General features: G+C 48.9%; 2 protein-coding genes across 5 annotated transcripts; both read left to right on the top strand.

The window, feature by feature from the left end:
* The first annotated feature begins 3,007 nt into the window (after positions 1-3,007).
* Positions 3,008-6,472, top strand: LOC137351504 (proteinase-activated receptor 3-like). The gene is made up of 2 exons (XM_068015967.1): positions 3,008-3,144; positions 5,070-6,472. The coding sequence occupies exons 1-2, from the start codon at positions 3,066-3,068 to the stop codon at positions 6,113-6,115; spliced, it is 1,125 nt and encodes a 374-aa protein (XP_067872068.1). The 5' UTR covers positions 3,008-3,065; the 3' UTR covers positions 6,116-6,472.
* A 12,356-nt stretch (positions 6,473-18,828) lies between these two features.
* Positions 18,829-69,693, top strand: LOC137351503 (proteinase-activated receptor 3-like). Of its 4 annotated transcripts, none has more exons than XM_068015966.1 (3): positions 18,829-18,952; positions 41,000-41,079; positions 63,966-69,693. In XM_068015966.1, the coding sequence occupies exons 2-3, from the start codon at positions 41,073-41,075 to the stop codon at positions 65,090-65,092; spliced, it is 1,134 nt and encodes a 377-aa protein (XP_067872067.1). In that variant the 5' UTR covers positions 18,829-18,952; positions 41,000-41,072; the 3' UTR covers positions 65,093-69,693. The 4 variants fall into 4 exon arrangements, with proteins under 4 accessions (XP_067872067.1, XP_067872063.1, XP_067872064.1 ...); XM_068015962.1 differs by having other exon boundaries at positions 41,000-41,163; positions 63,966-69,692; XM_068015963.1 differs by lacking the exon at positions 18,829-18,952 and adding an exon at positions 19,679-19,773 and having other exon boundaries at positions 41,000-41,163.
* Positions 69,694-71,186: the final 1,493 nt, after the last annotated feature.

The raw sequence follows: 71,186 nt of genomic DNA, 5'->3' as shown, positions 1-71,186 counted from the left end.
ACTTTTGCCAGATCACCTCTCAGCTTTGTAAAATTTGCCTTTCCCCAATTTAGAACTTTTTCTCCTGTTCTATCTTTGTCCATTTCCATAATAATGCTAAATCTAACTGTATTATGGTCACTATCGCCAAAATGGTCACCCACTGTTGCTTCATCCACTTGCCCAGCTTCATTACTGAAGACTAAATCTAGAATTGCACCCCCTCTCATTGGGCTTGTTATGTGCTCTTGAATGCAGTTCAAGAATTTTGTGCACTTTGTGCAATTCACACTGTTTGTATCCCAGTTGATATTAGGGTAGTTGAGATCCCCAACTATTAATGCCCTATTGTTTTTTCAGTCAGAAATATTTGTTCTTCTATCTCCCTCCCACTATTTGAGGGTCTATAGTACACTCCTAGTAGTGTGGCTGCCCCTTTTTTATTTCTGAGCTCAACCCATATGGCCTTATTTGATGATTCATTTAGCAAATCATCCCTCCTCAAAGCTGTAATTGATTCTTTAACTAATAATGCTACACCCCCTCCTTTTTCATCCCCTCTCTATCCAGCCTGAAAACTCTATATCCAGGGATGTTGAGCTGCCATTCTAGCCCCTATTTAAGCCAAGTTTTCATTATAACAATGATATCATGCTGACACTCCCTTCCACAAACTGTTCCAGCACGTGTCACAGCCTGAATGCAGCTCCCCTTTAAGAGGTAATAAAAACAAGAAATGCTGGAACCACTCAGCAGGTCTGGCAGCATCTGTGGAAAGAGAAGCAGAGTTTTGAGGAAGTGACGAAGATGATTGATGAAGGAAGGGCAGTGGATGTTGTCTATATGGACTTCAGAAAAGCCTTTGACAAGGTCCCTCATGGCAGACTGGTGCAAAAGGTGAAGTCACACGGGATCAGAGGGGAGCTGGCAAGATGGATACAGAACTGGCTCAGTCATAGAAGACAGAGGGTAGCAGTGGAAGGGTGTTTTTCTGAATGGAGGGATGTGACTAGTGGTGTTCCGCAGGGATCAGTGCTGGGATCTTTGCTGTTTGTAGTATATATAAATGATTTGGAGGAAAATGTAGCTGGTCTGATTAGTAAGTTTGTGGACGACACAAAGGTTGGTGAAGTTGCGGATAGTGATGAGGATTGTCAGAGGATACAGCAGGATATTGATTGGTTGGAGACTTGGGCGGAGAAATGGCAGATGGAGTTTAATCCGGACAAATGTGAGGTAATGCATTTTGGAAGATCTAATACAGGTGGGAAGTGTACAGTAAATGGCAGAACCCTTAGGAGTATTGACAGGCAGAGAGATCTGGGCATACAGGTCCACAGGTCACTGAAAGTGGCAACGCAGGTGGATAAGATAGTCAAGAAGGCATACGGCATGCTTGCCTTCATCGGTCGGGGCATAGAGTATAAAAATTGGCAAGTCATGTTGCAGCTGTACAGAACTTTAGTTAGGCCACACTTAGAATATTATGTGCAATTCTGGTCGCCACACTACCAGAAAGATGTGGAGGCTTTGGAGAGGGTACAGAAGAGGTTTACCAGGATGTTGCCTGGTCTGGAGGGCATTAGCTATGAGGAGAGGTTGGATAAACTCGGATTGTTTTCACTGGAACGACGGAGGTGGAGGGGCGACATGATAGAGGTTTACAAAGTTATGAGCGGCATGGACAGAGTGGATAGTCAGAAGCTTTTTCCCAGGGTGGAAGAGTCAGTTACTAGGGGACATAGGTTTAAGGTGAGAGGGGCAAAGTTTAGAGGGGATGTGCGAGGCAAGTTTTTTACACAGAGGGTGGTGAGTGCCTGGAACTTGCTGCCGGGGGAGGTGGTGGAAGCAGATACGATAGCGACGTTTAAGAGACATCTTGACAAATACATGAATAGGAAGGGAATAGAGGGATATGGGCCCCGGAAGTGCAGAAGGTGTTAGTTTCGGCAGGCATCAAGATCAGCGCAGGCTTGGAGGGCCGAATGGCCTGTTCCTGTGCTGTACTGTTCTCTGTTCTTTGTTGTTCTTAACGTTTCGGGTCAGTGACTCTTCTTCGGAACCCTTCTCCTTTAAGAGGTACAGACTGGCTTTCAGGAGTGCAGGTGAACTTTCAGTGGTAGCGGCCTCGCACAAACTCCTTCTGAGGCATGCACTGACGGCAAATCGTGCAAATTAGCCGGCAACGTGAATTTGGTGTACTGCCTGCATCAGAATTACAGGTTTAATTATGATTTAATTGCGCACTGCGATCCTCTTGCCTGTTTTTGGGGGCTGCCCAAAGAACCTCCGAGTGTGTGCATATGTTGGGGCTTTCCCCAGATCAGTGAGGGCGCTGGAACCAGGCAGAGCTGATTAAACAGACACTGGGTTAGACACACAACTTCACAACATACCATAGCTCAATAAAACTTTTCTAGGGAGTTTTAAGGGACATTTCTCTCTGGGACCCTGTCGCAAGGCCAGCTGTGAGCGCACCCCCTGCAAATACAACGGATCCCAGACAATACGCTCAGGTCAAGCTGATTGCAACATATTTTTAGTAAGGCCAGTGGCGATGAGGATCGGGAAAGATGTATATTGGGGGCCGTTCCAATATTGCCTCTTATGTTGTCGTTCAATGTAAAATTTCTGCAACTGTCTCCCCAAAGCAAACTCTTAGAGATGATGTTTGAGAAGAGTTATAGTTAACACTTGAGTCACACAAAGATGCTGAATATGTGTAGAAGGACCTGTTAAGAGGGCTTGTGTCCTCTAAGTGGGTTGGATATTTGGGTTGGTGCTCACAGAAAGACCGTTTTGTTTTGCAGTTTTGCAAATGAATTGTAATGAGCCCAGACTAAACCAATTTCCAGAATCCAGAATATTTGTCGTGTTATTTTTCCCAGCCTTACTTTGCATCAGGATCAGCTCCAGGGACTTTTCTACTGATAATTGCTTATGTGCTAACAATCTGTAATGTAAATTTCCTGTGACTATATTTATCTCGGGTTTCCTGACATCTTGCTGGAACATTCTGCAGCATAAAGAGCAGACACGAAGTTTATTCTGGGCAGCGAGGGGACACAGCCGGTATCTCTGCAGCTATGGCCAATGCTCTCTGTCAAAGATTGGTGCTATTTGCTCTTTTACTCTCACCCACAGCACTCAGCCAGTCGAAACAAGGTAAGATTTAATCTGTTTACTTCACTCTCCTTTTTTCTGTAATACATTTTATATTTATCAGAGATTTTGTATGTCTGCAACTCAGGAAACCATTTTCACAGCACACTGCTGTGCTGCAGGTTCACAATTACTGCATGCACAGACTATCATTCCTTGCTTACCTCACAAGCTCCTCTTATACCATGGCTTTGTTCAGATCTATATGTGTAGATTTGAATTTGCTATCCGGGTGTAACACTGGATCAGGCGCCTGTCAACAAAACTGCCTGATTTTCATTTCACAAGTACAGGAGGAGGCCATTCAGCCCTTTGAGGCTGTTCCAACATTTATTAGATCAAGGCTGGTCTGTTCCTCAGCTCTGTTCACCCGCCATTACTGCTTCAATACCTTTATCCAACAAAAATCTATCAATCTCAGTCTTTAACATTTCAGTCGTCCTCCAGCATCAACAGCTTTTTGGGGGCAGAATGTTCCAGATTTCCACTCCCCTTTGTGTGAAGAAATGCTTCCCAACATCAGCCTCAAACCAAAAACGGAAAATGCTGGAAATACTCAGCAGGTCTGGCAGCATCTATGGAGAGAGAAACAGAGTTAACGTTTCAGGTCTGTGACCTTTCATCACCCCTGAACTGATTACTTCTAATTTCAAGATTCTGCCCTCAACAGAGGGACTAGTTTCTCTGTATTGATCCTATCGCATCTCTTTATCTTTATAAACATCTTGATTAGATCATCTTTCAACCTTCTATACTCGAGGGAATACAAGCCTAGTCCATGTGACCTGTCCTCATCATTTGATCCTTTAAGCCCAGGAATCATCCTGATGAATCTGCACTGTAAGCCCAGTATCTCCTTCCTGAGATGCAGTGCCAGAACTGAACCCAGTTACTCCTAATGCCATCTAAACAAGGCTACAAATGAAAATTAGTTGGTTTTTCTGGCAGGCAGCTCACCCTCATCATTATTTTAACCCTGAGCAGCAAGTCTGAACTTCTAACCTGGATGAGCTCAGTTTGGGGAAGATTTCCTCCTGTTACTAGGAGGGAGTCCAGAACAAGGGGGCAGAACCTTCAAATTCGAGCCAGGCCGTTCAGGGGTGATGTCAGGAAGCACTTCTTCACACAAAGGGGAGTGGGAATCTGGAACTCTCTCCTCCAAAAAACCTGTCGAGGCTGGGAGTCAATTGGAGCTGTCAAGACTGATTTTCATTGGGTTAGGGTATCAAAGTATATGGATCAAAGTCTGGTAACTAGTTTGACGGTCATAACAACCATCATGTAAATGAATGGTGGAACAGTCTCAAAGAGCTGAACTTCCTGTGTAACAGACTCGAGGGGCTGAATGGCCTCCTCCTGTTCCTGTGTAACAGACTCAAGGGGCTGAATGGCCTCCTCCTGTTCCTGTGTAACAGACTCGAGGGGCTGAATGGCCTCCTCCTGTTCCTGTGTAACAGACTCGAGGGGCTGAATGGCCTCCTCCTGTTCCTGTGTAACAGACTCAAGGGGCTGAATGGCCTCCTCCTGTTCCTGTGTAACAGACTCGAGGGGCTGAATGGCCTCCTCCTGTTCCTGTGTAACAGACTCGAGGGGCTGAATGGCCTCCTCCTGTTCCCATGTAACTAAACATGAAAAAGCTGTTTTTATTTGAAATTATCAGCCTATTCGCTACATGATTTTGCTTGTAGAAACAGAGGATCATGGGTAGACCTTTCGGCCCCTCAGTCCTGTTCCATTCAGTGAATTCCTGGGCCATCTGCAGCTTAATTCCATTTGCTCCATATCCTTTCATCCCAGTACCCAACACAAACCATCTCAGTCTTGAACATTTCAATTCCTCCCCAGCATCCACAGTCTTTGGCAGGAATTCTACAATTTCTCCTGCTTTACAAATTGAATGAACATTAAAAAATGTGATTTTTGTGCAGATTCCCCACAAGACATTGGGAGAAGTATCCATTTCTCGTTTGTTGGTCCCAAAAATGTGCTCAACGAATCAGCAAAGAATCACCTGACCAGTTCCGTTACCACGGTGATGATTCCCACCATTTACAGCATCATCCTAATTATTGGGCTCCCAGCCAATGGACTGGCTCTTTTGGTCTTGGCCACCAAGGTCAAGCGAACGCCTTCCAGCATCTTCCTGATGAACTTGGCAATGGCTGATCTTCTCCTGACCCTAGTGCTGCCATTTAAAATCCACTACCACCTCCTGGGCAATAACTGGCTCTTTGGTGAGGGTCTCTGTCGGATAATGACCGCCTTCTTCTACGGGAACATGTATTGCTCCATCCTGCTGCTCACCTTCATCAGCATCGACAGATACTTTGCTCTGGTCCATCCATTTCTCGCCAAGCGTTTCAGGGACAATCGGTTTGCCATTGGTACCTGCTCAGTGATTTGGGGGCTTGTTATACTCTCAGTGTTACCATTTCTCCTCCAGAGGCAGGCCTACCCAATGCAGGACTTAAACATCACCACCTGCCATGATGCTTTGCCAGAAAAAGTGGACTCTGATTATTTCTTTTATTACTTTGTGTGCTTGATTGTCTTTGAGTTTCTTATTCCATGTCTTGTTACTATATTCTGCTACATATGTATAATCAGGGCATTAATGGTTAGTGAAGGACAATTTGGACAAGCTGTAAGGACCATAGTGTTAGTGCTAATTGTGTATGTGGTGTGTTTCACTCCCAGTAACATAACACTGCTCATCCACCATTCTGATTATCACCCCACAAACAGCAGTCACCTCTATTTCTATTATATGATCTGTCTGGTGCTCAGCACGTTCAATAATTGCATCGACCCGTTCATCTTTTATTACATCTCTGATGAGTTTCGAGGCAAAGTGAGAAGCATGATTCTTTACAAGGGAAAGAAAGGTGAAGTTTCAGGAAAAAGAGCACAGCAGTTGGGCCTGACCAGCTCCTCGCTATCATCTGACGTTAAGACTTCAATGCAAAGTGTTTGAACCCTGTATGCTTTGGGACCATGAGCAGATTAACCGCTCAATTCTATCAGCACATTTTCTGAAGCAGAAGCAATGCGATGGATTGTAGTTTCCTAGCTTATTCAGGGACCATGGAAAGACTCGTGGCTATGACAGATCAACGTGTGAGATATACAGCAGGAAATCCAATTTGTTTGTTTCATTTTGTGAGGGCACCTAACTTTGCTGTCAAGCAATGTCTGACTGTAGCTGGAAGTTACGAGATATCTAGTCAAACTCAGAACAGCGGCCTGGAATCTCACTGCAAATAATGTAGATTGATTTTTGAAAAATACTTTCTGCAGAATAGAAATGAGATTAAACATGAATTGAACACAATTGTATTTGAGCAGACTGGGTGTGGGGCACCAATGAGTGATCCTTCAGAGGGGGTGAAATGGGTTTTTAACAATGATATGAACCGAGCAGTAGTGAATCTGCTGCCTGTTTTACACCCACTGGAGTTGGTCAAGAAAGTGGGAGAAAATTTGCATTTGACATGTTGAGGCTATTACAGGATGTTAATGATGGATTACAGGGCAGACTACTTTCCTGCAGCTCAGAGGTGTCTGTTAGTCAGCTAAACCTGCTGACTGGCTCTGTTCCCCTAATACAAATGGTGATTCCACTAAATTCCTCTGAGCATATACTCCTTAATCAAGGCCTAAACCAATTTTAAACTGAGAAATGTCTCCTGATCTCTGGGGTGTTTTTACATGAATCAGCCACTTCTGAAATTTTGACTATTTTCTTCATCATGAAAGAATAGGAATCAGTGAGAAATATTCAAAGTAAACAAATTTAATTCAGTATGGTGTGACTTGTGTTTACAGTTAACACATTTAGCTGATATTCTCCACTTCATGTGGCACAAACCACTCGGTGTAGATATACTATCCTTTAGTATTTCCTTGCTGAGGGAAATAGCACAAAGGGGTGGCTAAGAAGATGAAAAGTACGAGAGAAGTAGACCACTCAGGGTAGGCGGTGGCGTAGTGGTATTATCACTGGACTAGTAACCCAGAGACCCAGGGTATTCCTCTGGGGACATGGGTTCGAATCCCACCACAGCAGAAGGTGGAATTTAAACTTAATAAAAATCTGGAATTAAAAGCTAGTCTAATGATGGCCATGAAAACATTGTCGATTGTTGTAAAAACCCATCTGGTTCACTAATGTCCTTTAGGGAAGGAAATCTGCTGTCCTTACCTGGTCTGGCCTACATGTGACTCCAGACCCACAGCAATGTGGTTAACTCTTAAATGCCCTCTGAAATGGCCTAGCAAGCCACTCAGTTGTACCTAACCGCTACAAAGTCTATAAAAAGGAATGAAACCGGACGGACCACCCGGCATCGACCAAGACACCGGAAACGACAACGGCAAACCCAGCCCTGTCGACCCTGCAAACTCCTCCTTACTAACATCTGGGAGCTTGTGCCAAAGTTGGGAGAGCTGTCCCACAGACTAGTCAAGCAACAGCCTGACGTAGTCATACTCACGGAATCATACCTTACAGACAATGTCCCAGACACTGCCATCACCATCCCCGGGTACGTCCTGTCCCACCGGCAGGACAGACCCACCAGAGGTGGTGGCACAGTGGTATACAGTAGGGAGGGAGTTGCCCTGGGAGTCCTCAACATCGACTCCGGACCTCATGAAGTCTCATGGCATCAGGTCAAATATGGGCAAGGTAACCTCCTACTGATTACCACCTACCGCCCTCCCTCAGCTGATGACTCAGTACTCCTCCATGTTGAACACCACTTGGAGGAAGCACTGAGGGTGTACTCTGGGTGGGGGACTTCAATGTACATCACCATGAGTGGCTCGGTAGCACCACTACTGACCGAGCTGGCCGAGTCCTAAAGGACATGGCTGCTAAACTGGTTCTGCGGCAGGTTTTGGGGGAACCAACACGAGGGAACAACATACTCGACCTCGTCCTCACCAATCTGCCTGCTGCAGATGCTTCTGTCCATGACAGTATTGATAGGAGTGACCACCGCACAGTCCTTGTGGAGACGAAGTCCCGCCTTCACATTGAGGATACCGTCCATCGTGTTGTGTGGCACTACCACTGTGCTAAATGGGATAGATTTCGAACAGATCTAGCATTGCAAAATTGGGCATCCATGAGGCGCTGTGGGCCATCAGCAGCAGCAGAATTGTACTCAACAACAATCTGTAACCTCATGGCCCAGCATATCCCCCACTCTACCATTACCATCAAGCCAGGAGACCAACCCTGGTTCAATGAAGAGTGCAGGAGGGCATGCCAGGAGCAGCACCAGGCATACCTCAAAATGAGGTGTCAACCTGGTGAAGCTGCAACCCAGGACTATCTGCATGCCAAACTGCATAAGCAGCATGCGATAGACAGAGCTAAGTGATCCCATAACCAACAGATCAGATCTAAGCTCTGCAGTCCTGCCATATCCAGCCGTGAATGGCGGTGGACAATTAAACAACTAACTGGAGGAAGTGGCTCCACAAATATCCCCATCCTCAATGATGGGGGAGCCCAACACATCAGTGCAGAAGATAAGGCTGAAGCATTTGCAACAATCTTCAGCCAGAAGTGCTGTGTTGATGATCCATCTCGGCCTCCTCCTGAAGACCCCAGCATCACAGATGCCAAACTTCAGCCAATTCGATTCACTCCACATGATATCAAGAAACGACTGAAGGCACTGGACACTGCAAAAGCTATGGGGCCTGACAACATTCCACCAATAGTACTGAAGACCTGTGCTCCAGAACCTGCCGCGCCCCTAGCCAAGCTGTTCCAGTACAGCTACAACACTGGCATCTACCCGGCAATATGGAAAATTGCCCAGGTATGTCCTGTACACAAAAAGCAGGACAAATCCAACCCGGCCAACTACCGCCCCATTAGCCTCCTCTCAATCATCAGTAAAGTGATGGAAGGTGTCATCACCAGTGCCATCAAGCGGCACTTGCTTAGCAATAACCTGCTCAGTGACGCTCAGTTTGGGTTCCGCCAGGGCCACTTTGCTCCTGACCTCATTACAGCCTTGGTTCAAACATGGACAAAAGAGCTGAACTCAAGAGGTGAGGTGAGAGTGACTGCCCTTGACATCAAGGCAGTATTTGACCGAGTATGGCATCAAGGAGCCCTAGCAAAACTGAGGTCAATGGGAATCAGGGGGAAAACCCTCCGCTGGCTGGAGTCATACCGAGCGCAAAGGAAGATGGTTGTGGTTGTTGGAGGTCAATCATCTGAGCTCCAGGACATTGCTGCAGGAGTACCTCAGGGTAGTGTCCTAGGCCCAACCATCTTCAGCTACTTCATCAATGACCTTCCTTCAATCATAAGGTCAGAAGTGGGGATGTTCGCTGATAATTGCACAATGTTCAGCACCATTCGCGACTCCTCAGATACTGAAGCAGTCCGTGTAGAAATGCAGCAAGACCTGGACAATATCCAGGCTTGGGCTGATAAGTGGCAAGTAACATTCGCGCCACACAAGTGCCAGGCAATGACCATCTCCAACAAGAGAGAGAATCTAACCATCTCCCCTTGACATTCAACGGCTTTACCATCGCTGAATCCCCCACTATCAATATCCTAGGGGCTACCATTGACCGAAAACTGAACTGGAGTAGCCATATAAATACCGTGGCTACAAGAGCAGGTCAGAGGCTCGGAATCCTGAGGCGAGTATCTCACCTCTTGACTCCTGAAAGCCTGTCCACCATCTACAAGGCACAAGTCAGGAGTGTGATGGAATACTCTCCACTTGCCTGGATGGGTGCAGCTCCAACAACACTCAAGAAGCTCGACACCATCCAGGACAAAGCAGCCCGCTTGATTGGCACCCCATCTACAAACATTCACTCCCTCCACCACCGACGCACAGTGGCAGCAGTGTGTACCATCTATAAGATGCACTGCAGCAATGCACCAAGGCTCCTTAGACAGCACCTTCCAAACTCGCGACCTCTACCAACTAGAAGGACAAGGGCAGCAAATACATGGGAACACCACCACCTGCAAGTTCCCCTCCAAGTCACACACCATCCTGACTTGGAACTATATCGCCGTTCCTTCACTGTCACTGGGTCAAAATCCTGGAACTCCCTTCCTAACAGCACTGTGGATGTACCTACCCCACATGGACTGCAGCGGTTCAAGAAGGCAGCTCACCACCACATTCTCAAGGGCAATTAGGGATGGGCAATAAATGCTGGCCTGGCCAGCGTCGCCCACATCCCGAGAATGAATTTTAAAAAAACTCGGCCCATCAAGCCTACTCCACCATTCAATATGATCTTGACTGATCTTGGGCTTCAACTCTACTTTCCCAACTGCCATTTCCCTTGATTCCCTGAGAGACCAAAAATCTATCTATCCCAGCCTTAAATGTATTCAGTGATGGAGCATCCACAACCCTCTGGGGTAGAGAATTCCAAAGATTCACAACCCTTTGAGTGAAGTAATTTCTCCTCATCTCAGTCCTGAATGATCGGCCCCTTATCCTGAGACTGTGTCCCCGTGTTCCAGATTCCCCGACCAGTGGAAACAATCTCTCAGCTTCTACCCTATCAAACCCTTTCAGAATCTTTATTATCTCAATGAGATCACCTCTCATTCTTCTAAACTCCAGAGAATATATGTCCAATTTACTCAGCCTCTCATCACAGGACAACCCCCTCATCCCAGGGACCAATTTAGTGAACCTTCACTGTACCGCCTCCAGTGCAAGTTTATCCTTCCTTAAAAATGGAAGAAAAAACTGCACAGTTTTTCAGGTATGGTCTCACCAAAGCCCTGTACAATTGTAGCAAGACGTCTTTATTCTTGTATAAAAGCAAAATACAGATATTAGAAATGTAAAAGGTTTTAAGCTAATAAAACTGGGGTGGGGCAAGAGATAACAAAAGAGAAGGTGTTGATAGGGCAGAAGGTCACAGAGAATAATTGACCAGAAAGTCATGGAGCAAAGGCAAACGGTATGTTAATGGTGTGCTGAAAAAAAACAGTGGGTAGGCACAGTAGAAACAAAATAAAACAAAATAAACAAATAAAAGAAAAGAAAAAAAGAAAAAAAAGACAAAATAACTAAAAATAAAACGTGGGGCCCTTCATGCTCTGAAATGATTGAACTCAATGTTCAGTCCGGCAGGCTGTAGTGTGCCTAATCGGTAAATGAGATGCTGTTCCTCGAGCTTGCGTTGATGTTCACTGGAACACTGCAGCAATCCCAGGACACAGATGTGAGCATGAGAGCAGGGGGGAGTATTTATTCCTGTACTCCAGTCCCCTTGCAATAGGGCGGCACAGTGGCGCAGTGGTTAGCACCGCAGCCTCACAGCTCCAGCGACCTGGGTTCAGTTCTGGGTACTGCCTGTGCAGAGTTTGCAAGTTCTCCCTATGTCTGCGTGGGTTTCCACTGGGTGCTCTGGTTTCCTCCCACCTCCAAAAGACTTGCAGGCTGATAGGTAAATTGGCCATTGTAAATTGCCCCTGTTGGTCAGCACAGACTCAGTGGGCTGAAGGACCTGTTTCAGTGCTGTATCTCTAAATAAAAATTTTTTAAAAGGCCAACATGCTATTTGCCTTCCTAATTGTTTGCTGTACCTGCATGCTAACTTCCTGTGTTCTTTGTACGAGTACACCCAAGTCTCTCTGAACATCAACATTTACAAGTTTCACGCTTTTAAAAAAAAATTCTGCTCTTCTATTTTTAGATACAGCACTGAAACATGCCCTTTGGCCCACTGAGTCTGTGCCAACCAACAACCACCCATTTATACTAACCCTACAGTAATCCCATATTCCCTATCACCTCCCTACTCTTGGGGCAATTTTACAACGGCCAATTTACCTATTAACCTGCAAGTCTTTGGCTGTGGGAGGAAACCGGAGCACCCGGAGAAAATCCATGCAGTCACAGGGAGAACTTGCAAACTCCGCACAGGCAGTACCCGGAACTGAACCCGGGTCACTGGAGCTGTGAGGCTGCGGTGCTAACTGCTACGCCACTGTGCCGCCCATGAAGGGCATATGACCATCAATGATAGTTTAATGAGACTAGCTTTCAAATTGTTAGTGATTAATTTAATTTAATTTAATTTCCCTCAAGTGCCATGGTGGGATTTGAACCCGTGTCCCCAGAGGATTAGCCTTAGTCTTACGCCCAAAATGAATAACCTCACACCTCCCTACATTATACTCCATCTGCCACTTTGTTGCCCAATCACTTAACCTGTCTATATCTCTTGGCAGCCTCTCTATGTCCTCCTCACAGCTTGCATTTCCACCGAGCTTTGTATCATCAGCAAACTTAGATACATTACTCTCTGTCTCTTCACCGAAGTTACTAATATAGATTGTAAATAGCTGAGGGCCCAGTACTGATCCTTGCGACACTCCACTAGTTACAGCCTGCCAACTTGAAAATGCCCCATTTCTGCCCAGTCTCTGTGTCCTGTCTGTTAACCAATCCTCTGTACTGGTGAGCTGCAGGTCACAGGGAGACTTGTATCTGTGATCAAGCCCAAATGACCTGCCTATAGAACAGCAATTACAATGCTGCTCCACGCATGCCAATACTGGAGGGCATCACCCACTGTCTAGCACCAAAGGCCAGTGGTGCCAGGAGCCTCCTTGGAGCTGCACCCCCCACCCACCCCCCACAACTCTCTACTGTAACTTTGACACAAACTGCAGCTACGTTTGCCACATGAGGTTTTGCCAAACCTCCCACCCCTCTAATATTCTGTCAGCAGGTTGAAGCAGGTTTTCTTTCCAGTACCTCAGGCCATTCTTGTTCACTCCCGTCTAAATATCTGGATAGGCTGGTAACATGTCTGAGAATTGAACAAGGAGGCATTTTCACCTTGTTCCAGCTACTGTTCCTATCACGTAATCTCTCTTGACTTCAGAATGTGGCAGAGTAACATTGCTTGAGATCCTGATTTAGGCCTTAATTAATAAGCAAGTTTATTAAACATTAAAAGAATAAGGTGCCAGAAGTCCAAAGTCACTGTGTCACTGTTAGAACAATGATGGAGTGGGATTGGTAAATGCTGATCATGTCCCAGGTTGTGAGGATGAGTTCATTAGCATAAGCAGGACAGCAATAGCTTCTAATCTCATGCAGGCCCAGAGCTCAGAACAGCATCTTATCCAGAATTATGTGAGGAAAAGGAAAGTATTGATAAGGGATAATTCAATTAAATCTTCCTTCCACGGAATTGTATTTTAACTTTTATCTAATTATGCAATACAGAGTTTCTGCACTGTCACCACGGAGGGAAATGTATAAAATTGGTTGTTTGCAATGAGTATTTGGATTCATGATGAGCTGAGGACTGGAACATGTTTCAATGAGCGAGCAACCAACCATCATGAGGTTTAAGCATTACCTTTTCAATGTACGTTAAGCGCTATTCATGCAGACATGTGTCAGCATAATAAATCTGTGACACCTGATTGACAATGTATAAACACTTCATTGATTTGAGGAGTAAATTATAAATGAGAACCCCTCCACCAATAACACTACTTGGTGCTGTCAGTGAGACACTGCCCTTTGGGAACCCAGCCTTCTGTACACAGTGGCGTCTTCACCAGTGATTCCCTCTTCCTATCAGAAAGATGGCATAGACTCCAACATATAAGGCTGCGGTGAGTAAATTGATGCATTAACCATTGGCTGATGGAGCAAATCGCACCAGCAACAGCTTCAAATGAGCCATAGCTTAAACATTCAAACAGCGGTGAGTTTAATTGCAATAGGCAACAGGCAAGACTATCCCTGGTGTTACAGACAGAATTGAAGAGAATTGAAACCGCAGTTATTGACAAGGAAGATGTGCGTGTTTCTTAACCCCTGCTTGTGTGGCCAATTTGAATAACCAGCAGCACGCTTTTTGCGTGTTTAAATAAAGAGGATTATTTTGATTCACATGTTCACCCCAAGAGTATAATGCTGTGTCACTCACTCACCCCTCACACACACACACACACTCGAGAAGGAAAGCTGTTAAAGAGGATAGTCCACTTTTACCAATTGCAAACAAAAGAATAGTTTGTAAGTCACTTGATTTGGGTCATCTTGGGGAAAAAGCATGTGTTGCGGGCCTGGTGAAGAAAGCATTTTCATTCCTGAAGTGTAGTTCGGTGGATTCAATAGCTGGACTCATATCAAAGTCATTGCAGGATTCTTGTGAAAAGGTGGATTTTCATCAGGTCTCAAAGTTAGTTGCTTGTAGACTCACTACTAGGAGGTCAGTTTTCTGTACTGGTGGACTTGAAAAGGAACAGGCTTGGGGACCTTAAGATGTTACAGCCTCCAGTCCTTTTAAGGCACAATGGTACTGCCTTGTCTGCTTTCTCTGCAGCTGTTGTTTGCTGACTGACCAGTTTCTGCCTGGTGCTTGGAGTGGTAAGATCTGTTATCGGTGATTAGTTTCAGTCATGTGACCACTTGATCAATACTTCTATTGTCCACTCAAAATTACTTGAATTTCGAAGCCATTGCTAAACAATGGGGGATGGATGGTGATCAAAAGAACAAAGAACAGTACAGCACAGGAACAGGCCATTCGGGCCTCCAAGCCTGCGCCGATCTTGATGCCTGCCTAAACTAAAACCTTCTGCAATTCCGGGGACCGTATCCCTCTATTCCCATCCTATTCATGTATTTGTCAAGATGTCTCTTAAACGTCGCTATCGTACCTGCTTCCACCACCTCCCCCGGCAGCAAGTTCCAGGCACTCACCACCCTCTGTGTAAAGAACTTGCCTCGCACATTCCCTCTAAACTTTGCCCCTCTCACCTTAAACCTATGTCCCCTAGTAACTGACTCTTCCACCCTGGGAAAAAGCTTCTGACTATCCACTCTGTCCATGCCGCTCATAACTTTGTAAACCTTTATCATGTCACCCCTCCACCTCCGTCGTTCCAGTGAAAACAATCTGAGTTTATCCAACCTCTCCTCATAGCTAATACCCTCCAGACCAGGCAACATCCTGGTAAACCTCTACTGTACCCTCTGCAAAGCCTCCATGTCCTTCTGGTAGTGTGGCGACCAGAATTGCACGCAATATTCTAAGTGTGGCCTAACTAAAGTTCTGTACAGCTGCAGCATGGCCTGCCAATTTTTATACTCTATACCCCGACCGATGAAGGCAAGCATGCCGTATGCCTTCTTGACTACCTTATCCACCTGCGTTGCCACTTTCAGTGACCTGTGGACCTGTACGCCCAGATCTCTCTGCCTGTCAATACTCCTAAGGGTTCTGCCATTTACTGTATACTTCCCACCTGCATTAGACCTTCCAAAATGCATTACCTCACATTTGTCCGGATTAAACTCCATCTGCCATTTCTCCGCCCAAGTCTCCAACCGATCAATATCCTGCTGTATCCTCTGACAATCCTCATCACTGTCCGCAACTCCACCAACCTTTGTGTCGTCCGCAAACTTACTAATCAGACCAGCTACATTTTCCTCCAAATCATTTATATATACTACAAACAGCAAAGGTCCCAGCATTGATCCCTGCGGAACACCACTAGTCACATCCCTCCATTCAGAAAAGCACCCTTCCACTGCTACCCTCTGTCTTCTATGACCGAGCCAGTTCTGTATCCATCTTGCCAGCTCCCCTCTGATCCCATGTGACTTCACCTTTTGTACCAGTCTGCCATGAGGGACCTTGTCAAAGGCTTTTCTGAAGTCCATATAGATAACATCCACTGCCCTTCCTTCATCAATCATCTTTGTCACTTCCTCAAAAAACTCAATCAAATTAGTGAGACACAACCTCCCCTTCACAAAACCATGCTGCCTCTTGTTAATAAGTTTGTTTGTTTCCAAATGGGAGTAAATCCTGTCCCGAAGAATCCTCTCCAATAATTTCCCTACCACTGACGTAAGGCTCACCGGCCTATAATTTCCTGGATTATCCTTGCTACCCTTCTTAAACAAAGGAACAACATTGGCTATTCTCCAGTCCTCTGGGACCTCACCTGTAGCCAATGAGGAAGCAAAGATTTCTGTCAAGGCCCCAGCAATTTCTTCCCTTGCCTCCCTCAGTATTCTGGGGTAGATCCCATCAGGCCCTGGGGAATTATCTACCTTAATGCTTTGCAAGACACCCAACACCTCCTCCTTTTCGATAATGAGATGACTGAGACTATCTACACTCCCTTCCCTAGGCTCATCATCCACCAAGTCCTTCTCTTTGGTGAATACTGATGCAAAGTACTCATTTAGTACCTCGCCCCTTTCCTCTGGCTCCACACTTGGATTCCCTTCTCTGTCCTTGAGTGGGCCAACCCTTTCCCTAGTTACCCTCTTGCTCTTTATATATGTATAAAAAGCCTTGGGATTTTCTTTAATCCTGTTTGCCAATGACTTTTCATAACCCCTTTTAGCCCTCCTGACTCCTTGCTTAAGTTCCTTCCTACTGTCTTTATATTCCTTAAGGGATTCATCTGTTCCTAGCCTTCCAGCCCTTACGAATGCTTTCTTTTTCTTTTTGACTAGGCTCACAATATCCCGCGTTATCCAATGTTCCCGAAACTTGCCAAACTTATCCTTCTTCCTCACCGGAACATGCTGGTCCTGGATTCTGATCAACTGACATTTGAAAGACTCCCACATGTCAGATGTTGATTTACCTTCAAACAGCCGCCCCCAATCTAAATTCTTCAGTTCCTGCCTAATATTGTTATAATTAGCCTTCCCCCAATTTAGCACCTTCACCCGAGGACTACTCTTATCCTTATCCACAAGTACCTTAAAACATATGGAATTATGGTCACTGTTCCCGAAATGCTCCCCTACTGAAACTTCGACCACCTGGCCGGGCTCATTCCCCATTACCAGGTCCAGTACGGCCCCATCCCTAGTTGGACTATCTACATATTGGTTCAAGAAGCCCTCCTGGATGCTCCTTACAAATTCTGCCCCATCTAAGCCCCTAGCACTAAGTGAGTCCCAGTCAATATAGGGGAAGTTAAAATCCCCCACCACTACAACCCTGTTACCTTTACATCTTTCCAAAATCTGTCTACATATCTGCTCCTCTACCTCCCGCTGGCTGTTGGGAAGCCTGTAGAAAACCCCCAATATCGTGACTGCACCCTTCCTATTCCTGAGCTCCACCCATATTGCCTTGCTGCACGACCCCTGAGGTGTCCTCCCGCAGTACAGCTGTGATATTCTCCTTAACCAGTAATGCAACTCCCCCACCCCTTTTACATCCCCCTCTATCCCGCCTGAAGCTTCTAAATGCTGGAACATTTAGCTGCCAATCTTGTCCTTCCCTCAACCAAGTCTCTGTAATAGCAATAACATCATAGTTCCAAGTACTGATTCAAGCTCTAAGTCCATTCACACCTATTTATGATTTAACTGGTTTCTTAGCGCTCTCTTTGCTAAGTTTCGAGCTCGGAGACAGTGAGTCTAAGAGTCCAGAGACAGTGAGTTTTGGGACAGACCACAAACAATGGGAGGTGTGAATTCCACAAATGGTTTTGACTTGACCTTTCCAATCAAGAAAGGCAGTCCACCCATGGTCATTCAATTGCAAAAGTCACATGTTCCTCAGCAGCCATCTTATGCAGCCCTTTTAGTGTCCATTGTGGTTCATTTTTGAAAAAAAGGAAAATTCAGTTCCAGAAGATTCTATGCTGGATACAATCTATGTTTGAAGTTATGAATAGGACATGCCTTTACTGGCTGAATCCACCTGAAGATCAGGCACCAGTAAACAACAAAGTTCCATTGCTGAAACTCAACCAGAGATGGTGCAGATCAGGTCAGAGTCTTCCTGGGCTGCCTGCAGGAGGTGCCAGGGTGGGGGAGGGAGCGGTCAAGGTAAGGCAGAGTGAGGAGGGAGGGAGGAGTTCCAGCAATGTTGTGCAGCACTTATCTCATTTCTCTGGCATGTAACTGTTACTTTTCTGTTTGTGTTGTATGATCACTTTGAGAGTGATGTCCCTTAAAGAACTCAGTATGCTCATGAGCTAAGTTCCAGAATACAGTCATGTGACTACAAGCCATGGTCACTCTGCAACTGTAACACCCAGATGAAGATTCTGTAACTAGTTTGCTCTGTACTGTATATAATAGTTTAGCTGTTAATAAACCTGTTAGAGAATTTCAATGAACTGGACTCCACGCATCCCATTTACGTTGCATTAGATGACGTAAAGAACTCATTACAGTTTGCAGCAAAGCAAGTACAGTGTAAAATAATTTAAAAAGTAAACTTGAAGAATCAAGAGCTTTGTGAGGTAATCTTCCTGTCGGATCCTCCAGTAAGACAGAGATTGAACTTTGCTTCACAGACTTTATTCAGCTATTGTCACTCGGAGATACAGTTCTTTCACATATGCCATCTGATACTTGAACCCCCAGGTCAGATGACCTTCTAACTAGTACAATATGGAATGTATTGTATCAAATATGTAGGTCATTTAACATCAGTTATCGTCACACTTCCCTGCTCTGCTACTCCCTGATTAGCACGCGGGAGAATTCTATGGGTTCCTGAAGTAGCTGCAAGCTGTTTGATAAGTTGAAGTGTGAGTGTGAGTGCCTGAAGTAGCTGCAAGCTCTTAATCCAAGTGTGGCAGATTTCCTGCAGTCTCATTGTTACCTCCCAAAGCAAAAGGGAGAGACACCAACTCAGATCAGTTAATCCAAAGCCAGGCAGTGTCCTGAAGACGAGCTGTGCAGTTCTGCAAGTATGGACCTGATCCGACTGCTCCACACGCTCACTGTCTCCACTCTCCTACTCTGGTCTGCAGGTCTCTGCCACTCACAGAAAGGTAAAAGTTTGTGCATCAAAAACAGAAAATGCTAGAAATATTCAGCAGGTCGGGTAGCATCTGTGCTGAGATAAACAGAGTTAACATTTCAGATCTGTGATCTTTCATCAAAAGTGGGAAAAGTTAGAAATGTTATAGGTTTTGAGCAAGTGAAAGGGGGGCGAAGAAAACCAAAAGGGAAGGTCTGTGATAGGGTGGAGGGCTGGAGAGAGTAAATGACAAAAGGGTTCATGCGACAAAGCCAAGGGGAGTGGAAATGCGACAAGTAAAAGAACAGAAGATGTTGTGGATGAGGTGTGAATGGCAGGACTGCAAACGTCCGATCACAAAGTAAAGGGATTAAGAAAGAAACAAGAGATGGGGGAGAAACAAATGAGAAAAAAAACAAAATAGGAAAAAGAGTGGGGGCAGAGGTTATGATCTAAAATGATTGAACTCACTGTTGAGTCCAGTTGGTGGTAAACTGTCTCAAGCTTGTGCTGAGCTTTATTTTTATTTATTTATTGATACAGCACTGAAACAGGCCCTTCGGCCCACGGAGTCTGTGCTGACCAACGACCACCCATTTATACTAATCCTACATTAATCCCATACCACCTATCTACACTAGGGGCAATTTACAATTTATCTATCAATTTGCAAGTCTTTGGCTGTGGGAGGAAACCAGGCAGAAACCCACACAGTCACAGGGAGAACTTGCAAACTCAACACAGGCAGTACCCAGAACTGAAACTGGGTCACTGGAGCTGTGAGGCTGCAGTGCTAACCACTGCGCCACTGTGCTGCTTCAGTAGAACATGGCAGCGGACTGAGAACAAAAGGTGAGCGTGGGAGCAAGTTGGAGGATTACAATGAGAGGTGAAGGAAGCAAAGGGTTCTGCTTCAAGACTGAGCGGAGGTGTCCTCAAAGCGGTCACCCAGTCTGCGTTTAGTCTCTCCAGTGTAGAGGCGACTACATTGTGAGCAGTGAATACAGTATACCAAATTGAAAGAAGTACAAGTAAATCCCTGCTTCACCTGGAAGGAGTGTTTGGGGCCTTGGATAGTGAGGAGAGAGGAGGTAAAAGCACAGGTATTACACCTCCAGTGATCACAGGGGAAGATGACGGAGGAAAGGGGAGAGTTGTTGGGAGTGACTGAGGAGAGGACCAGGGTGTTGCAGAGGGAACAATCCCCTCGAAATGCTGAAAGGGAAGGGGAAGATGTGTTTGGTGATGCATCAATGTTTCAGATTAGATAGTACATGTTTCTGCAGTCAAACCAGTGGAGAATGTGAATCACACTTCCTGTTTACGTTTACCCGATGCCTTCCTGCTGAGAATAATTCCAAACTCCTCAAACACTGCCTGTGAGATACACATTGGTCAGGGGAGGAGAGCAACCTCTCACCAGTTACTGCCACAATTTACCCTGCACCTTAACCTATACTCCACCTGAACTGCATCTAATAACTGGAATTTCTAAAAGTTCCTAATGATACAGTGTAGAGGGAACTTTACTCTGTATCTAACCCCGTGCTGTTCCTGTCCTGGGAGTGTTTGATGGGGACAGTGTTCTTTTGGGCCTCCTTATCTCGAGAGACAATGGATACGCGCCTGGAGGTGGTCAGTGGTTTGTGAAGCAGCGCCTGGAGTGGCTATAAAGGCCAATTCTGGAGTAACAGGCTCTTCCACAGGTGCTGCAGAGAAATTTGTTTGTTGGGGCTGTTGCACAGTTGGCTCTCCCCTTGCGCCTCTGTCTTTTTTCCTGCCAACTACTAAGTCTCTTCGACTCGCCACAATTTAGCCCTGTCTTTATGGGGACAGTGTAGAGGGAGCTTTACTCTGTATCTAACCCCGTTTTTTTTTTTTTTTGTATCTAACCCCGTGCTGTACCTGTCCTGGGAGTGTTTGATGGGGACAGTGTAGAGGGAGCTTTACTCTGTATCTAACCCCGTGCTGTACCTGTCGTGGGAGTGTTTGATGGGGACAGTGTAGAGGGAGCTTTACTCTGTATCTAACCCCGTGCTGTACCTGTCGTGGGAGTGTTTGATGGGGACAGTGTTCTTTTGGGCCTCCTTATCTCGAGAGACAATGGATACGCGCCTGGAGGTGGTCAGTGGTTTGTGAAGCAGCGCCTGGAGTGGCTATAAAGGCCAATTCTGGAGTGACAGGCTCTTCCACAGGTGCTGCAGAGAAATTTGTTTGTTGGGGCTGTTGCACAGTTGGCTCTCCCCTTGCGCCTCTGTCTTTTTTCCTGCCAACTACCAGGGAGCTTTACTCTGTATCTAACCCCGTTTTTTTTTTTAAATGTGGCTAGTTCTTGTGAGCAGCAGCCTCAGGCAAATTGACAATGTAGGGGAGCTTTACTCTGTATCTAACCCCTTTTTTTTTCTTTTGTGTTTGATGGGGACAGTGTAGAGGGAGCTTTACTCTGTATCTAACCCCATTTTTTTTTTTTTCTAACCCCGTTTTTTTTTTACAAGGTGACCTTTATCCCTCAGGCCCCCTTTATGTACATATTTACAGTTTTAAAATAACTTTATTAAAACAGATAAATAAACAAAAAACTCAAATTAAAATGCCATTCTCGGCGTCGACGATGCACTCCAGTCCCTGCGGTGCCCACCGGTCGCGGAAAGCCTCAAGCTTACCGGCGGACACCGCATGCTCCTTTTCCAGGGACACCCGGGCGCGAACGTAACCGCGGAAGAGGGGCAGGCAATCGGGGAGGACGGAACCCCCGACGGCCCGCAACCTGGACCTGTGAATTGCCACCTTGGCCAGGCCCAGGAGCAGACCGACGAGGAGATCCTCCTCCCGGCCCAAGCCCCTCCGCACCGGGTGCCCAAAGATCAGGAGCGTGGGACTGAAGTGCAGCCAGAATTTGAGGAGCAGCCCCTTCAGATATTCAAATAGGGGCTGCAACCTCGCACACTCCGTATAAATGTGGAACACGGACTCGTCCAGGCCGCAGAAAGTACAGCTGGCCTGGGAGTCCGTGAACCTACTTAAAAGCCCATTGCACGGGACTGCTCTGTGCAGCACCCTCCACCCCAGGTCCCCGATGTAAAGGGGGAAGACTCCCGCGTAGAGAGACCTCCATCGGGGTTTCCCCTCGCCGCCAGATGGCAACGCGGACCGCCAGGGCGTGTCCGGCCGGCTGACGAGGGCGAGGAAGTGGAGAGTGTGCAGGAGCAGCCCGTACAGGAAACCCCTCCGCGCCGATTGGACTGGCACGGAGGGCATTCCCGAGAGGCGGCTCGGGTTGTGTGGGACCGGCTCCCGAGGAGGGTTTCGGGGCCTGGGTCCGATGAGCAGTTCCGGCCCAGCGGGGGTCAGCTCGGCCGGGATCGCTCCGCACTCCCGAGCCCCCTCGCCACCCGCAGTGAGGGGCGTCCCGGGGGTTTCGGCTACTCCTCCGCCCGCCGGACCGTCCCCGGAGTCGGCCGCCCGGACAGCCGAGGCGCTCTCCTCCGCCGGCGGGGGAGTGCCCTGACTGGAGGCGACCATGTTCCAGACTCGGAAAAGATCCCGGTAAAAGACAGGCAACTCCCTCAGAGAGGCGCGGCTAACGGACTCCACCGGGAGCTGCGTGTCGTCTTGAAGGCAGTGACACTGGCGGAAAAAATACGTCGCCAGCGCACACCATCTGGGAGGACGCTCGACGTACAGGTATCTCTGCAGGGTCCGAAGGCGGCGAGTCGCAGCCTGGGTGCGGACGCACACCAGCGACTGACCGCCCTCCTCGATCGGGAGACTCAGGACCGCGGCAGAGACCCAGTGTTTCTTCTTGCCCCAGAAGAAATCGACGAGTTTCTTCTGGATCTTGGTGGCAAATACAGGGGGCGGGGCCAAAGTGACCAACCGGTACCACAGCATGGAGGCCACCAGTTGGTTTATGACCAACGCTCGGCCCCTGTAGGAAAGCACTCGGAGCAGTCCTGTCCAGCGCCCCAGCCGAGCGGTGACTTTCGCCTCCAACTCCTGCCAGTTTGCCGGCCAGGCTTCCTCAGCGGGGCTAAGGTGGACTCCCAGATAGAGGAGGTGCGTGGTGCTCCACGCAAAAGGTGTCATCTCCTCCGGCAGGGAGTCCACCCGCCACTGACCAACCAGGAGTCCGGAACATTTCTCCCAATTGATCCTCGCGGAGGACGCGGCAGAAAAGGTCTGCTGGCAGTCGCGCATCCTCCGCAAGTCAACGGGATCTGTGATTGCGAGGAGCACGTCGTCGGCGTAAGCCGAGAGGACGACCCGCATGGCCGGCTCGCGCAGAGCCAATCCCGTCAACCTCCTGCGAAGCAGGCACAGGAAGGGCTCCACGCAGATGGTATACAATTGGCCGGACATGGGGCACCCCTGACGCACTCCTCTCCCAAATCGAAGGGGCGCCGTCAAGGACCCGTTAACTTTGACTAGACACTCTGCGGCGGCGTATAAAAGTCGGACCCGGGCCACGAAATGCGGCCCGAGTCCGAAAGCGCGCAGAGTCCCGAAAAGGTAATCGTGATCCACCCTGTCGAACGCCTTCTCCTGATCGAGGGAGAGAAAGGCGACCGACTGACCAGTCCTCTGGGAAAGATGGATCAGGTCCCGGACCAGGTGGATGTTGTCCTGGATGGACCGGCCCGGGACCGTGTAGGACTGGTCGGGGTGGATCATGTGGGCCAGCACGGAGCCCAGGCGGGTAGACATAGCCCGGGCAAAGATCTTAAAATCCGTGCTGAGGAGGGAGACCGGACGCCAGTTTTTAAGCAGGCGGAGATCGCCCCTCTTCGGCAGCAGGACGATGACCGCCCTGCGCCACGAGAGGGGCATCTCCCCGGTCGCCAGGCTTTCCCCCAGGACCCGCGCGTAATCGTCCCCCAGGACGTCCCAGAACGCCCTGAGGAACTCCACGGTCAACCCATCCAGCCCTGGGGATTTGCCCCTCGAGAGCTGGTGGAGGGCGCCAGTCAGCTCCGCCAACGTGAGCGGAGCCTCCAATCCTTCGGCGCCCTCCGGGCTGACCTGCGGCAGGTCCTCCCACAAAACTCTGCGCGCATCCTCACTGGACGGATCCGGAGAGAACAACGCACTGTAATACGTCCGGACCAGGAGGCCCATTCCCTCCGGATCCGTGATGGAGGATCCGTCGTCGGCCAGCAGCTCGACGAGCTGCTTACGGACCCCCCGCCATTTTTCCAGCGAGTAGAAGAAGGGTGAGGCGCGGTCCAAATCTTCCAGGATCTGGATCCGCGACCTCACGTACGCGCCTCGGGACCCTATGAGCTGCAGGTTCCTCAGCGCGCCCTTCTTCTCTTTGTACGCCTGCCACAGGGCCGGGTCCGCGACGGCATGACCGAGGCGGGATTCCAAGTCGAGCACCTCCCTCTCAAGGCGCCCGATCTCGGCTTCCCGCCTTTTGGTCGACCCCTTCGCGTACTCCTGACAGAAGACGCGGATGTGAGTCTTGCCCACATCCCACCATAGCCTCAAGGAGGGGAAGCCCCCCTGCTTCCTTCTCCAGTCGGCCCAGAATCGACAGAACGAGTCCCGAAATCGCACGTCCTCCAGCAGCCGGTTGTTAAAGTGCCAGTACGCGGACCCCGCCCGCGTGCGGAGCGGAGTGAACTCCGCCCACACCAGGCGGTGGTCCGAGCACGGCACCAGCCGCATGGAGGCCGCCGAAACGCGGGAGACGTACGCCTGCGAAATGTAGAGGCGGTCGATTCGCGACCCCCCTCCTCCAGACCTCCACGTGAAGGCGCTGGAGTCGGGATGGAGATTCCGCCAGACGTCCACCAAGTTAAGGGAGCTGATCAGTCCCCTCAACTTCTCCACCGACGCTTGGCCGCGCTGGGGACCGGAGCGATCCCCCACCTCGAGGGTGCAGTTAAAATCCCCCCCGAGGATGATGCACTCGCCGCTATCGATGGAGCTCAAGAGAGCGGACACTTCTTCAAAGAAGCGCGCTTGCAAAGCGCCGGGCCTGGGCGCGTACACGTTCACAAAGTGGAGCGGCACGCTACCCAGGCGAACGGCGAGGTGGAGCAAGCGGCCCGGCACTAGCTCCTTGACCCCCAAGATCTCCGGCTGAAAAGTCGGGGCCAACAAGATAGCCACCCCACTAGAAATAGGGGTGAGGTGACTCATGTAGACCCCACCCTGCCACTCCAGGAGCCAGGTGGCTTCGTCTCCCGGAACGGTGTGGGTTTCCTGCAGAAAGCTCACCGCGTATCTCCCTTCCCTGAGGACTGAGAGATTGTGAAATCTGCGGTGAGCCCCTCTGCTGCCGTTGATGTTGAGGCTGGCTATGGTTATCTTCATGTCAAAGGTACTTAAAACCCGTCATCAACAGCTCACTGTGAGGAGGGAGTGGAAGTGCACCTGGCCCTCCACTCCCCCAGCAACCCATTGAGGAACACATTAAAACGGCGCCTCTCAACCAGTTTCACGTCCGCGCGCTTGCCCGCTATCTTAAGGGCGGCACGGACGGACTGGATGATCAGCGCCAGATTCGACCAACGGTCGAGGGCCAGCTGAACTTTATTGCGGCAACCCCTGCAAGCCGCGAGGAAATCCCGGAGTTCCGCCGTGGGGATGAGAGGAGATTCGGTGGGAGGCACGAGGGACTCCACCACCTGACTGGCGATGGAATCAAGATCATCCTCCGTGCCCCGCACCGAATCCCCATCCTCCTCCGGGTCGTCACCGCCAGCGGCCAACACATCCACCACACACTGTGGGGCGGACGTCCCGGCCGCGCCAGCTGGTCCCGCCTCCGTCACGATCCCACCCCCAGGATCGATGGCGGAGGAGTCCTCTCTGGGTTCTATTGTGAAACTGGAGCCTGTAGGCACCAGCGGCTCAGGACCCCCCTCCACCTCCATCCCCAGGCCAATGAGTGGTCCAGGGGAGACAGAAGTTCCCGACTCCGGGAAACCAACCGGAGCCGAGATTGGAGGCGGAGGGAGGAGGCTATCTCCCGCTCCGCCAGCACCCACAGGCCCAGCAGGTGGGGCAGCATTCTCAGTTATAACTGGGTCGGGTGTCTCCTGGTTGGTGGTGGATTCCGGCTGGGAGGCCCGACCCTCTGGGGCCTCGCCCTCCCCTTCATTCAGGTCACCCGACCCAGTAGCAGTGGCAGAATGGGCGGCTTCCCCAAGCTCCCCCACCACAAGCAGGGCCCCACTTACTCCTTCAGGAGGGGCCTCATGTACCGGGGCCATCCCCTCCCCTCTATCCTGAGGAATAGGGAGCACCTGCCCGGACTTTGCAGCCTTGGTGGTGGCGGTAGGGGAAACCTGGGGACCCGAAACAGGAGACAGCTCCCCTCCAACAGATGGGCCCTGCGCCTCAGGGCCCCTTGTTACCTCTGTGGAGGGGTGCCTTCTCCTCTTTTTCCCAGTTGTGTGCGGAGGCTCAGAGACCTCCATATCATCAGAGGCCTCCACCTCCACACTCTCCTTTTTTTTATTCACCCTGGGCCTGAGCCCAGCCCTGGGGCAAGTTGACTTCCCGAGATCGGGCCTTGGGCTGAGCTCAGGCTCGGGTAGTGTCACGATATCCAGGGGACGCGCCTCTCGATGTTTATTTCTCCTCCGCGCCTTCCTTCCACTTGGACGGTCACCCCCCTCCCTGCCGGAGGCCGTGAAAACCACAGCCTCCGGTACCGACTGAATGGTATCTGGTGGTGGTGTAGTGGGGGTGGGAGGAGGTGCAGCGTCGCCACCCTGGGCCGCTGAGTTGGAGTTGGCAGCCGGGAGGTTGGGGCAGTTCTTACGAACATGCCCCACCCCCTTACAGACATGGCACCGCACCCCGTCCAAGGTCCAGAAGACGCGGTAGGCCGTCCCCTGGAATTCTACATTGAAGTGGCCCTCTGTCACCTCCTCCCGCGCCAGCCGCATGAATAACTGGCGGCGGAAGGAGTAGACGTGTCGGAGGCTGTTCTCCCGAAGACCGAGCGGGACTGGGGTGAGCCCCGTCTTTACCTCCCCCAGATGGTGCAGGTGGGGAAGGAGGAGCTCACCAGGGATGAAGGGCGGGACATTGGATAAAATGAGCCTTTGCGCAGTGGCCTCCAGGGGGTCCACTGGCAGAAAGGTCCCGCCCACGGTGAGCCCCTTGCTCAGAGCCAGGGACACCGCCCGCTCGGTCTTCAGGAAAAACACTGCCTTCCCGTACATTTTAGAGGCTGCAACAATGGCCGAAGGGCCGACAACCTCGGCCATTGCTTTCACGCATGCCTCTATAGTCATGTTCGGGTGGACATAGCTCTTGACCCCATGCTTCGTTGTTAATAAAGCAAACGGTGACGGGGCAACAGGTGCAGCTGCAGCAGCCGCAGCAGCATATGAACGGGAAGGCCCCGCCACCGGCGAAGAGGGGCTTGCCATGGGGTCTAAGAGCTACGTCCACCCCCAAGAAACAAAACAAATTTACACAATTTTTTTTTAAAAAAGCAAACTTTAAACAAGGTGGAGTGGGAGTAGAGGAGGATGGCGTAGGATGGTAAAGGAAAAGGGGAGGATAGGTGATTGAGGCGACTGAGTGGAGGAAGGGAGAGAAAGGCTGAAAAGGATGTTTGTTTCAACTGCCAGTTGGAGCACCTTTATCACAATTAGTCCAAAACTGTATGTTGTCTTCCAGTTGGGGGAGGCTTCTTCGCCCGGGACAGCTGGAGCCGCCCGGTACTCTCCTCTTCTGATTTTAACAAGACAGTCTTCACCCGGGCAACTCCAGCTGTCCCGAGCAGGCAGTTGGGGTGGGGAGGGAGCTCCCTGTGTGCAAACACCAATACAAATACAGGGGCCCCTACTGGATTTGGCTGCCCCACCCCTGAGTCTTCAGGCCTCTTCTCCCTCCCCCAAACAGTTTAAACTTAATAGTCTTTCAGGTGCCCTGACACCCACCTCTCCAGAAAAATTGCAGCCTTCCTTGATGGTTTCCCTCCACTCTGTATTCACATTTCTCCAGTCTCTCTCTCCAGTTGCTGCAGTTTCCAGTCTCCACTCTCCTCTCTGCAGTTGCTGCAGCACAGGTGCAGCTGCTCCCCCTGATTGCTGGCAGGAAGTGCTCCAAATTGACCAGCCAATCCCAGTGCTGTACCTGTCCTGGGAGTGTTTGATGGGGACAGTGTAGAGGGAGCTTTACTCTGTATCTAACCCCGTTTTTTTTTTTCTTTTTTTAAGGTGGCCTTTGTAGCCCAGGCCCCTTTTATATATTTTATGTCGAGGGGGCCTTTATTCCTCAGGCCCCCTTTATATACACACTTATATTTTTAAAATAACTTTATTAAAAACAGAAATAAACAAAAACTCAAATTAAAATGCTATTCTCGGTGTCAACGATGCACTCCAGTCCCTGCGGTGCCCACCGGTCGTGGAAGGCCTCAAGCTTACCGGCGGACACCGCATGCTCCTTTTCCAGGGACACCCGGGCGCAAACGTAACCGCGGAAGAGGGGCAGGCAATCGGGGAGGACGGAACCCCCGACGGCCCGCAACCTGGACCTGTGAATTGCCACCTTGGCCAGGCCCAGGAGCAGACCGACGAGGAGATCCTCCTCCCGGCCCAAGCCCCTCCGCAACCGGGTGCCCAAAGATCAGGAGCGTGGGACTGAAGTGCAGCCAGAATTTGAGGAGCAGCCCCTTCAGATACTCAAATAGGGGCTGCAACCTCGCACACTCCGTATAAATGTGGAACACGGACTCGTCCAGGCCGCAGAAAGTACAGGCGGCCTGGGAGTCCGTGAACCTACTTAAAAGTCTATTGCACGGGACTGCTATGTGCAGCACCCTCCACCCCAGGTCCCCGATGTAAAGGGGGAAGACTCCCGCGTAGAGAGACCTCCATCGGGGTTTCCCCTCGCCGCCAGATGGCAACGCGGACCGTCAGGGCGTGTCCGGCCGGCTGACGAGGGCGAGGAAGTGGAGAGTGTGCAGGAGCAGCCCGTACAGGAAACCCCACCGAGCCGATTGGAATGGCACGGAGGGCATTTCCGAGAGGCGGCTCGGGTTGTGCGGGACCGGCTCCTGAGGAGGGTTTTGGGGCCTGGGTCCGATGAGCAGTTCCGGCCGAGCGGGAGTCAGCTCGGCCGGGATCGCTCCGCACTCCCGAGCCCCCTCGCCACCCGCAGTGAGGGGCGTCCCGGGGGTTTCGGCTACTCCTCCGCCCGCTGGACCGTCCCCGGAGTCGGCCGCCCGGACAGCCGAGGCGCTCTCCTCCGCCGGCGGGGGAGCGCCCTGACTGGAGGCGACCATGTTCCAGACTCGGAATAGATCCCGGTAAAAGACAGGCAACTCCCTCAGAGAGGCGCGGCGAACGGACTCCACCGGGAGCTGCGTGTCGTCTTGAAGGCAGTGACACTGGCGGAAAAAATACGTCGCCAGCGCACACCATCTGGGAGGATGCTCCACGTACAAGTATCTCTGCAGGGTCCGAAGGCGGAGAGTCGCAGCCTGGGTGTGGACCCACACCAGCGACTGACCGCCCTCCTCGATCGGGAGACTCAGGACCGCGGCAGAGACCCAGTGTTTCCTCTTGCCCCAGAAGAAATCAACGAGTTTCTTCTGGATCTTGGTGGCAAATACAGGGGGCGGGGCCAAAGTGACCAACCGGTACCACAACATGGAGGCCACCAGTTGGTTTATGACCAATGCTCGGCCCCTGTAGGAAAGCACTCGGAGCAGTACTGTCCAGCGCCCCAGCCGAGCGGTGACTTTCGCCTCCAACTCCTGCCAGTTTGCCGGCCAGGCTTCCTCAGCGGGGCTAAGGTGGACTCCCAGATAGAAGAGGTGCGTGGTGCTCCACGCAAAAGGTGTCATCTCCTCCGGCAGGGAGTCCACCCGCCACTGACCAACCAGGAGTCCGGAACATTTCTCCCAATTGATCCTCGCGGAGGACGCGGCAGAAAAGGTCTGCTGGCAGTCGCGCATCCTCCGCAAGTCAACGGGATCTGTGATTGCGAGGAGCACGTCGTCGGCGTAAGGCGAGAGAACGACCCGCATGGCCGGCTCGCGCAGAGCCAATCCCGTCAACCTCCTGCGAAGCAGGCATAGGAAGGGCTCCATGCAGATGGTATACAATTGGCCGGACATGGGGCATCCCTGACGCACTCCTCTCCCAAATCGAAGGGGCGCCGTCAAGGACCCGTTAACTTTGACTAGACACTCTGCGGCGGCGTATAAAAGTCGGACCCGGGCCACGAAATGCGGCCCGAGTCCGAAAGCGCGCAGAGTCCCGAAAAGGTAATCGTGATCCACCCTGTCGAACGCCTTCTCCTGATCGAGGGAGAGAAAGGCGACCGACTGACCAGTCCTCTGGGAAAGATGGATCAGGTCCCGGACCAGGTGGATGTTGTCCTGGATGGACCGTTTCGGGACCGTGTAGGACTGGTCGGGGTGGATCATGTGGGCCAGCGCGGAGCCCAGGCGGGTAGACATAGCCCGGGCAAAGATCTGAGAATCCGTGCTGAGGAGGGAGACCGGACGCCAGTTTTTAAGCAGGCGGAGATCGCCCCTCTTCGGCAGCAGGACGATGACCGCCCTGCGCCACGAGAGGGGCATCTCCCCGGTCGCCAGGCTTTCCCCCAGGACCCGCGCGTAATCGTCCCCCAGGACGTCCCAGAAAGCCCTGAGGAACTCCACGGTCAACCCATCCAGCCCTGGGGATCTGCCCCTTGAGAGCTGGTGGAGGGCGCCAGTCAACTCCGCCAACGTGAGCGGAGCCTCCAATCCTTCGGCGCCCTCCGGGCTGACCTGCGGCAGGTCCTCCCACAAAACTCTGCGCGCATCCTCGCTGGACAGATCCGGAGAGAGCAACGCACTGTAATAAGTACGGACCAGGAGGCCCATTCCCTCTGGATCCGTGATGGAGGATCCGTCGTCGGCCAGCAGCTCAACGAGCTGCTTACGGACCCCCCGCCATTTTTCCAGCGAGTAGAAGAAGGGTGGGGCACGGTCCAAATCTTCCAGGATCTGGATCCGCGACCTCACGTACGCGCCTCGGGACCCTATGAGCTGCAGGTCCCTCAGCGCGCCCTTCTTCTCTTTGTACGCCTGCCACAGGATGTGTCGCCATTTCCCTCTTTCACCAGCTCATGGCGCCCAGATGTGATGGTCGACATTTAGGGCCTTCATGTCACACTTGCAAGAATCCTTGAAGCGGAGCTTTGGGCTCCCCACTGGTCATCTGGCCCCGGCTACCTCACCATATAGAAGGTCCTTGGGTAAATGACCATCATCCATCCTGTGGACGTGTCCGATCCACAGATGCCGCCTCTGTTTGATTAATGCTGACACACGTGGACGTTCTGCCTTTGAGAGGACTGCCACATTTGTGAGTTTGTCCTGCCATAATGCACCATAGACAGCGAAGATGGAAATTATTGAGCTTCTTTTCCTGGTAGCTGTAAGTCACCCATGTTTCACAGCCATACAGCAAGATGCTGAGAACACAGGCCTTATAAACCATCAGCTTGGTCCTAAGGGTCAGCTTAGTGTTATCCCATGCACGGTTCACAAGTTGGCAAAAGGTGGAGCTGCTTTCCCTCTGCGTGTATTGAGCTCTGCATCAAGTGACAGATTGTCTGTCACTGTGGACTCAAGGTAGTAGAGTTTACTAACCACTTCCAGTGGGATGTTATTTAGTGTGATCAAGGGCGGAGATACAACACCTTGTCCCATGACCACGGTTTTCTTGATGCTTATAGTCAAGGAGAACAAGTTGCAGGCACGGGAGAGACAGTCCATGAGTCTTTGTAGCTGAGTTTCTATGTGAGTGACTAGAGCAGCATCATCAGTGTAGAGGAGTACTCTGATCAGGACGCGGTGTGTTTTTGTCTTTAAATTCAGCTTTGATAGATTGTAGAGCTTGCCGTCTGACCTAGTGTGCAAGTAGACTCCTTCCATATCTACAGGGAAGGCGAAGGTCAGGATCATGGGGAAGAAGATGCCAAACAGAGTGGGGCTGGGACACAATCCTATTTCACTCTATTCTTCAGTCCAAAACTGTCGGAAGTGGAGTCATCAAACTGTGCAGTGCAGTGCAGTGCAATGCATGTTGTCATTGGAGGGGTGGATGAGAGTGAGGAGCTGATGAGGACTGAACTGTGAGCTCTGGAAAAGATCTGGAAAAATCTAGATCTGGATCTTCTTTGAAACGTAGAGGGTTATCGGCTTCCCATTACATCCTTCCCACTGCTCCTAGTGTGGAGCTTCATGTGTCCAGTGGTGGACAATGAGCACTATGCTTCCTGTGTGCCAGAGGCTCCCTGGTGCTACCCTTGGGTCTCCCAATCAGCAATGGAGCAGCTGCCATGCTGCCCTGCCAGTTCCATTGCTCCCTGCTCAGGATGGTCAGCTCTGGAACCTCTCCGCTGGTCTTGGCTGTTCCTAAATGTTATGGGCTGTCTTCTCTTGCAAGCAGAAAAATGAACATTATTAGTCACCCCACAAAGACAAGCACAATGCCTACACTGGTGGCCGCCCAGCGACCCATGCTGGCGGAACACGAATGCCTGGCTGTGGCCACTCTGGAGGAACATTACTGGAGTCAGCAATGACAGACGGGCAACTCTCACCAAGATGCAGCAATGCCTGACCCCATTGCCACTGCCTGGGTGATCACTCCCTGTCCACCAAAATCAGCCTCTTGTGTTGTCACATGCAAGCTGCAAGGAGAAAAGAGGAATGGCATACTCATCTTGGCAGAACAGATAAGGTCATTGAGGGGCTTGTGGCACTGACTCCACAGCTGCAGACCTCCTCTGTAATCTCCACCCAGGCTCGCTGGGTCAGTCAGCTGGTCTCCTCCTCCAGCCCCTGAGGAAGAGGACCTCCCGCCTTGCCCTTGCAGCCTGGAGGAGGGTCTGCAGGGAGGCATCATTGAACATGGGTCTCCCGGGGGCTTCCTTCTGCTACTGTCTGTGCTGATTTCCTTTCCTTCTGCAGATGTCCTGACAGCCCCCATGATACTGAGCGCGGGCAGCCCTTTAAATATGGCACCACGCTGCCACTTCTCTGACTGCTCCACAGCCTTAGAGGTTGGCCCCCATGCCTGCAGATTCTTAATTGGCCGGCTACTGGAAAATTGCTCGCAGTTGGTCAATCCCCACCCAATTGGCAGTGGCTGCTGTCTCCAGTCCCGATGGGAGAACCTGCGGCCTAACGTATCACCGAAGTGGAACTTGAGCCCAAAACCGCCTGATTCAGAGGTGAGAGAGGTACACTCAGCCATGGCTAACATTGTGGAAAATTACTGTATGGAGGAATTGTATTTTTAACTTATGTACATGACGCACAAGTGTTCATTTCTGGGAAACAGCATTGCTCACAAAAATGTAAAAGGATGGAGCACAGGAAATCGTTGTAAAAAGATAAGATGTTTCAGCAGTATCACAGAGTAAGATAACCATTAGGAAATGTCACCCTTCAGTCAAAAATACTGGTTTGAGCCAGTGAAGGATTTTGTTAATGATCTGAAATAATCAATTTGTCCAATGATGTATCGATATTAGTCCAGTAAGTGTCTGTCAATATCAGGGGAAGAGGAAGTGCTGAGAGAATTGGTGGAAAAATTAAAACGTTAAAAGAAACACTGAGGCTCCAAAACTCTGCAAATGCCAAGTCTGGTTCACAGCTTTCATCATTTATCAACAGAAAAGATGAAAGAAATTCTTCTCAAATTACTTTGAACGGCAGAAGTTTGCAATTTGCTTTGAGAAATGGGTTGCTATACTCTGAGCCAATGGTTAGTGAGGAATCTGAGAACAGCTGCAAAAATCAGTGCCTTGTTTATCCCACGCGAAAATGTGAATGTGAATAAATCCCCCCATTTCAGCGATTTACTATATAAATATCCATCGGGGAACAGAGCTCGAGGTTACAGGCACAGAACAAACTGATGCAGGACAAATTGATTCCAGACTGAAGGGATAGGCGAAGGTGCTGAAAGGGATGAGGTCGTGGCTTCAGTATTGGCAGTATCAAGATCCCAAATCGTCTGGGATTTTACTGATTCTCTTTGGGATCAGGCGTTATTTATGCTCAAGGGATTCAGTGGGTGGAATATGGTCTATGATAGGGGTCGTGGCCCATGGCTTCCAAATGGAGCAGGCGTGTTGGATCAAACATCCTTTTCTCATTCGTTTCTACAGCACTTAGATTACTTTAGCTGAAGCTTCAGTCTCAGATGATGACTGTTTACTTCACAGAATACAATGTTAGAAAGATACGTCAAATGGGAACAGAAGTGTTCAGTGAAAAGTCATCTTCCAAGCTGGAGGATCTGTGCACTGCAAACCTCTGGGCTGGTATCAGGAGAAATTGGGGTATCAGAGGGGAAATTGGGATATTAGAGGGGAATTTGGGGTATCGGGAAAGAAGCTGGAGTATCGGAGGAGAAGCTGGGGTATCAGTTGGGAAGTTGGGGTATCAGCCGGGAAATTGGGGTATCAGCTAGGAAGCTGGGGTATCGGGGGGAGAAGCTGGTGTATCGGGGGGGAAGCTGGTGTATCGGGGAAGAAGATGGGGTACCAGTCGGGAAGTTGGGGTATCAGTCAGGAAGTTGGGCTATCAGAGGGGAAACTGGGTTATCGGGACGAAGCTGGGCTATCGGGGGAGAAGCTGGAGTACCAGCCAGGAAATTGAGATATCAGTTGGGAAGTTGGGGTATCAGAGGGGAAGTTGGGGTATCGGGAGAGAGGCTGGGGTATCAGGGGAGAAGCTGGGATATCAGTCGGAAAGTTGGGGTATCAGTTGGGAAGTTGGAGTATCAGGTGGGAAGTTGGGGTATCAGTTGGGATATTAGAATTAGAATTAGAATTAGAACATTACAGCGCAGTACAGGCCCTTCGGCCCTCGATGTTGCGCCGACCTGTGAAACCATCTGACCTACACTATTCCATTTTCATCCATATGTCTATCCAATGACCAATTAAATGCCCTTAAAGTTGGCGAGTCTACTACTGTTGCAGGCAGGGCGTTCCACGCCCCTACTACTCTCTGAGTAAAGAAACTACCTCTGACATCTGTCCTATATCTATCACCCCTCAACTTAAAGCTATGTCCCCTCGTGTTTGCCATCACCATCCGAGGAAAAAGACTCTCACTATCCACCCTATCTAACCCTCTGATTATCTTATATGTCTCTATTAAGTCACCTCTCCTCCTCCTTCTCTCCAACGAAAACAACCTTAAGTTCCTCAGCCTTTCCTCGTAAGACCTTCCCTCCATACCAGGCAACATCCTAGTAAATCTCCTCTGCACCCTTTCCAAAGCTTCCACATCCTTCCTATAATGCGGTGACCAGAACTGCACGCAATACTCAAGGTGCGGCCTCACCAGAGTTTTGTACAGCTGCAGCATGACCTCGTGGCTCCGAAACTCGATCCCCCTACTAATAAAAGATAACACACCACATGCCTTCTTAACAGCCCTATTAACCTGGGTAGCAACTTTCAGGGATTTATGTACCTGGACACCAAGATCTCTCTGCTCATCTACACTACCAAGAATCTTCCCATTAGCCCAGTACCCTGCATTCCTGTTACTCCTTCCAAAGTGAATCACCTCACACCTTTCCGCATTAAACTCCATTTGTCATCTCTCAGCCCAGCTCTGCAGCCTATCTATGTCCCTCTGTACCCTACAACATCCTTCGGCACTATCCACAACTCCACCGACCTTAGTGTCATCCGCAAATTTACTAACCCACCCTTCTACACCCTCTTCCAGGTCATTTATAAAAATGACAAACAGCAGTGGCCCCAAAACAGATCCTTGCGGTACACCACTAGTAACTAAACTCCAGGATGAACATTTGCCATCAACCACCACCCTCTGTCTTCTTTCAGCTAGCCAATTTCTGATCCAAAGCTCTAAATCACCTTCAACCCCATACTTCCGTATTTTCTGCAATAGCCTACCGTGGGGAACCTTATCAAACGCCTTACTGAAATCCATATACACCACATCCACTGCTTTACCCTCATCCACCTGTTTGGTCACCTTCTCGAAAAACTCAGTAAGGTTTCTGAGGCACGACCTGCCCTTCACAAAACCGTGCTGACTATCGCTAATGAACTTATTCTTTTCAAGATGATTATAAATCCTATCTCTTATAACCTTTTCCAACATTTTACCCACAACCGAAGTAAGGCTCACAGGTCTATAATTACCAGGGCTGTCTCTACTCCCCTTCTTGAACAAGGGGACAACATTTGCTATCCTCCAGTCTTCCGGCACTATTCCTGTCGACAATGACGACATAAAGATCAAGGACAAAGGCTCTGCAATCTCCTCCCTGGCTTCCCAGAGAATCCGAGGATAAATCCCATCTGGCCCAGGGGACTTATCTATTTTCACACTTTCCAAAATTGATAACACCTCCTCCTTGTGAACCTCAATCCCATCTAGCCTAGTAGGCTGTATCTCAGTAATCTCCTCGACAACATTTTCTTTCTCTACTGTAAATACTGACGAAAAATATTCATTTAACGCTTCCCCTATCTCCTCTGATTCCACACACAACTTCCCACTACTATCCTTGATTGGCCCTAATCTAACTCTAGTCATTCTTTTATTCCTGATATACCTATAGAAAGCCTTAGGGTTTTCCTTGATCCTATCCGCCAATGACTTCTCGTGTCCTCTCCTTGCTCTTCTTAGCTCTCCCTTTAGATCCTTCCTGGCTAGCTTGTAACTCTCAAGCGCCCTAACTGAGCCTTCACGTCTCATCCTAACAGTCGGGAAGTTGGGGCATCAGTCGGGAAGTTGGGATATCAGTTGGGAAGTTGTGGTATTGGGGGAGAAACTGTGGTAGCTGTTGGGAAGTTGAGATATCAGTCGGGAAGTTGGGCTATCAGTCGGGAAGTTGGGATATCAGTCTGGAAGTTGGGGTATCAGTAGGGAAGCTGGGGTATCGGGGGAGAAGTTGGGGTATCGGGGGAGAGGTTGGGGTATCAGTTGGGAATTTGGGGTATCAGTCGGGAAGTTGGGATATCAGTGGGGAAGTTGCGATATAATTGGGACGTTGGGATATCAGTTGGGAAGTTGGGGTATCGGTCGGGAAGTTGAGATATCAGTCAGGCAGTTGGGGTATCAGTCGGGAAGTTGGGGTATCTGTTGGGCAGTTGGGATATCTGTTGGGAAGTTGGGATATCAGAGGGGAAGTTGGGATATCAGAGGGGAGGTTGGGATATCAGAGGGGAAGCTGGGGTATCGGGGGAGAAGTTGGGGTATCGGGGGAGAAGTTGGGGTATCAGTCGGGAATTTGGGGTATCAGTCGGGAATTTGGGGTATCGGTCGGGAAGTTGGGATATAATTGGGAAGTTGGGAAATCAGTCGGGAAGTTGGGAAATCAGACGGGATGTTGGGGTATCGGGGGAGAAGCTGGGATATCAATTGGGAATTTGGGATATCAGTCGGGAATTTGGGATATCAGTCGGGAAGTTGGGGTATCAGAGGGGATGTTGGGTTATTGGGGGAGAAGCTGGGGTATCAGGGTGGAAGTTGGGGTTTCAGTGTGGAAGTTAGGATATCATTCGGAAAGTTGGGATATCAGTCGAGAAGTTAGGGTATCAGAGGGGAGGTCGGGGTATCAGAGGGGATTTTGGGGTATTGGGGAAGTAGCTGGGGTATCGGGGTGGAGCCGGGATATTAGTTGGGCAGTTGAGGAATAAGTCAGGAAGTTGGGATATCAGTTGGGAAGTTGGGATATCAGTCGGGAAATTGGAGTATCAGTGTGGAAGTTGGAGTATCAGTTTGGAAGTTGAGGTATTGAGGAGAAGCTGGGGTATCAGTCGGGAAGTTTGGATATCAGTCGGGAAGTTTGGATATCAGTCGGGAAGTTGGGATATCAGTCGAGAAGTTGGGATATCAGTCGGGAAGTTGGGCTATCAGAGGGGAAGCTGGGGTATTGGGGGTGAAGCTGGGATATCAGTCAGGGAGTTGGGATATCAGTCGAGAAGTTGGGATGTCAGTCGGGAGGTTGGGGTATCAGTTGGGAAATTGGAGTATCAGTGTGGAAGTTGGAGTATCAGTTTGGAAGTTGGGGTATCAGAGGGGAGTTTGGGGTATCGGAGGATATGCTGGGATATCTTTCAGGAAGTTGGAATATCAGTCGGGACGTTGGGGTATCAGTGGGGAAGTTGGGATATCAGTCGGGAAGTTGGAGTATCAGAGGGGAAGTTGAGATATCAGTCGGGAGGTTGGGGTATCAGTCGGGAAGTTGGGGTATCAGGGGTGAAGCTGGGATATCATTTGGGAAGTTGGGGAATCAATCAGGATGTTGGGATATCAGTCGGGAAGTTGGGATATCAGTCGAGTAGTTGGGATATCAGTCGGGAATTTAGGGCATCAGTTGGGAATTTGGGATATCAGTGGGGAAGTTCGGGTATCAGTGGGGAAGTTGGGCTATCAGTCGGGATGTTGGGCTATCAGTCAGGAAGTTGGAATATCAGTTGGGAAGTTGGGATGTCATGGGAAAAGCTGGGATATCAGGGGAGAAACTGGGATATCAGTCGGGAAGTTGGGGTATCAGTTGGGAAGTTGGGATATCAGAGGGGATGTTGGGGTATCGGGAAGAAGCTGGGATATCGGGCAAAGCTGGGATATCAGTCGGGAAGTTGGGATATCAATCAGGAAGTTGGGATATCAGTCGGGAAGTTGGGATATCAGTCGGGAAGTTGGGATATCAGTCGGGATGTTGGGGTATCAGTGGGGAAGTTGGGATATCAGAGGGGAAGTTGGGGTATAAGGAAGAAGCTGGGTTATCGGGAGAAGCTTAGGTATCAGTCGGGAAGTTGGGGTATCAGTCGGGAAGTTGGGATATCAGTGGGGAAGTTGGGGTATCAGTGGGGTAGTTGGGATATCAGTCAGGACATTGGAATATCAGTGGGGACGTTGGGATATCAGTCGGTAAGTTGGGGTATCAGAGAGGAAGTTGGGGTATCGGGAAGAAGCTGGGATATCGGGAGAAGCTGGGGTATCAGTTGGGAAGTTGAGGTATCAGTTGGGAAGTTGAGTTATCAGTCGGGAAGGTGGGATATCAGTCAGGAAGTTGGTGTATCAGAGGGGAAGTTGGGGTATCGGGAGAGAAGCTGGGGTATCAGGGTTGAAGCTGGGATATCAGTTGGGAAGTTGGGGAGTCAGTCAGGAAGTTGGGGTATCAGAGGGGAAGTTGGGGTAGCAGGGGAGAAGCTGGGCTATCAGTTGGGATGTTGGGATATCAGTCGGGAAGCTGTGGGATCCATCAGTACGTTGGGATACCAATCGGGAAGGGTGGTATCAGTTGGAAAGTTGGGGTTTCAGTTGGGAAGTTGGGCTATCAGAGGGGATGTTGGGGTATGGGGGAGAAACTGGGATATCAGTTAGGAAGTTGGGGTATCAGTTGGGAAGTTGGGATATCAGAGGGGAAGTTGAGGTATGGGCAGAAGCTGGGGTGTCAGTCAGGAAGTTGGGGTATCTGTCGGGAAGTTGGGGCACCGGGGGTGTAGCTTGGATGTCATTTGGGAAGTTGGGGAATCAGTCAGGATGTTGGAATATCAGTTGGGAAATTGGGATATCAGTTGGGAATTTGGAGTGTCAGTTGGGAAGTTGGGGTATCTGAGGGGATGTTGCGGTATGGGGGAGAAGCTGGGATATTAGTCGGGAAGTTCGGGTAACAGTCGGGAAGTTGGCATATCAGTCGGTAAGTTAGAATATCAATCGGGAAGTTGAGGTATGGGGGGAGAAGCTGGGTTGTCAGGCGAGAAGCTGAGGTATCAGTCAGGAAGTTGGGGTATCAGTTGGGAAGTTGGGATATCAGTCGGCAAGTTGGGGCATCAGAGGCGAGGTTGGGGTATCAGTCAGTAAGCTGGGGTATCAGGCTGAAGATGGGATATCATTTGGGAAGTTGGGGAATCAGTCAGGATGTTGGGGAATCAGTCGGGAAGTTGGGAAATCAGTCGGGAAGTTGGGAAATCAGTCGGGAAGTTGGGGCATCAGCCGGGAAGTTGGGCTCTCAGTCGGGAAGTTGGGCTATCAGTCAGGAAGTTGGGATATCAGTCGGGAAGTTAGGGTGTTGGGGGAGAAGCTGGGATATCAGGGGAGAAACTGGGATATCGGGAGAAGCTGGGATATCAGTCGGGAAGTTGGGATATCAGTCGGTAAGTTGGAGTATCAGAGGTTGAAGTTGGGATATCCGTCGGGAAGTTGGGGTATTAGGGGGGGAAGTTGGGATATCAGTCGGGAAGTTGGGATATCAGTCGGGGAGTTTGGATATCAGTCGGTAAGTTGGGGTATCAGTGGTTGAAGTTGGGATATCTGTCAGGAAGTTGGGGTATTAGGGGGGAAGTTGGGCAAATCAGAGTCTGTGTTCTTCCTCCTTTTGGCAGCCAGTTACATTTTGAACATTCCTCTTATTTTTCCCCCTCCAGCCCATTCCCCCGGGCTGATTGTTCCTCATTCTTTGAGTAAATAAACTTGTCCCAATAGAAGTAAAAGTAAACAAATGTAAATTGTTGGAATTCCTTTTTAGATTTCTGTTGTTCCCAATATTTTATATGTTGCCTGGGTTCATGCTGGAACCTACAGATCGAAACTCCCAAATTTCTTTGGCTGCAGGAATGAACTGTCCCATTGACATTCTGCCAAATCCCTGCTCTTTCTGCACTTCAGAAATTCCTGTGTTTTTCGGACAGGCAAAGGATGCTGTGCTAAAAGGAATATTTATTGTGCAATGATTCTCCTCTCCGGTGCTCCGAACACTGTCAGCTGTATGGGACACCTGTGGCACTTCACTGCTCTGTTGTAAAACAAACGTAGGTTATGCAATGGGATAGAGAGGGCGAGAGAAAGGAAGATGAAAATCTCCATCCAATATTTCAACGATAGAGCTTTTTTTTTAGAAAAATGTTTATATTTTCGGCACTGTTTTTCTAGTAGTCTTCTCAACTTTTTGCAATCCTGTCAGGAAGCCGGGATCCAATAGATGAAGAGCAACAAGGCGACCAGTGATGTTTACACAGTCTGTGATCTCAGTAGAAAAACATTGATATACATCAGTACCTCTGCTTCTTCCAATTTCTCTTCTTATCCCTCCAGTCTAGGAAGTTGCACACGATCAGCTCAGAAACAGTGTGTGTGTGAGAGCAACTTGGAGGAAAAGTTCACCGAAATGAACTGTAAGCTGCTACTACTGGCTCTGCTACTCATTCTTTCAACCTTCAGGGGTAGGGTCGCAGTTTGTTATACTCTAGAATATGATGGTAAGAATTTTCCCTTTTTATTTATGTTAATATTGAACAATACTATATCAGAAATGAAGCAGCAGAGTTTGTGGAGATCTTGAGGATGTTTTTTATGTCTTGCGTAGCCCAGTGAGGAATGTCTGTCTGAAATGAGCTTCCATTCCGAGTAAATAGTCTCAAATAACAATCACTGTTTAAACACACAGAGGGAGATCTGAGCGTTTACATGACAGAGGAAAACCAGTGGACAGCCATGGGGAGGGGGAGTGGAGAAAAGGGGAAAGGTGAAGAGATAGATTTTTCAGAAACTATTGGAATCTGGTGGGAGGTGAACAGGCTAAGGGATTTAGAGAGGGTTTGATGTAACCAGAGTTGCTGCCACAGAATCAAAAAGAGCAGTTACATTGGCATCTGATGAATGTAGAGTGGGAGTGGTTATGTATGACTGCAGGGAGTGAGGCCATGCAGGGATTTGAAGAAGAGGACAAGATCCTACAGTCAATGGCCAGCACAGACACGTTGGGCCGAAGGGCCTGTTTCTGTGCTGTATAACTCTATGACTCAATGTTTTTGAATGAGAGGAGCCAGTGGGGATTGATAAGGATGAGCTGATGTTGCAGCACTCTGTACAGCGGAGGAAGTCGGAAATGGTGCTGTGCATGAGACGTGATTTGGGAAGGTTGAAAGTAGGGAGTCTGCCCAGGGAGAGGTTTTGGGAATATTACACAATGAAATGAGGGCGAGAGCAGGAAAAGGAAAGAGAGTAAAAGTAGTAAGGAAGGCAATGAGAATACCACCTGAACAGCAGAGATTTCCAATGTTTTAAGGTAATTCTGAAAGCTGATAAACTGGAAACTGGCACCAGGAATTGGAAGTGAACATGATTTTTCTTTGTGTTGATTCCCAACGGCAGCTATACACCAGGTGGAAAGTTGGAAATTTGCTCCAAAAGAACAAGCTTTGAATGGAAGGAAACAGAAGTTAATATGTATTTGTTAATATGTATATCTATTTATATGTACATATATCTATATGTATTTGTAACTGGGCTTCAACAAGGAAATAGCGGTAAGTGGAGAAGAGAGAAAGCAGAGAAAACCGTTAACTGGTTAAAAGTAAGAACAGCAATCAAACTGTGGAATGGGTTACAGCCAATACACCAAACAACTAGATATCTTCATAAAGAGAAAAGGGAATGGAGGAAATGGTGAGAAGAAAGTTTGAGATTATCAAAAGAGACAGGCGAGCTGGCTTTCATTTTTTTTATTCATTCATGGGATGTGGGCGTCGCTGGCCAGGCCAGCATTTATTGCCCATCCCTAATTGCCCTTGAGAAGGTGGTGTTGAGCCTCCTTCTTGAACCGCTGCAGTCCATGTGGGGTAGGTACACCCACAGTGCTGTTCGGAAGGGAATTCCACGATTTTGACCCAGCGACAGTGAATGAATGGCGATATAGTTCCAAGTCAGGATGGTGTGTGACTTGAAGGGGAACTTGCAGGTGGTGATGTTCCCATGTATTGCTGCCCTTGTCCTTCTAGTTGGTAGAGGTTGCGGGTTTGGAAGGTGCTGTCTAAGGAGCCTTGGAGTGTTGCTGCAGTGCATCTTGTGCTAATTCCTCCCTTTTTCAAGAACAGACTGGTAACATAATTATCAGTACTAACATTAACTGGTACAGGCACTGATCACTCCTGGCGCTGATCGGTACATGGCATTGACCGGTACAGGCACAGACTGGTACAGGCACAGACTAGTACAGGCACTGACTGGTACAGGCATTGTCTTGTACTGGCACTGACCGGTACAGGCACTGACCGGTACTGGCACTGACCGGTACAGGCTGGTCTGATTAGTAAGTTTAGCTTACTAGCTTAAGTAAATCTGATTAGTACGTTTGTGGACGACACAAAGGTTCGTGGAGTTGCGGACAGTGATGAGGATTGATACAGACTGATACAAAAGGTGAAGTCACACGGGATCAGAGGTGAGCTGGCAAGATGGATACAGAACTGGCTCTGTCATAGAAGACAGAGGGTAGCAGTGGAAGGGTGCTTTTCTGAATGGAGGGATGTGACTAGTGGTGTTCCTCAGGAATCAGTGCTGGGACCTTTGCTGCTTGTAGTATATATAAATGAATTGGAGAAAAATGTAGCTGGTCTGATTAGTAAGATTGCGGACGACACAAAGGTTGGTGGAGTTGCGGATAGTGATGAGGATTGTCAAAAAGAACAAAGAACAAAGATAATTACAGCACAGGAACAGGCCCTTCGGCCCTCCAAGCCTGCGCCGATCCAGATCCTCTCTCTAAACATGTCGCCTATTTTCTAAGGTTCTGTATTTCTTTTCTTCCTGCCCATTCATGTATCTGTCTAGATACATCTTAAAAGAATCCATCGTGCCCGCATCTACCACCTCCGCTGGCAATGCGTTCCAGGTGCCCACCACCCTCTGCGTAAAGAACTTTCCACGCATATCCCCCCTAAACTTTTCCCCTTTCACTTTGAACTCGTGTCCTCTAGTAATTGAAACCCCCACTCTGGGAAAAAGCCTCTTGCTATCCACCCTGTCTATACCTCTCATGATTTTGTACACCTCAATCAGGTCCCCCCTCAACCTCCGTCTTTCTAATGAAAATAATCCTAATCTGCTCAACCTCTCTTCATAGCTAGCGCCCTCCATACCAGGCAACATCCTTGTGAACCTCCTCTGCACCCTCTCCAAAGCATCCACATCCTTTTGATAATGTGGCGACCAGAACTGTACGCAGTATTCCAAATCTGGCCGAACCAAAGTCCTATACAACTGTAACATGACCTGCCAACTCTTGTACTCAATGCCCCGTCCGATGAAGGAAAGCATGCCGTATGCCTTCTTGACCACTCTATTTACCTGCGTTGCCACCTTCAGGGAACAGTGGACCTGAACACCCAAATCTCTCTGGACATCAATTTTCCCCAGGACTTTTCCATTTACTGTCAGAGGATACTGCAGGATATAGATCGGTTGGAGATTTGGGCGGAGAAATGGCAGATGGAGTTTAATCCGGACAAATGTGAGGTAATGCATTTTGGAAGGTCTAATGCAGGTGGGAGGTATACAGTAAATGGCAGAACCCTTAGGAGTATTGACAGGCAGAGAGATCTGGGCGTACAGGTCCACAGGTCACTGAAAGTGGCAACGCAGGTGGATAAGGTAGTCAAGAAGGCATACGGCATGCTTGCCTTCATCGGTCGGGGCATAGAGTATAAAAATTGGCAAGTCATGCTGCGGCTGTACAGAACCTTAGTTAGGCCACACTTAGAATATTGCATGCAATTCTGGTCACCACACTACCAGAAGAACGTGGAGGCTTTGGAGAGGGTACAGAAGAGGTTTACCAGGATGTTGCCTGGTCTGGAGGGCATTAGCTATGAGGAGAGGTTGGATGAACTTGGATTGTTTTCACTGGAACGACGGAGGTGGAGGGGCGACATGATAGAGGTTTACAAAGTTATGAGCGGCATGGACAGAGTGGATAGTCAGAAGCTTTTTCCCAGGGTGGAAGAGTCAGTTACTAGGGGACATAGGTTTAAGGTGCGAGGGGCAAAGTTTAGAGGGGATGTGCGAGGCAAGTTCTTTACACAGAGGGTGGTGAGTGCCTGGAACTTGTTGCCGGGGGAGGTGGTGGAAGCAGGTACGATAGCGACGTTTAAGAGGCATCTTGACAAATACATGAATAGGATGGGAATAGAGGGATACGGACCCCGGAAGTGCAGAAGGTTTTAGTTTTGGCAGGCATCAAGATCGGGGCAGGCTTGGAGGGCCGAATGGCCTGTTCCTGTGCTGTACTGTTCTTTGTTCTTTGTTCTTTTTGACTATGTCAGTACTATGCTATGTGGTAGCTGCAGTATAGAAGGGGGTCTTTCAGCCCATCATGACTGTGCCAGCTTTTTGAAAGAGCTATCCAATTAATCCCTTCCCTGCTCTTTCCCCAAAGCCCTGTGAATATTTCCAGTTCTGCACTTGCCTTTCTGTTGACTCTGTGAATATAGGTCCTACAGTTGTTGATGGGGAGTTGTGCATGTTTGGCAGAATCGTGGCAGGTCGAGTCAATCTGGTTTGTCCATTGCAATCCATAGACATTAGAACACAGTGGCAGATCTTTCAGTTCAGCCAATCCATGGCAGTGTTCACCGTCTCGTGCTCGATGATGTTGTTGAACACAGTTTACATCAATTTCCTGAGGCTTCTGTGGCTTTTCCATTGATGTTGCAGCAAACCAACCCGAGGGCCCAGCCGAAATACATCGTCACACATTGGAGTCAATCATGTCTTCACATGTGAACCACCAGGTTTCAATCTCTGCTCCGTCCTCCAAAAAGCATAGAAAGGGGCAACTCCTGTTGGTAGCAGTAATGGTAATGATGGGGAAAAGCATCAGAACACTTACCAATTTCCTGTCCTGTTATGTCTGTAAAATGGAGAACATGGGAATAACAGACTAGGAAAGGAGGAAAACACACCATGACAGGAATCTGCTATGTTTGCGAGTGTCGCGCATTTCACTGGCAACATAATCAGGTTTGAGCAGTTGAAACAGGCAGAAACCTCATTAACATATTAAAATGAGGGGACACTGATGTCATTTTGTTCTGCATGTTATTTTCTGATGTTGAAAAATGCCAGGCTGGTGTAATGTTCACTACCATCCCCAGAAATCCAGGGTAACTTGGTTGTGCTATTTATGGAATTCCTTTATCATTAATGCCTCAACTTTATTTCCTGAATTTGCTTTTCTTTTCTTGTTTTCACTCGGAGCGTCAGGAGGGATTACAGTTTTTTTGGCAGATCCATATAATTTGGACAATGGGTTTCCATTGGGAATTCCCCTTCACTTTTTTTTGAAGGTAGGAAAGCAATGGTGCAATTGCAGGCTGCTCCCAAGGCGGACAGTGCCTGACTGCCTGTACTTGACCATGTACAGATACAGGAACCACACAAACCCTAGCTCATTAAACAATGCAGTAAGGATAGTTGCAGCTGTATGTACTGACATTGCTAAGTCAGTGTTACCATCTGGTGAAAGGACACCTGCAGTTAATATGCACTAGGGGATGTAAGTACTAATGTGCCCTCAAGCTCGCTTCCTCCAAATACCCTCCTGCTTGCAGCCCTGTGGGAAGGTTCCCTGGAGTGACAAGCAGACTCACCCTCGTCACTACCCATTCATACTGCACCACCTCCATTTCACTGACCATCAAATCAGGGATGATGTGCCCCATTGCTCAATCACAGACTCAGTTTGCTGCCTTTGTAGTTATTGTCTCACCCACTAGCTTTTTGCAGTTATTTTTGTTAACCTGAGCCTGAAACACACTGAAAAAACATCACCAGCCTTTACAGCGACAACCAACATTGTGTTCTCTTGTGCTCCACCTATCCCTTTGAATGTGCTCATCACACTTTGTAAGCAGCTCTTAAGGATCTGCTGATATGTGATTTTTAGGTGAGCTGAAGTAAGGCCTCACTATGTCATAGAGTCATTGCAGCACAGGAGGAGGCCATCGGGTCCATGCCAGCTCTCTGTAGAACAATCCAGTCAGTCCCATTCCCCTGCTCTATCCCCGTAACCCTGTAGGTTTTTATTACCCTCAATTATCTCTTCTGTGTAGCAAGTTACTGATTGGGAGCAGGGCAGAGTTAGATGGTCCCTCATGCTCTCACCTTATAATTAACGTGATATCCCATATTCATTGCTGTCCTTTGTGGAGTGACTAACATTCCATACACTTGTACAATTCTGGCCACTGAAGTGGAGGATTCCGGACACCATTATAAATTGACTGCTCTAGAGTGTGTTACCTACACCAAAGTCTTTCCACTTCTGGTTCCTGCATTCAGACCTAGTCCATGCATATGGTATAAAAATATCCTCTCTGATAAGACTGATACTCTAGATGTTCCAGTCAGGGACTAATCAGGCACTGCAGTATATCCACTGTTAGTGCACTCACACCATCTGCTTTTTGAGGTCAAGTAAAAAGAAAGACTTGCATTTATATAGCACAATTGGACGGGAAAGACTTTTCCTCAGTTTGGAGCTAGAAAGAGGGTCAAGTTCTCTTTCCAAGATGATATTGGGATCCAACCTTTCCTGGTGTTGGCGCATAGACTGGTCATGTTCGGCTACAGGATGGAGTGAGTCCCATATTTTAATCAGTAAGCGTTGGATCTATTGTCAATGAATGGAGTTTGGACTGAGGAAAGATGTCGCTACCTCAAAACTCCAGGTATTTGTTAAAATCCCAGAATAGGAGCAGGACTGTAAGAGTTAGGCTTTAAGCTGAAATAGCACTTGCCAGGAATAACAGGCCTGGATCATGGTGAGTGAGTTTCCAGGGAAACCTGGGACAGCTAATCTTGCAGGAAATTGCACTAACAGCCCTTCCCTTTCCTGTGATTTGACTGGAAATTGTGGAAATGTTTTAGGTAAATTTTCCAGAATGTTTCTGAAACCCTAAATGGGAAGTTCTCTCTGATCACTTTGTGCAATGACACAGGAAACATATTGCAGAGAATTTCACTATTCCTAGCGATACTGTAAAAAGTTCAAAAATCACACTGCACAATTTTCCTGGAAATAATCACCAGAGGAAACGTTCCCGTGCGTTTACCATGTCACTAACATTCAGTAACCATAACAGATATTTTACTCTCTAGTCACAACACTCACTCCTATAATTATATGTACTTCAAAATGAAGAAAGTTGCTGCCAGGGAGTTAAGTATTTTTCCATATTATACAGCCAGAATATCTTAGCATCAAACTCCCAGGACAGGTACAGCACAGGGTTAGATACAGAGTAAAGCTCCATCTACACTGTCCCCATCAAACACTCCCAGGACAGGTACAGCACGGGGGGTAGGGGACCTGGGGTGGAGGGTGCTGCACAGAGCAGTCCCGTGCAATAGGCTTTTAAGTAGGTTCACGGACTCCCAGGCCACCTGTACTTTCTGCGGCCTGGACGAGTCCGTGTTCCACATTTATACGGAGTGTGCGAGGTTGCAGCCCCTATTTGAGTATCTGAAGGGGCTGCTCCTCAAATTCTGGCTGCACTTCAGTCCCACGCTCCTGATCTTTGGGCACCCGGTGAGGAGGGGCTTGGGCCGGGAGGAGGATCTCCTCGTCGGTCTGCTCCTGGGCCTGGCCAAGGTGGCAATTCACAGGTCCAGGTTGCGGGCCGTCGGGGGTTCCATCCTCCCCGATTGCCTGCCCCTCTTCCGCGGTTACGTTCGCGCCCGGGTGTCCCTGGAGAAGGAGCATGCAGTGTCCGTCGATATGCTTGAGGCCTTCTGCGATCGGTGGGCACCGCAGGGACTGGAGTGCATCATTGACGCCGAAAATGGCATTTTAATTTGAGTTTTTGTTGATTTTTCTGGTCTTAAATAAAGTTATTTTTTTAAAAAATGTAAATATGTATATAAGGGGGCCTGAAGAATAAAGGCCCCCTCAACATGAAAATATAAAAGGGGCCTGGGGTATAAAGGTCACGTTAAAAAAAAAAGAAAAGAGAAAAAAAAACGGGGTTAGATACAGAGTAAAGCTCTCTCTACACTGCCCCCATCAAACACTCCCAGGACAGGTACAGCACTGGGATTGGCTGCTCTCTGATTTGGGAGCCTGAGTGCATCAACGAGGTGCAGCTGACTGTGGCTGTGTGCAGAGGTTGGAGGCTGCAGGCTGTGTGACTGCTGCAAGAGGGAGATTCAAACTGAAACAAAAGTTTGTTCCAAATTTCAACAAAGGAAGGAAGGCAGAGAACTGGAAGCTCTTTTGTGACTTTGTTTTATCCTGAAGTCTTTTTCATTGATTGTTGGGGGTGGGGAAAGAAGAGACCTGAAGACCTTGGGTGGGGCTGCATTGTTCAATAGGGAGCTCCTGTGTTTAACATTTTTGGATAGGGAGCTCCCTCCCCACCCCAACTACTAAGCCTGGGACAGCTGGAGCTGCCCAGGTGAAGAGACTTCTCTTCTCTTTTCTCTTATCTGAACATCGAAGGAGGCGTGTGCCTTGGCAGCTTACAGCTGACCCAGGTGAAGACATCACCCCACCCTCCCAACTGGAAGACCAGCTACAAGACTTCTTTAAAATACCAACAAAGACTGATTCCTCCAGGCCTTCCTCTCCCTCAGCCTCTTCCCCTGTGCTACAATCCTTTAAATGTTTGCATTTTTGATTTATTGTATTTGCACTTTTTTTTCTCTCAGCAAAGTGCCTGTAACTCTTCTACCCCATGACTTCTCAGTCCTCTCCGGTGGCGGGGCCCTCCTATGCTGCAGCAGCTACGACAGCTGCTCCTGTGGCCCCGTCACCATTTAAAATCTTAACATCAAAGCATGGGGTGAAGAGTTACACTCATCCTAATATGACTATTGAGGCTTGTGTTAAGGCAATGGCCGTGGTTGTCGGCCCCTCGGCCTCAAAGATGTATGGGAAGGCTGTGTTCTTCCTGAAGACCGAGCGGGCTGTGTCCCTCGCTCTAAGTACGGGGCTCACAGTGGGTGGGATTTTCCTGCCAGTGGACCCTCTGGGGGCCACTGCGCATCGGGTAATCTTGTCGAACGTCCCACCCTTCATTCCTGATGAGCTCCTCCTCCCCCACCTACACCATCTGAGGGAGGTGAGGTCAGGGATCACCCCAGTCCCGCTCGGTCTTCGGGAGCACAGCCTCCGACATGTGTACTCCTTCCGCCGCCAGCTATTCATGCAGCTGGCGCGGGAGGAGGTCTTGGAGGGCCACTTTGGTATAGAGTTTCAGGGGATGGCCTACCGCGTCTTCTGGACCTCGGATGGGGCGCGGTGCCCCGTCTGCAAGGGGATGGGGCATGTTCGTAAGAACTGCCCCAACCTCCCGGCCGCCAGCTCCACCTCGGCGGCCCAGAGTGGTTCCACAGCACCTCCTCCCACTCCCCCAACACATCCAATAGACGCCGCTCAGTCGGTTCCGGAGGCTGTGGTTTTCACAGCCTCCGGCGGGGAGGGGAGCATCCGTCCGAGCGGAAGGAAGATGCGGGGAAAAAAGAAACATCATGAGGCGCGTCCCCTGGACACTTTGACTCAACCCGAGCCTGAGCTCAGCCCAAAGCCCATTCCCATGGAATCCACCTGTCCCAGGGCTGGGCTCAGGCCCAGGGTGACTAAAAAGGAAAAAAAGGGTGCGGAGGCGGAGGCCTCTGATGACATGGAGGTCTCTGAGTCTCCGCACCCCAGTGGGAAAAAGAGGAGAAGGCACCCCTCCACAGAAATAACACAGGGCCCTGAGGTGCAGGGCCCATCTGTTGGAGGGGAGCTGCCTCCTGTTTCGGGCCCTCAGGTTCCCCTTACCGCCACCACCAAGGCTACAAAGTCTGGGCAGGAGCTCCCTATTCCTCAGGATGGAGGGGAGGGGAAGGCCCCAGTACATGAGGCCCCTCCTGAAGGAGGAAGTGGGGCCCTGCTTGTGGTGGGGGAGCCTGGGGACGCTGCCCATTCCGCCACTGCTACTGGGTCGGGTGCCCTGATTGAAGGGGAGGGCGACGCCCCAGAGGGTCAGCCCTCCCAGCCGGAGTCCACCACCAACCAGGAGACACCCGACCTGGTGAAAACTGAGAATGCTGCCCCATCTGCTGGACCTGTGGGTGCTGGCAGAGCGGGAGTTGGCCTCCTCTCTCCGCCTCCGGTCTCGGCTCCGGCTGGATTTCCGGAGTCAGGATCTTATGTCTCCCCTAGACCACTCGTTGGCCTGGGGACGTGGAGGGGGGTCCTGGGCTGCTGGCGCCCACAGGCTCCAGTTTTACAGTAGAACCCAGAGAGGACTCCTCCGCCATCAATCCTGGGGGTGGGATCGTGACGGAGGTGGGACCAGCTGGCGCGGCCGGGACGTCCGCCCCACAGTGTGTGGTGGATGTGTCGGCCGCTGGCGGTGAAGACCCGGAGGAGGATGGGGATTCGCTGTGGGGCACGGAGGATGATCTTGATTCCATCGCCAGTGAGGTGGTGGAGTCCCTCGTGCCTCCCACCGAATCTCCTCTCATCCTCACGGCGGAACTCCGGGATTTCCTCGTGGTTTGCAGGGGCTGCCGCAATAAAGTTCAGCTGGCCCTCGACCGCTGGTCGAATCTGGCGCTGATCATCCAGTCCGTCCGTGCTGCCCTGAAGATAACGGGCAAGCGCGCGGGCGTGAAACTGGTTGAGAGGCGCCGTTTTAATGTGCTCCTCAATGGGTTGCTGGGGGAGTGGAAGGCCAGGTGCACTTCCACTCCCTCCTCACAGTGAGCTGTTGGTGACGGGTTTTAAGTACCTTTGACATGAAGATAACCATAGCCAGCCTCAACATCAACGGCAGCAGGGGGTCTCACCGCAGATTTCACAATCTCTCAGTCCTTAGGGAAGGGAGATACGCGGTGAGCTTTCTGCAGGAAACCCACACCGTTCCGGGAGACGAAGCCACCTGGCTCCTGGAGTGGCAGGGTAGGGTCTACATGAGTCACCTCACCCCTATTTCTAGTGGGGTGGCTATCTTGTTGGCCCCGACTTTTCAGCCGGAGATCTTGGGGGTCAAGGAGCTAGTGCCGGGCTGCTTGCTCCACCTTGCCGTTCGCCTGGGTAGCGTGCCGCTCCACTTTGTGAACGTGTACGCGCCCAGGCCCGGCGCCTTGCAAGCGCGCTTCTTTGAAGAAGTGTCTGCTCTCTTGAGCTCCATCGATAGCGGCGAGTGCATCATCCTCGGGGGGGGTTTTTAACTGCACCCTCGAGGTGGGGGATCGTTCCGGTCCCCAGCGCGGCTAAGCATCGGTGGAGAAGTTGAGGGGACTGATCAGCTCCCTTAACTTGGTGGACGTCTGGCGGAATCTCCATCCCGACTCCAGCGCCTTCACGTGGAGGTCTGGAGGAGGAGGGTCGCGAATCGACCGCCTCTACTTTTCGCAGGCGTGCATCTCCCGCGTCTCGGTGGCCTCCATGCGGCTGGTGCCGTGCTCGGACCACCGCCTGATGTGGGCGGAGTTCACTCCGCTCCGCACGCGGGCGGGGTCCGCGTACTGGCACTTTAACAACCGGCTGCTATAGGACGAGCGATTTCGGGACTCGTTCTGTCGATTCTGGGCCGACTGGAGAAGGAAGCAGGGGGGCTTCCCCTCCTTGAGGCTATGGTGGGATGTGGGCAAGACTCACATCCGCGTCTTCTGTCAGGAGTACGCGAAGGGGTCGACCAAGAGGCGGGAAGCCGAGATCGGGCGCCTTGAGAGGGAGGTGCTCGACTTGGAGTCCCGCCTCGGTCATGTCGTCGTGGACCCGGCCCTGTGGCAGGCGTACAAAGAGAAGAAGGGCGCGCTGATGGACCTGCAGCTCATAGGGTCCCGAGGCGCGTACGTGAGGTCGCGGATCCAGATCCTGGAAGATTTGGATCGTGCCTCACCCTTCTTCTACTCGCTGGAAATTGGCGGGGGGTCCGTAAGCAGTTCGTCGAGCTGCTGGCCGACGACGGATCCTCCATCACGGATCCGGAGGGAATGGGCCTCCTGGTCCGTACTTACTACAGTGCGTTGTTCTCTCCGGATACGTCCAGCAAGGATACACGCAGAGTTTTGTGGGAGGACCTGCCGCAGGTCAGACCGGAGGGCGCCGAAGGATTGGAGGCTCCGCTCACGTTGGCGGAGATGACTGGCGCCCTCCACCAGCTCTCAAGGGGCAAATCCCCAGGGCTGGATGGGTTGACCGTGGAGTTCATCAGGGCGTTTTGGGACATCCTGGGGGACGATTACGCGTGGGTCCTGGGGGAAAGCCTGGCGACCGGGGAGATGCCCCTCTCGTGGTGCAGGGCGGTCATCGTCCTGCTGCCGAAGAAGGGTGATCTCCACCTGCTTAAAAACTGGCATCCGGTCTCCCTCCTCAGCACGGATTCTCAGATCTTTGCCCGGGCTATGTCTACCCGCCTGGGCTCCGTGCTGGCCCACATGATCTACCCCGACCAGTCCTACACGGTCCCGGGCCGGTCCATCTAAGACAACATCCACCTGGTCCGGGACCTGATCCATCTTTCCCAGAGGACTGGTCAGTCGGTCGCCTTTCTCTCCCTCGATCAGGAGAAGGCGTTCGACAGGGTGGGTCACGAATGTCTTTTCGGGACTCTGCGCGCTTTCGGACTCAGGCCGCATTTCGTGGCCCGGGTCCGACTTTTATACGCCGCCGCAGAGTGTCCAGTCAAAGTTAACGGGTCCTTGACGGCGCCCCTTCGCTTTGGGAGAGGAGTGCGTCAGGGATGCCCCATGTCCGGCCAATTGTATACCATCTGCGTGGAGCCCTTCCTGTGCCTGCTTCGCAGGAGGTTGACGGGATTGGCTCTGCGCGAGCCGGCCATGCGGGTCGTCCTCTCGGCTTACGCTGACGACGTGCTCCTTGCAATCACAGATCCCGTTGACATACGGAGGATGCGCGACTGCCAGCAGACCTTTTCTGCCGCGTCCTCCGCGAGGATCAATTGGGCCTGAGTCTCCCGATTGAGGAGGGCGGTCAGTCGCTGGTGTGCGTCCGCACCCAGGCTGCGACTCTCCGCCTTCGGACCCTGCAGAGATACCTGTACGTCGAGCGTCCTCCCAGATGGTGTGTGCTGGCGACGTATTTTTTCCGCCAGTGTCACTGCCTTCAAGACGACACGCAGCTCCCGGTGGAGTCTGTTAGCCGCGCCTCTCTGAGGGAGTTGCCTGTCTTTTACCGGGATCTATTCCGAGTCTGGAACATGGTCGCCTCCAGTCAGGGCGCTCCCCCGCCGGCGGAGGAGAGCGCCTCGGCTGTCCGGGCGGCCGACTCCGGGGACGGTCCGGCGGGCGGAGGAGTAGCCGAAACCCCCGGGACGCCCCTCACTGCGGGTGGCGAGGGGGCTCGGGAGTGCGGAGCGATCCCGGCCGAGCTGACCCCCGCTCGGCCGGAACTGCTCATCGGACCGAGGCCCCGAACCCCTCCTCAGGAACCGGTCCCGCACAACCCGTGCCGCCTCTCGGAAATGCCCTCCGTGCCATTCCAATCGGCGCGGAGGGGTTTCCTGTACGGACTGCTCCTGCACACTCTCCACTTCCTCGCCCTCGTCAGCCAGCCGGACACGCCCTGGCGGTCCGCGTTGCCATCTGGCGGCGAGGGGAAACCCCGATGGAGGTCTCTCTACGCGGGAGTCTTCCTGCTTTACATCGGGGACCTGGGGTGGAGGGTGCTGCACAGAGCAGTCCCGTGCAATCAACCTTTAAGTAGGTTCACGGACTCCCAGGCCGCCTGTACTTTCTGCGGCCTGGACGAGTCCGTGTTCCACATTTATACGGAGTGTGCGAGGTTGCAGCCCCTATTTGAGTATCTGAAGGGGCTGCTCCTCAAATTCTGGCTGCACTTCAGTCCCACGCTCCTGATCTTTGGGCCCCCGGGGCGGAGGGGCTTGGGCCGGGAGGAGGATCTCCTCGTCGGTCTGCTCCTGGGCCTGGCCAAGGTGGCAATTCACAGGTCCAGGTTGCGGGCCATCGGGGGTTCCGTCCTCCCCGATTGCCTGCCCCTCTTCTGTGGTTATGTTCGTGCCCGGGTGTCCCTGGAGAAGGAGCATGCGGTGTCCGCCGGTACGCTTGAGGCCTTCTGCGACCGTTGGGCACCGCAGGGACTGGAGTGCATTGTCGATGCCGAGAATGGCATTTTAATTTGAGTTTTTGTTTATTTCTGGTTTTAATAAAGTTATTTTAAAAATATAAGTATGTTTATAAAGGGGGCCTGAGGAATAAAGGCCCCCTCGACGTGAAAAATATAAAAGGGGCCTGGGGTATAAAGGCCACCTTGGGAAAAAAAACAGGCTTGATGAGAAGCAAAGCTCCTCTACACTGCTCCATCAGGCGCTCCCTGAAAAAAAAAAATGGGGTTAGATACAGAGTAAAGCTCCCTCAACACTGTCCCCATCAAACACTCCCAGGGCAGATATAGCTCTGATTGGTTGGTGTGTTTGGAGTATTCCTGTGTGCAATCAGGGAAGCAGCTGCACCTGAGCAGGCTGGTGGAACAGCAAGTGGAGAGGGTGGAGAGAGTGTGCAATTGTCCAAGTGAATCCATCTGCTGAGAAGGAAGAAAGGCTGCAATTCCTTTTGGAGAGGTGGGTGTTCGAGCACCTGAAAGACTCTTTTGTTTGGACTGCTGGGAGAGGGAGAAGAGGCCGGAAGACTCAGGTGGGGCTGCCAAAGCCTGTAGGGGGGTCCTGTATTTGTATCTGTGCTATTTCCATCCTGCACACAGGGAGCTCCCTCCCCACCCCAACTGCCTGCTTGGAACAGCTGGAGTTGCCCAGGTGAAGACAATCTTTGTGAAACATTGGAAGAGGAAAGTGGCTCGATCTTTCCTGGGCGAAGAAGCCTCCCCCAACTGGAAGGCAACTGAAAGTTTTAACGTTGGACTAACTGTGCCGCAGCCACCAGTTGAAGAGGACATTCCTCGAAGCCTTTGTCTCCCTTCCACCACCCATCCACCTGACCTTCCCTTTCCTTTCCACCCCTATCCTCCTCTACTCCCACTCCTACACCATATTGTTAAAAGTTTTGAAAACCTGGTTAACTTTCCTTTGTTTCTTAGTGGTGGGTTTAGCTTCTTCAACCCCATGGCAAGCCATCATCACCAGTGGCAGGGCCCTCTCACTCATATGCTGCTGCAGCTGCTGCTGTTGCCCCATCACCTTTTGCACTAATAAATTTAAACATGGGGTCAAGAGCTACGTCCACCCCAACATGACGATAGCGGTGTGTGTAAAGGCAATGGCTGAGGTTGTCAGCCTCTCGGCCATTGTTGCTGCCTGTAAAATGTATGAGAAGGCTGTGTTTTTCCTGAGGACCAAGCAGGTGGTGTCTCTGGCCCTGAGCAAGGGGCTCACCATGGGACCTTTCTGACAGTGGACCCCTTGGAGGCCACTGCACAATGGGTTACCTTGTCTAATGTGCCGCCCTTCATTCCTGGTGAGCCCCTCCTCCCTCACTTGCACCATCTGGAGTAGGTAAAAACAGGGCTCACCCCAGTCAGAATGCATGAAGCACTCGGAATAAAATAAATGAGTTAACAGCGCAAATAGAGAGGAATGGATATGATTTAGTGGCGATTACTGAGACGTGGTTGCAGGGAAACCAGGTTTGGGAATTGAATATCTAAGGGTACTCAGTATTTTGGAAGGATAGGCAGGAAAGAAAAGGAGGTGGTGAAGCTCAGGAGCACATCCCCACAAATCTTCTTTAATCAAGTTCAAACCAGACAAATTCTCAGACACTTATTTGGGTCCAAAAATTGCACTAGCTTTCCGTCCAAGCAAGAAAACCAACAGAGAATTTTACTATCTTTCAGATAGCCTATTTCTAATATTTTATGGCTAAGTCATAAATATCCCAGATATTATAAGGGTCTGGGAAACTCGCTTCAATATGTATCTCTCCACTTAAAGAGACAGAGAGGGGGTTCTTATAGTTGTATACAGAATACTACATGAGATGATTTATTAACTTTTATATATTTATGAAAGAATTTAACATGAAATAAACTTCTTAAGTGGATCAGTATATCACAATATCAAATAATTCTGAGATGTAACACATATTCTTATTTCTAACATAGAATCCAAAAGTTTAACCTTGCTAATGTTACAGCAAAATTATCTTAAAATATCCAGAATATCCATCAAAATTTAAAGTAAACTTGTACCTTAAATCCCTGAATAAGGCATGGGATGCGAAGTGTTGTTGAGGATTCAACACTCCTCCTTTTATACTATTTCTAAGGTGTGAAATTACTTTTGCATTAGCTGTGACCTTCCTGTGTTCATTTTAAGATCCATATGTTTAGTTTAATGTTTACTAGAATTTGAAGTTGTGAGCTTTTATCTGGTCAAAGTGTTTATAATTGTGTTTACCTGACCTCTCTTGTTCGTGTGAGTACATTCCATTTATTGTTAATTACCCTGTCCATGGTACCCACAGCAACCTCTGGAGCCGACCTGTCTGAACAACAACCCCATAAACCAATTAAGTTTATTGCTGCCTCTTACTGCGGTCACACAGGATATTTCAATGTGTGTGTTTATCTCCCAAGTCCCTGGTAACAGAGATTCTATTCTAACAGAGACCTTGAAATGTTTAACTCTACCATCTTAAAGGGGAACTTCAGTGAGCTCTGAAAACTATCCATTTATTCAATCTTTAACTCTAAAGGCATAATACACTAACTATTTCCAAATTCTACGCAATCAAGCCTATTACACCTATATTCCTTCCCAGGCCAGTTGCTCTACAAGCTGCTTACGGACCCCCTGCTATTTTTCCAGCGATTAGAAGAAGGGTGAGGCGCGGTCCAAATCTTCCAGGATCTGGATCCCCTTTTCTTTAGACCATTATTCATGTTTAAAAATAAAGGTTCATTTTTTAAAGACAAAGTTCATGTTTCATAACTTTTCAGAGTTAGTCTGTGAATGTTGTATCGTCGCATTTCCGATGCATGTGACACCTCCTCCAAAAGGGAAAAAAATGAAGTTCCTTGTTTTACAGGTTTAGAAAGAGGGAAAAAGATACATTAAGATAAATTAGGGTCACACCACTTTACACATTCATTTCATTCACTCCTCAGGCATCCAGCCTATGTTTTTTCATAATCCTTTCTTTGGATGAGGTTCCATCAGATAAACTGCATTTCTTTTGGTTATGTGTTGTCAAGTGGACAGTTTTTTCAGCTTTTAACATAGCTTCTTTAAGTCTTTCTGGATCCTTTTAAATTCTTTCCCAGTGCTCTGCAGTTGTACAGAGTTTTGTTTTCTCCCCTCAGTTTCTCCAGTCTCCATGGACTGCTCTGGACCCTCTGGTACAATATTGAGCTTCCTGCCAGCAATAAGTCTAACCCCTAACCCCTATGTTGGAAAACTCAGAATGATTCTGTCTTTTCTAGTTCCACTTCTCCACAGGTCACAACATATATTCATATGTTTACTCGGTTACCGATACAACCAATCATATACTCTATATCTCAGAACAAAAATACACCAACCAGGTTTCTTTAATAAACAACAAAATTATCAGTTTATTATAAAACAGGTCTCAACCAGTAATGAAGCAAAGCATAAACACACAGATTAAAAAATAGGAAATTGCCCTTTTTTAAAAATTCCCCGATTACACACACACACAGAGGCAAAAAAGGTACAGAAATTCACTCTGCAGAGGTTTGTTACAAATAAAAGACAAAAAACTACTTTGGCCAAATACTTGGTAATTCTTGATGAGAAAAGAAAGAGATCTGGAAGGATGTCAGTTGTCCCTTTTTTGGTCTGGCATCTGGGTATATGGAGACGAGTCACTGGGATCATTTCAGAAGCAGTCCGTTCTGGAGACGTCGAGAATTATTCCAGTAGGTTTTCCAGGAGAAATGTGGCATCAAGGTTTTTCTGCCAGCCCACACTTAAATCACAGGATTTTTTCTTCAGCTCCTCAGGAGCTATTGAGCACCAGGGTGTTATCTTCTCCCACACTGGATCTTGGTAGGATTTCTTCAAAAACGGTAGAGAAGGAGGTGAGCTGGGTGATTTTTTTTTCCTTGGCAGTAAAACACCAACTGTCTTCGAACATGTTCACAGCCCAACTAAATGGAAAACAATGTTCAAACCCCAAACAGAGGGGTGACCTCCTGACCTCCACAAATTTGACATGTTCTGATGAAGGGTCACTGACCTGAAACGTTAACTCTGTTTCCCTCTCCACAGATGCTGCCAGACCTGCTGAGCATTTCCAGCACTTTCTGTTTTTATTATACTTGACATGTGGCTTCTCTGTAACCATTTTTCTCCAGATCACCAAGGATTCTGCTTTTTCTGAGCCCAAATCACAGGTGCTTTCCAGCACAGGTGATTTTCAAACAACATCTTGACTTGTCGGTGAACTTGGTTAAAAAAAACACATCCATGGTATTAACACAACTCCTCAAAAAAATAAAATATTAAAGAAAAGGAAGCACTTTCATAACAGTTCTGACCGTCACCACCCCAGTGACCAAATTACTCTGTAGGTAAATTTTAACTAATGGAACCTTCAAACATTTGCCGGTAAGCCCTTTTACAAATACCATGGTATTTGCTCTGCTTTCCAGTGGCATTTCTGTCGGTTTGGCTGCCAGTCGGGTTTGAAAACAAGCAGTATCCCTGAGGATAGTTATCTCCTTGTCTGGTGCCTGGGCATAAAAGGAGCATTTTTGCTTTGGCAAAAAGTTCTGATATGTGCTCTGCTCTTTTGTTATATTGGAACACAGGTTTATAACTTTTAAAACCACAGACACAGGCTTGACTGCAGAGCAACCTGCTGTTTTTTTGCAATACCAATAATTGACTTAGACATGCCAGATTTTTATACTGGAAACATGTTGGGCCATCTCAACGGGTTTATTTATTGATTTATCCCCGGGTTCCTACTTTTAAAAGTTGAAGATTTGTCGGGTTTTCTTGCCCTGCTCTCCTTTTCTCTCGAGCCCATTTCTGCTTCCCCTACACCCCTGCTTTGTCTCCCTAGTTTGTATCAGTCACTAGACCCAAATTTATTCAGAGTTAGGGATTTATGTATTAATTCATAGTCATCGCCCATTTTTGCTGCTTCCCTTAATCTTGTGATTCTTTGTTCTTCGATGTGGGTTCTTATACTACTTGGGATGTTATTTTTAAATTCTTCCAGCAACATCACTTCTCTCAAATTTTCATATGAGGGTTCTAGCTTGAGAGACCGTATCCAGCCATCAAAAGCCGTACAATGAATTCATTGTAAGTCTGTGTGGGTCTTTTCCGGGTGTGTCAGAATTCCTGTCTATATGCTTCCGGTACCAGCTCACATGCATTTAGAATTGCAGTTTTAGTTTGTGTATAATCAGAGGAGCTTTCTGCTGATAACAGGAAAACGCTTCACAAACTCGCCCTTGTAACAAAAGAGTCCAGAATTCTTTTGGCTATTTTAGCCTGGTAGCTATTTTCTCAAATGAAACAAAACTCACCCTCCCCCTCATTAAATTTGTTGCACTAGTCTTGAGTATCTCAGCACATCAAAGTTTTTCTCTGAATTGGGGATAAGGTTTGAGTGACTAGCAGTATTTTCATTTTTGGTTTATAGTCGCTGTAACTCAAACCTTCTTGCTGCTTCCTCTCTTTGCATCTCTCTTTCCTCTTTTCCCTTTTGAAGCTGAAACTCTCTCTCTTCCCTTTTCATCTGTAACTGGATTCTAGCTAGAATTATTTTTTCAGACTCTGATTCTAGGCTTTCTTCTTCTAGTTCAGGGGTAAGTTTAAAATGGTGGCTAGAATTTTCACTGGTTCAGATTTCTTTGCGTTTTGTCTAAAAGTGATTCCCACCTCTGTAGTTAACTTTTTAAATCTTCAACACTTAGAGCTGAATTTTATAAGCATCTGATATCAGGGGTCATGGCGGGGGGGCCCAGAAAATACATCTGGGAGAGGTCCGTCATGGGCCTTGACGCCAGGAAGGCCCAATTGCGTTTTATCGGTGGCTGCGAGGCCTCCGGGCGGCCCCCTCCCCCCAGCACTCGGCAGTGGAGCCTTCATTTAATATCTAAATAAATTTAAATACATGCAAAAGCACTTACCTTGTCCCAACGGCCAAGCCACGCCGATATTCTGGCTGGTGTCTGGAACCCCCGTGCTTTTGGACCTCCGTTTGGGGATCTGAGGCATGACACCGGTGGGGAGGGGGGAGGAGTGAATTTTTCAAGGAGGGAGGGAGCAGCAAAAACAAACATGATTGGTTGTGGGGATGGCAGGAAGGGGTCGAGGGTCAAAGGGAATAAAGTTCGAGGGGGGGGGGGAAAGTTCAGGATATGAATAAAAGTTTTTTCTGGGGAGAGAGGGCAATTTATCTCTAGATCGTTCATTTGTGGGGGGTAGGGGGGAGACGGGTTTCAAAGATTTATTGAAATGTTATTTTTATTTCCTGGAGAACAGAACCTTTAAAAATTGAAATGCCAATGAAGGGTACGTAGCCCTTTAAATATAGTACCGGGGCCAGCGCAGTGGTGGGGGACACTGTTGCTGGGAATGGAGTGGCCGCCCCTCTATGTCATCGGGGGCAGTTGTTCTGCCTCCTCCATTTAAATGAGCCACCACGTGCAATATTGGAGTGGCTCAGCGATGCACATGTCACGCGTGTGCCCTGCCTTTTTTGATGCTCACTGTCCAGATCGGCGACAAGCTTTCAAAATTCAGCCCTTAATTTGTTTCACTTATCATGGGATATCTCTCCCTGCTCTACAAACTCCTTAGCATTAAATGTCTCTTTTGTTTCTAGCACCGTAGAGAAAAAACAGAAAAATACAAGAAAATCTGTTTGTTTATTTTTCTGCAATTTTAGATGTCAATTTTCCTCTCATTTTCCAAATCTCTCTCTTTCTGGTGGTTCAGATCCTGGCTTCGAGCCCCCAGTTTGTTACGGCCACGTGGTGTGACTTGAGTGGTTTCCACTGTTCAACTCCCCACCTGACTGCAGCAAAGTTTAGTCCCTTGGAGTTTTATTTTTCAAATAAACAGCCAGCAACAGGTTTTATTGTAAGTTTTAAAAACAGAAAAAGTCAATTGTTTATCGATTAATGCACCTTATCCCAAAATTGTCGCATCTGCATGCATTCACATATTTGTTTGTGCGCACACAAGAAGAAATGGATAGAGAAGGGAAAGAGAAAGGTGGTTTTTAGTGGGGGAAAGGTCATGATAAATCTGATGAATTCTCTTGAGATTTGAGTTCTAGATGGATGCAGGTCTGAGATGATTGTAGATTTCCTCTTGATTGAAGGTTCTGTTGAAGATGGTGGGTCACTTCCAGCTCTCTCTGCTGTATAATGTAGATGTCAGATTCTTTTAGCAGGGCAGGTGCTGTCTGACTTGCTGGAATGTCACCTGTTACAGGTAGCTTCACCTCCTGGGTCAGTCGCTCACTCTCTCTCTCTCTCTTGCTGTCTTTCTTTTAAGGTCACCTCTCACCTCTTGTTAGGAGACACTCTGGTTTCTTATCCATGGTGATCGCACAATGACCCAGGATGTGGCTACTTCACACCACCTTTGTATTAGAAGAAGACATTCAATTCTGGAATGTTTTTAGGATAGGTGTGAGATGGGTTTCATTAACAAAACCCAAAAATGTATGCAACTTCACCCACTCTCATAAGCATACAGATACACACACACACACACAAAAAGATAACATCCTGGGGGTTACCATTGACCAGAAACTAAGCTGAAGCAACCATATAAACACTGTATCTACAAAAGCAGGTCAGAGGCTAGGAATCCTGAGGCGAGTAACTCACCTCCTGACTCCCCAAAGCCTGTCCACCATCTACAAGGCACAGGTCAGGAGTGTGCTGGAATACTCTCCACTTGCCTGGATGGGTGCAGCTCCAACAACACTCAAGAAGCTCGACATCATCCAGGGCAAAGCAGCCCGCTTGATTGGCACCCCATCCACAAACATTCACTCCCTCCACCACCAATGCACAGTGGCAGCAGTGTGTACCATCTACAAGATGCACTGCAGCAACATACCAAGGCTCCTTAGACAGCATCTTCCAAACCCGTGACCTCTACCAACTGGAAGGAAGAGGGCAGCAAATGCATGGGAACACCACCACCTGCAAGTTCCCCTCCAAGCCACACACCATCCTGACTTGGAACTATATCGCCGTTCCTTCACTGTCGCTGGGTCAAAATCCTGGAACTCCCTTCCTAACAGCACTGTGGGTGCACCTACCCCACATGGACTGCAGCGGTTCAAGAAGGCAGCTCACCACCACCTTCTCAAGGGCAATTAGGGATGGGCAATAAATGCTGGCCTGGCCAGCGATGCCCACATCCCATGAATGAATAAATTAAAAAAAGTAAGGAGGCGCTTTGATAGAGGTGTTCAAAATTTTGAGGATTTGATAAGGTAAATTAGGGAAAACTATTTCTGCTGGTTGGTGAGGCAGTAAAACCGGAGAGGATCGATTTAAAGGCATCACCAAAAGAACAAAGTGTGGGGGGTAAGGAGAATTTTCTCCCAGAAGTGAAATTAGGACATGGAATATCCCAACCAGAAGCAGTGTTAAAAGCAGAATCCATAGAGTGTTTAAAATAGAAAGAAAAAACAGACTTGCTATTCTCTAGCACCTTTCACAACCGCAGGACATCCCAATAGACTTTACAGTTAACGAAGAGTAGTCACTGTTGTCCTGTAGGAAAACCGGCAACCAAATTGTGTAGATCACATTCAGTAATGTGATAATGACTAGATAATCTGTTTTTGGTGACATTGGTTGAGGGATAAATATTGGTCAGGATGCCAGGGAGAACATCCCTGCTCTTCTTCGAAATAGTGTCATGGGATCTTATACATCCACTAGAGAGAGCAGGTGGAGCTTCAGTTTAACACAAAGGCAGCATCTCCGGCAGTGCAGCACTCCCTCAGTACTGACCCTCTGACAGTGCAGCACTCCCTCAGTACTGTACTGGAGGTCTGCCTGGATTTTTTGTGCGCAAGTCCTGCAGAGGAACTTGAACCAAAAAGGAAAAAAAATGGAAGTAGATAAATATTTGAAAGAAAAAAACTTTTAAAGGGTATGAGGAGAAGGTCTTGAAAATGGGACAAATTGGATACCTCTTTAAGAAAGCTGTCACAGACACAATGGGCCAAATGGCCTCCTTTTGTGCTGTAAATTCTTTGAATCTGTGTTTTAATTTTTTATATAGTTATAAATCCAATCATAATAGGTTCATCCTTTGATCTTTGTTGTCTTGTTTAGATTATGATGATTCTCCCAGTAACTATTCACAAGACAGACCAGCAAAGGGTCGAAACCCAAGAGTGGATGGTATCTTGAAGACATTTGCTGGTACAAAACTGCAAGTCAATGGCTCCAAAGTGATTCTCTATAATGTGAGTGAGAGAGTCAAAACCCACCTGACTGGTCCCGTCACCACAGCTACCATCCCAACTCTTTGCATCCTAGTCTTTATCATTGGGCTCCCAGCAAATTTACTCGGTCTCTGGATAATGACAACAAAAATCAGGAAGCTACCTTCCACCATCTTCCTGATCAACTTGGCGACTGCAGACATCCTCCTGATTCTGATGCTGCCTTTCAAGATCTCCTACCACCTCCTGGGCAATAACTGGCTCTTTGGTGAGGGTCTCTGTCGGATAATGACTGCCTTCTTCTACGGGAACATGTATTGCTCCATCCTGCTGCTCACCTTCATCAGCATCGACAGATACTTTGCTCTGGTCCATCCATTTCTCTCCAAACGTTTCAGGGACAATCGGTTTGCAGTTTGTGCCTGTTGTGTAATTTGGATAATTGCTGCACTCCTGGTCTTACCGTTCCTCTTGGTGGAACAGCTTTCTACGCTGCAGAACCTGAACATTACCACGTGTCACGATGTGTTATCAGTGGAAAAGCAGACTACGTATTTCTTTTATTATTTTCTGTGTCTGGTTATTTTGGCATTTCTAATTCCGTGTTGTGTTACTATCTTCTGCTATGGATCTGTAATCCAAACTTTAATACTTACTGAAAAGAAATATGTTCACGCTGCGATGGTCACTGCTCTGATCTTGCTGGTCTATGTGGTGTGTTTCACTCCCAGCAATATAATCTTACTAATTCACCACTCCGAGTACCACCTCACTAATGACAGTGATCTCTATATTTATTACATGGTCTGTCTGGTTCTCAGCATTTCCAGCAGCTGCATCGACCCTTTCATTTATTATTACCTTTCTGATGAATTTAGAGCCAAAGTAAGACAAGTGATTTGCTGTCACAAAGACAAGCGCAGAGAACTATCTGGTAAAACGTCCCAAGAGCTCCTTCGCACGAACACGTATTCATCACACTCAAGAACTGCAGTGTCAGTTAGGAGCGTCTGAGTCTGTAATGGACCTGCAGGAATCTCACAAAAACTGAAAAGAATCTGCTAATTGTATAAATGTAAACTGCCAAAATATTTTCAATCCTGCCCAGTTTGAGAAATGTATCAGCGTTAAATGATCACAAGGTTGAAAAAGACCCAAGATCAGTTGGTTTAAATAAAATTAGGAGATTCTGTCTTTCCCTAATTTCACCAATTTGTAATTTTGAAAATGAAAATTTGTGTTTGTTTGAAGTTAGAACCATAGAAAAATTACAGCACAGAAGGAGGCCATTCAGCCTGCCGTGCCGGACCGGCCGAAAAAATTAGCCGCCCAATCTAATCGCACCTTCCAGTACCTGGTCCGTAGCCTTGCCGGTTACAGCACTTCAGGTGCAGGTCCAGGTACCTTTTAAATGAGTTGAGGGTTTCTGCCTCCACCACCCTTCCTGGCAGTGAATTCTAGACACCCACCACCCCTGGGTGACCTCTCCGCTAGGGGAAACAAGTCCTTCCTGTCGAGTCTATCTAGGCCCCTCATAATTTTGTACACCTCAATTACGTCACCCCTCAGCCTCCTCAGTTCCAGGGAAAACAATCCTAGCCTATCCAATCTTTCCTCGTTGCTGCAACTTTCAAGCCCTGGCATCATTCTTGTAAATCTCCTCTGTACTCTCTCCAGAGCAATTATGTCCTTCCTGTAATGTGGTGACCAGAACTGTACACAATACTCCAGCTGTGGCCTAACCAGTGTTTTATACAGTTCCAGCATTACATCCCTGCTTTTGTATTCTAGACCTCAGTCAATAAAGGAAAGCATTCCATATGCCTTCTTCACCACTCTATCTACCTGTCCTGCCACCTTCAGGAACCTGTGGACATGCACTCCAAGGTCTCTCACTTCCTCTACCCCTCTCAATATCCTCCTGTTTATTGTGTATTCCTTCGCTTTATTTGCCCTCCCCAAATGCATTACCTCACACTTCACTGGATTGAATTCCATTTGCCACTTTTCCACCGACTCAACCAAACCATTGATATCATTCTGGAGTCTGCAGCTATCCTCTTCATTATCAACTACACGGCCAATTTTGTGTCATCTGCAAATTTCCCAATCATGCCTCCCACATTTAAGTCCAAATCATTAATATATACCACAAACAGCAAGGGACCCAACACTGAGCCCTGTGGAATGCCACTGGAAACAGATTTCCATTCGCAAAAATATCCATCGACTACTTTCCTTTGTTTCCTGTCACTGAGCCAATTCTGGATCCAACCTGCCACATTCCCCTGTATCCCATGGGCTTTCATTTTACTGACCAGTCTGCCATGTGGGACCTTGTGAAATACCTTACTAAAATCCATGTAGACCACATCCACTGCACTCCCCTCGTCAATCCTCCTTGTTACTTTCTCAAAAAATTCAATTAAGTTAGTAAGACATGACCTTCCCTTAGCAAATCCATGCTGACTATCCTGGCTTAATCCGTGCCTTTCTAAGTGGCAGTTTATCCTGTCCCTCAGAATAGATTCTAATAATTTACTCACCATCGAGGTCAGACTGACTGGCCTATAATTTGGCTTATCCCTCGCACCCTTTTTAAACAATGGTACGACATTCGCAGACCTCTAATCGTCTGGTACCTCGCCTGTATCCAGTGAGGATTTGAAGATGATCCTCAGAGCGTCTGCTATTTCCTCCCTGGCTTCCTTCAACAACCTGGGATGCAATCCATCCAGCCCTGGCGGTTTATCCACTTTCAAGGATGTCAGACCCTCTAGTACTTCCTCTCTCATTTTGCTTATCGTATCTAATATTTCACACTCCTCTTTAACTACAATGTCTGCATCATCCCTCTCCTTTGTGAAGACAGAGACAAAAAAACACATTAAGAACCCTGCCCACATCTTCTGCATCCACGTGTACGTTCCCTTGAACATCTCTGATAGGCTCTACCCTTTCCTTAGTTATCCTCATGCTCTTAATGTACTGATAAAACATCTTTGGGGTTTTCCTTGATTTTACCTGCCAAAAATTTTTCATGCCCTCTCTTTGCTTTTCTAATTTCCTTTTTTACTTCACTCTTGCACTTTCTATACTCCTCTAAGCTTTCTAAAGTATTAAGATATTTGTGATCATCATAAGCTTTCTTTTTCTGCTTTAACTTACCCTGTACGCCTCTAGATAATCGGGGGCTCTAGATTTAGCAGTACCACCCTTTATCTTTGTGGGGAGATGCCTACACTGTGCCTGTAGAATCTCACTTTTGAATGCCTCCCACTGGTCTGATTAGTAAGTTTGCGGACGACACAAAAGTTGGTGGAGTTGCGGATAGTGATGAGGATTGTCAGAGGATACAGCAGGATATAGATCGGTTGGAGACTTGGACGGAGAAATGGCAGATGGAGTTTAATCTGGACAAATGTGAGGTAATGCATTTTGGAAGGTCTAATGCAGGTGGGAAGTATACAGTAAATGGCAGAACCCTTAGGAGTATTGACAGGCAGAGAGATCTGGGCGTACAGGTCCACAGGTCACTGAAAGCGGCAACGCAGGTGGATAAGGTAGTCAAGAAGGCATACGGCATGCTTGCCTTCATCAGTCGGGGCACAGAGTATAAAAATTGGCAAGTCATGTTGCAGCTGTACAGAACCTTAGTTAGGCCACACCTAGAATATTGCGTGCAATTCTGGTCGCCACACTACCAGAAGGACGTGGAGGCTTTGGAGAGGGTACAGAGGAGGTTTACCAGGATGTTGCCTGGTCTGGAGGGCATTAGCTATGAGGAGAGGTTGGATAGACTCGGATTGTTTTCACTGGAACGACGGAGGTGGAGGGGCGACATGATAGAGGTTTACAAAGTTATGAGTGGCATGGACAGAGTGGATAGTCAGAAGCTTTTTCCCAGGGTGGAAGAGTCAGTTACTAGGGGACATAGGTTTAAGGTGAGAGGGGCAAAGTTTAGAGGGGATGTGCGAGGCAAGTTTTTTACACAGAGAGTGGTGAGTGCCTGGAACTTGCTGCCAGGGGAGGTGGTGGAAGCAGGTACGATAGCGACGTTTAAGAGACATCTTGACAAATATATGAATAGGAAGGGAATAGAGGGATATGGGCCCCGGAAGTGCAGAAGATTTTAGTTTAGGCAGGCATCAAGATCGGCGCAGGTTGGAGGGCCGAATGGCCTGTTCCTGTGCTGTACTGTTCTTTGTTCTTTGGTTTGCCACTGATTTTCCCTCAAGTAGCTGTATTCAGTCCACTTTCGCCAGGTCACCTCTCAGTTTCTTAAAATTTGCCTTCTCCTAATTTAGAACTTTTACTCCTGTTTTATCCTTGACCTTTCCCAAAATAATGTTAAATCTAACTGTATTATGGTCACTATCTCCAAAATGGTCACCCACTGTTACTTCATCCACTTGCCCAGCTTCATTACTAAAGACTAAATCTAGAATTGCACCCCCTCTCATTGGGCTTGTTACGTGCTGGCTATAAAAGTTCTCTTGAATGCAGTTCACGAATTTTGTGCCCTCTGTGCCCTTCACACTGTTTGTATCCCAGTTGATATTGGGGTAGTTGAAATCCCCAACTATTATTGCCCTATAGTTTTTTGCACTCAGAAAATTGCCTACATATTTGTACTTCTATCTCCCTCTCACTATTTGGGGGTCTATAGTACACTCCTAGTGTGGCTGCCCCTTTTTTTTATTTCTGACCTCCACTCATATGGCCTCGTTTGATGATTCATTTAGCAAATCATCCCTCCTCAAAGCTGTTGATTCCTTAACTAATAATGTTACACCCCTCCTTTATTATCTCCCTCTCTATCACACCTGAAAACTCTATATCAAGGGATGTTGAGCTGCCATTCTTGCCCCTCTTTAAGCCAAGTTTCCGTTATAGCAAAAATATCATGCTGCCATGGTCTATCTGTGCCCTCAGCTCATCAGCTTTATTTACTATACTCCTTGCATTTAAATAAATACCCTTTAACACTGCCAAATTCCTGTGTTGCACACTTTTTAAACTTTCCTTCTTCTGTCTTTCAGAGTCACTCACTAATTTTCTGTCTTCCGTTCCCTACTCTGAATTTGTCCTATCTGAAACTGTGCTCAGGTTCCCATCCCCTGCCAATCTAGTTTAAACCATCCCCAACAGCAGTAGCAAACCTTCCTGCAAGGATATTCATCCCAGTCCTGTTCAGGTGCAAATCGTCCGGTTTGTACAGGTCTCACCTTCCCCAGAACCGGTCCCAATGCCCCAGAAATCTGAAGCCCTCCCTCCTGCACCATCTCTCCAGCCACGCATTCATCTGGTGCTTTTTCCTATTTCTATACTCACTAGCACGTGGCCTTGGGAGTAATCTGGAGATTACTACCTTTGAGGTCCTGCTTGCTAATCTCGTTTCTAACTCCCTAAAGTCAGCCTGCAGGACCTCATCCCTCTTCCTATATCGTTGGTACCAAGACTGCTTGAGTTGTGTACCTATCATAACCTCTGCATCACCAACTCGTTCTTTCACACTAAACCCTGTCACCAGGTTTCATGGAGGCACCCAAGATCACGTCGTTGGCACCAGCTAGACCTCATTGTCACAAGGCGAGCCGCCTTAAACAGTGTTCAAATCACACGCAGCTTCCACAGTGCGGACTGCGACACCGACCACTCCCTGGTGTGCAGCAAGGTTAGACTCAGACCAAAGAAGTTGCATCATTCCAAGCAGAAGGGCCACCCGCGCATCAACACGAGCAGAATTTCTCACCCACAGCTGTTACAAAAATTTCTAAATTCACTTGTAACAGCCCTTCAAAACACTCCCACAGGGGATGCTGAGACCAAGTGGGCCCACATCAGAGACGCCATCTATGAGTCAGCTTTGACCACCTACGGCAAAAGTGCGAAGAGAAATGCAGACTGGTTTCAATCTCATAATGAAGAGCTGGAACCTGTCATAGCCGCTAAGCGCATTGCACTTTTGAACTACAAGAAAGCCCCCAGCGATTTAACATCCGCAGCACTTAAAGCAGCCAGAAGTACTGCACAAAGAACAGCTAGGCGTTGCGCAAACGACTACTGGCAACACCTATGCAGCCATATTCAGCGGGCCTCAGACACCGGAAACATCAGAGGAATGTATGATGGCATGAAGAGAGCTCTTGGGCCAACCATCAAGAAGATCACCCCCCTCAAATCTAAATCGGGGGACATAATCACTGACCAACGCAAACAGATGGACCGCTGGGTTGAGCACTACCTAGAACTGTACTCCAGGGAGAATGCTGTCACTGAGACTGCCCTCAATGCAGCCCAGCCTCTACCAGTCATGGATGAGCTGGACATACAGCCAACCAAATCGGAACTCAGTGATGCCATTGATTCCCTAGCCAGCGGAAAAGCCCCTGGGAAGGACAGCATTACCCCTGAAATAATCAAGAGTGCCAAGCCTGCTATACTCTCAGCACTACATGAACTGCTATGCCTGTGCTGGGACGAGGGAGCAGTACCCCAGGACATGCGCGATGCCAACATCATCACCCTCTATAAAAACAAAGGTGACCGCGGTGACTGCAACAACTACCGTGGAATCTCCCTGCTCAGCATAGTGGGGAAAGTCTTTGCTCGAGTCGCTCTGAACAGGCTCCAGAAGCTGGCCGAGCGCGTCTACCCTGAGGCACAGTGTGGCTTTCGTGCAGAGAGATCGACTATTGACATGCTGTTCTCCCTTCGTCAGATACAGGAGAAATGCCGTGAACAACAGATGCCCCTCTACATTGCTTTCATTGATCTCACCAAAGCCTTTGACCTCGTCAGCAGACGTGGTCTCTTCAGACTACTAGAAAAGATCGGATGTCCACCAAAGCTACTAAGTATCATCATCTCATTCCATGACAATATGAAAGGCACAATTCAACATGGTGGCTCCTCATCAGAGCCCTTTCCTATCCTGAGTGGTGTGAAACAGGGCTGTGTTCTCGCACCCACACTTTTTGGGATTTTCTTCTCCCTGCTGCTTTCACATGCGTTCAAATCCTCTGAAGAAGGAATTTTCCTCCACACAAGATCAGGGGGCAGGTTGTTCAACCTTGCCCGTCTAAGAGCGAAGTCCAAAGTACGG

This window comes from Heterodontus francisci, chromosome 36 (assembly GCF_036365525.1).
Source record: "Heterodontus francisci isolate sHetFra1 chromosome 36, sHetFra1.hap1, whole genome shotgun sequence".
Classification (NCBI taxonomy): Eukaryota; Metazoa; Chordata; class Chondrichthyes; order Heterodontiformes; family Heterodontidae; genus Heterodontus; species Heterodontus francisci.
Note: the sequence above shows the minus strand (reverse complement) of the source record. Positions and strands in the feature narration are given on the sequence as shown.

Excerpts from the sequence above, each read along its gene's own strand:
- LOC137351504 (XM_068015967.1), top strand. The coding sequence starts at position 3,066 with ATGGCCAATGCTCTCTGTCAAAGATTGGTGCTATTTGCTCTTTTACTC. Across the intron at positions 3,145-5,069 it reads ACTCAGCCAGTCGAAACAAG|ATTCCCCACAAGACATTGGG; the intron begins GTAAGATTTAAT and ends ATTTTTGTGCAG.
- LOC137351503 (XM_068015963.1), top strand. The coding sequence starts at position 41,073 with ATGAACTGTAAGCTGCTACTACTGGCTCTGCTACTCATTCTTTCAACC. Across the intron at positions 41,164-63,965 it reads TTATACTCTAGAATATGATG|ATTATGATGATTCTCCCAGT; the intron begins GTAAGAATTTTC and ends TGTCTTGTTTAG.